Genomic DNA, 71,193 nt, shown 5'->3' with positions numbered 1-71,193 from the left:
GTCAGAGCATGAATACTTCATACTCAGTAACTGAAGGCAAAATGTCCATGTTGGACTGGTGTGAGTGGCATCCATATTTCTAAGATTATAGCATGCTTTGTTGTCTACCAGTTCCCCTTGAACATGATGGTTTTAGCCCAAAATTTTGCACTCCATGTTTCTTTGAGTCCTTTTCACTTTATAAAATCAAATTAGTCATTTCATGGTTGCCTAAAGTTTCTGATACTAACGTGCATTTGTTTACACCTTACAGTTATACTATTTTTCATTTTCTTCATTCATTATTCTGCTTCTAAAAGAAAGTTTCAACTGCATTATACACAGGATAGAAGCAGAGAAAGGGGTTATCGTCACCAACCACTCATTGTTGGTATATGCTCTCTCTCTCTTTCTCTCTCCAGACCTTTCTTTCTCTTTCAAAATGCAAAGATGATCAAATGTAAGAATTTGTGTAGTGTTTCTAGGCAGGATGCAAGCTGTTGCCTCTTTTTACTCTATTTCTTAGATCTTTGATCCTATTGCTCTTGTATCTTTGATAAATTTTTGGGCATTTCTTTTTATGTTGCGGAGCATGCCTTCTGTGATCCATCAATCCCCTTTGTGCAGTTAATATAGGTATTGGATTTATTTAGCCCCATTTTTCTGTCATGGTGGTGTTGGACTTATTTTGTACCCTCTTTGCTATGGCGGTATCTTCTATTATCATCTATGTCAAATGAATCAGAGTCAAACTTAGCTGTTTTATGCTTGGTTTAGGGTGAAAATAATCCAATAGCAGTGATAAATCTTAGGATTGTTTTTTTGAGATGCATTTCAAATCATGAAACAAAGTTAATGAGATTTTTTTTTGTTAATATGAGCTCCTTGGTATCTATGAAATTTCAATCTTCTCAAAGTTTGTCATTATGAGTATATAACAGTGGCTGAATAAAATTGTACTAAAAATCGAATGGCTCAAATGCATCACATCATTTTCTTTTCTTCGATATAGAACTTCATCTGTTTGTGTGTTTACATTTTATTCTCTTTTTGTTTAAGAATGCTTCTGAACTTTACTGATGGAATTCTCACTATCCTAGGTTACTTTTAATGGATCATTTGATCACATGAGTATTGATGCCACCAGGTGAGTTTCCTTTGCTTTCTGGATGTCTGGGTAAGTTTCCAGTATATGTATAAAATAGAATAAAGTTTGCATTAATGGTGTTTTTGTATTTCCATTGAAGTGACAGTTTTTGGAAGGATTTCTAGATGAAATCTAAATTAAATTTGGTGTTGCTTTCAATTTTTTTATGCTAGAAGATAAGCAGTTAAATCTTATTGCAGCGTCCAAAATTTAGAAATCATTGAGCCATTTCATTCTACCCTCTTGGGAACAACCAGCAAGAAAAGAAGTCTATTCCACATGCTCAAGACAACGAAAACCACAGGAGGGTATGTGAATATGCATATTACTTGGTAGATTCAGCATGTGATCACATGAGTGGGGACTTAAGCATGGAAAAAAAGTTGAGAACTCTTCAATATTTACAAGTTTATAATCTGCATCAAACAAGAGGTTTGGTTGTAGCTGGCTTGTCTTTCCATTATCATAAAAGTTTAGAAATTGATACAAATTGGAATATATCTCCAGGACTAGACTTCTACGGGCCAATCTGTTGCAGCCTTTAAAAGATATTAAGACTATCAACACTCGGCTTGATTGCCTGGTTAGTGTATTTGGTTAACTCGGATGATTTCTCTAGTGGAGCTATGTTAGCCTTATGCAGCCCTGGGTTTGCAACTAAAACAGTGCTGGTTTGTACAAACCATAACTGGTGAATGTTTATGTATGTGTGCATGTGTTGTGTGTGTAAGAAGAAGGTGAGCCTATTTTTCAATCATCTGAAGTTATTTTCACATGCATTTGTAGGCATTCTCTGTTATTCACATCTACATAGTACTTGTTAGAGTGCAAACCGCCAAAATGCACTATAATTGTTAATTGTCCTACAAGTATAGGTTACACAATTATTTTGTTAAGATAGTTATGGATTGGAATCTTAGGTTGGCAGACTACACTAGAATGAAAAGAAAAGATAAATTATGTGAAAATGCAAATGATATAACAAGTTAATCTGCTCATAAGGTACGCAGTTATGCTTCTTGCTGTATTTTCAGCATGTCCATAAGACCAGTTAATTTAAAACACAGCTTTAACTTGAGGGTATGTTTTGGACAGCTTCTGGGTAATAGCATCACTCAAATCATCATCAAAGTTTCAAACTCATGTCCAGCTCCAAAAATCATTGGTGTCGTTTTGCCAATGATCTCAATTAAATTCTGTTAATTGATTGTCTAAGTTTCCATTCCAAAACATTACCTAGCAAGTCTGTGTTTGGAAATACATAAATCTTAATTTTATATGGTAAACTGTTCATGCTTCATTGCTTTGAATTTCATGCAGCACAGCTTGCTACACCTCTCTTCTAAATCTCTCACTTGATGCGTCTCTTTGCATTTGATTTCAGGACGAACTAATGAGCAATGAACAGCTGTTTTTTGGACTCTCTCAGGCTTTGCGTAAGTTTCCGAAAGAGACTGGTAAGTGAAAATAATAATAAAAAGTAAAAGGGATATGTGGTCTACCAGTCCCCTCCCCTTCCTTTGGTAGTCTTCTGGAAAGTTACTCCATTTTTTGTTGTCAATCTTGGAGTGATCTTGTTCATGCTCTTCATTCAGATAGGATACTCTGTCACTTCTGCTTTAAACCTAAAAGAGTCACTAATGAGGTCTTGGGTGCTGATAATGCTCGAAGGAGCCAAGTGTTGATATCAAGCATTATTCTACTTAAAACTGCTTTAGATGCCTTGCCTTTACTCTCAAAGGTAAATCGTGTGCTTTCATATTTATATTACGAACCCGAACATGTTTTGATATCTTGGCACTTTTTAAACATTTCAGGCGCTTAAGAATGCAAAAAGTTTTCTTCTTGCAAATGTTTACAAGACTATATGTGAAAATGAGAAATATGTTTCCATTAGAAAGAGGTATGTTGCTAGCATGCTCCTGTTGATAAACTCTGTATTTTTTTCTCCACAGGACATAACTAGTGCTTGAGACAATGCACAAGTATTGTATCTAGTTTTTGGTTCCCTAGATCCTAGTTGGATAAGTATTGTGGGCCAGAATATGAGGGACAGATAATTGTGCCCATATCCCCATCTCTAATGTGAGGGCAACATAATCTACTTACTTTAGCACATTTTAATTGTTTGAAGGTTCAGAATAATGCATTTCAATTTTTGTGAAATATTTGTGCCCATATGACATCTCTCAACTGAGGGAAATGCATGTGCTAGTTTTGCAAATTTTAATTGTTTGAAGGTTCAGAATAATGCAATTCAGCTTTGATGTTATTTGCAAACATCTCTTATTTTTTCCTTTGTAGAATTTTTGAGGTCCACTATCTTTTTCTGTGTTTCTTAGATTTTGATTCTGGTTTACAAATTTCCCTCCTTCATACAAGCTTAAGTATGATACCAATTCTTCTATTTTCTGTCTTTCTCATATTTAATTATTTAACCTCAATGGGTGAGGAGGTTTATTTCCAGGTCAGATATTTTGTTTGATCTCTTAGGAAGGCCTCTGATTTGTTTGTTTATACCCATGTGACTAGCATATGATGCTTTGCAATGCAAGTGAAAACTATTGAGGAACATGGACCTAGGTTGAAGGAAATGATAATAGTGATGGTAATGGGATAGTGTTGATAAATGCTATTGAGTGCCCTAAAAGTTTTCACTATTATATTCAGTTGGTGATAAACTAAACTCAGAGTTAAAATGTGATGTTAAAGTAATCACCATTATGGCGTTTAATTTGCAGGAGATCTTGTTTTTATTTTGTAATGTTCCATAAAAATATACATTAACAAATTTTTTTGTAGTTTAATCCCATGGTCAGTCTTTGCTAAATCTTGTGTAAGTACAGACTACTCAATTCATTTTCTGAAAAGCTAGTTTGTTTTTTCAAGAGTGGGAGAGGTGATCGACGAAGACGTGCTTCATGCACGGGTTCCCTTTGTTGCCCGAACACAGCAGTGTTTTGCTGTCAAGGCTGGAATTGATGGACTTCTGGATATTGCACGGAGAACGTTTTGCGATACCAGTGAAGGTTTACTATCTAGGTTCCTGTCCCCTTAATTTTCTTTTTGCCCTTTTCCTTCATCTCTTGTTTTTATTGTTGTTGCTGTTTCCATGGGCAGCAATACATAATCTTGCAAACAAGTATCGAGAAGAATTTAAGCTGCCAAATCTGAAACTTCCATTTAACAATAGACAAGGCTTTTACTTTAGTATTCCACAGAAAGACATCCGGGGAAAGCTTCCCAGCAAGTTCATTCAGGTCGGCAATGTGATCCTTCTTCTACTCATCATAGAAAAAATCTCCTTACTAATTAATTTTGACATGTATTTTTTTTACACATGAATCAGGTCCTGAAACATGGGAACAATATACATTGCTCAACTTTAGAACTTGCTTCAGTGAGTATAATCCTCATATAAACAACTTCATAGTCATGTACTTGATTTTGTGAACGAGTATGAAATTCAGCAATTCTATGTGACAATATGAGATGTAAGGAGAAATGATATTACTGTTCATGAAGCATGATATCACTCCAATACCCGGCCCATTATAGTAAGGTTTACATATGTGCATATGTGACCTTTTCTTGATGGAATGAACTTAGATCACAATCTGGTGTTTGTGTGGCTTACTTATAGTTGCCCATGCCAAATAACTTTGTGCTCAGCTGGAACTAGCTTAGAATTGTTATGCAATAAATATCCAGATTACAATACATATTACTGAGTCTAAGAACCTCAATTCAGGTGATTGCCCATTTTTTGAAGTTGTGAAAATATTTTTCTGCAAATTTTGATGAAAATTGTTATAGATGCAACCATAATGATATTGAGGAGATGTGTGATACAAAGGAAGTCAATTGTACCAATGGAATCATTTATATGAGGCCAACTCAAGTGCAAATGTTAGGTTTTCCTCTAGTAGACTGCAGCTAGTCACTTGTCATCTCTATTTTCTTACAACATTTATAATTTTGTATGGCTAAGTTTCATCTCAAACAATTTATACGTGAATTTTCCTTTACTAAGACCAGAGTATTGAACATGAATAGAACTTTAAAGCAATGATCGTTGTTTTTCTACATGATTGTAATCTTCTCATTACAGATTCTTGTGTTTATGTAGGTGTATCAATTACTGTTATGTACGTACTACTGTATGTTCAATCTTCCTGCCTGGGACCTGGAAATTTCTCATTGAGTTTGCTTCATTCTGTAAAATGTGCAGTTGAACGTGAGAAATAAGTCTGCTGCTGCAGAGTGCTATATAAGAACAGAAGTTTGCCTTGAAGGTTGTAATAAATATTTTTGAAGTATTCAACTTCTGATAAATAAACTATATCTTGGTCTTACAAGCTACAAATGTTTTCTTATGCTCTATCTCTGGATGGAGTGTACCATTCTGTTTTGGGTTCTTAATGAAGTCTTGGTTTCTAAAAAGGTATTGACCTCGTGAAATGTTATTTGTGAATTTGAAGTGACAACTAATTCATTTTAAGAGATAGAATTGGTAGAAAGATCTACCTTACAATATCTGTTATCATGTGAAAATATGATCTGCTATTACAGTTCTCTACTAAAGGTTTCGTTTGATTATTTTATTTTCTTCTGTTAGATGGAAAAGGTCACTTGGTATCTTGTGGAAGGATTGTGGATGAAGAGGTTTATGATTGTTAGTGGGCTACCAGTTTTACATGGCAGAAGTTTTGCTTCTTAATTCGATTTAACAATAATTAGATGAATGTCCAATGTGTCATTTTATCATTTGGGCATAACTTTAAGGCTCTTACAAATTATTAGAAAGTCATAAAACTTTCAAACATTACTTCCACATTCCAGAAAATACATAAGATGAATTTATTTGTTTTATGCTGCATCTGATTTTGTAATATATTTTGGTGTTAATGTTCTTATTTGGTGCTTAATTTGTTAATTTCAATTATAAGGTACTTTCCAGGGAAATACTATGATCATCTCATGTATAGTTTGCTTATCGCAGAGGGAATCTAGAACCATTCAAGTTGAATTACAATTGAAAGAACATTTTTCTGCTGTCTTCGTCTTTCTGTTCATAGAACTTCTACTCATATATACCATGCTCTCTACGTTAGTTATGATCTTCACAATGCTCTTTTTATTACTTATATAATTGTACTTTATCTGCAGCCTTATTAAATTCCATAAGGGAGGATGCCTCTGCACTAACTCTGCTTGCAGAGGTCTTATGCCTTCTAGATATGATCATTAATTCATTTGCTTACACAATCTCAACGAAGCCTGTTGATAGATACACTAGACCAGAATTTACAAGTAAGCGATTTGATATTTTGTAGAGTATATCTTTGACCATCAGAGTTGAAATTGGGGTATGGCTGATTATGTCATTTGCTGACAGGTAATGGCCCATTGGCAATTGATGCTGGAAGACACCCTATCCTGGAAAGCATACACAATGATTTTGTTGTATGTCACTGGTTTATTTTTTGTTGATTGTTTGATCTTATGTGTAGTCTTTCTGACAAAGAAAAACTTAGGCAACTTTTTATTGCCTTAATTTTCTCGTCTTCCTGCCCTTCAAATCTGATTCATAGCTCTTTTTGCAGCCCAACAATATTTTTCTATCAGAAGCATCAAACATGGTAATTGTCATGGGCCCAAACATGTAAGATATGCTCTCATTTAAAGTTGCTCCCAGCTTGGAGTTGGAAGGCTTTTATTCATTGCATCATTTCCTTCTAAACTTAATTCTTGATAGTGTTTTCAAAATTGTCGATGCAGGTTGAGGTTCCAATACATCATGCTTAAACATTTTGTGTTTGGTTCTATAGTAATCTCTTCTATTTACTCTGGAACATGAAATTTGAATAGACCCCACTTCAAATGTCCTGGAAGCTTAGGATAAGGCCTTAAGATTACAATTTTGATTTGCCTCAATGTTGTTAAATGTCTATAGCAAAACAGAAAAATATTCGGTTTAGCTCTGTTATATCTAGTCTTGATAGTAATTTCAAATAAACCATCTGAAAGGATAGTATAGAATAATGGCCTTCAATGAACCTATCATAATATATGGATAACTGTGCATATAAAACAACAGGTGAATTGTGTTTATACAACTGAATGTTGGCTTTTACCTAAAGCGTTCAGTTTCGGTGTAGGCCACATAGGATTGGCTGAATGTAAGCTGCATTTGTTCTTCAGTTGTGAAGTATAAAGTTCTTTCATTGTTTATTTGTATCAACCTATTTGAGAGCAATATAAAACTATTCTTGGGATATTACCTAACAATTTAAACTTTTGGGTTGAAATGGTTTTTTAACACAACGGCCAATCAAAATTTTAAACTTGACACTTAATGGTCTATATACTCAAGTTTAACAATCTATAACTCCCTTCAGGAGTGGGAAGAGCACTTATCTTCAACAAGTGTGTCTCATAGTTATTCTTGCTCAGATTGGTTGTTATGTTCCTGCTCGCTTCTCAACTATAAGGGTAGTTGATCGCATATTTACAAGGATGGGTTCGGTAGATAATCTTGAATCAAACTCCAGTACGGTACAATTTCCAAACTCTATCCCTTTCATCACTTGTATGATGTAAGTCAAACTATACAAAGCGAACTTTTCATCACACACAGCACTCTTTTCTCAACTTCATATATGAGGACAGAGAAGCCTTGATTTTCTTTCAATTCCTTCAATCCTTCGATTTAATATTAAAAGGAAAAAAAAAGCTTAGACTAGATGTTTCTTGTGATATTAACTTGAATATAAATTGATATGGCAATGCTGCCACCCTCCTTCTTTAGTTTAATTCCTAGAATCATCTTTGTTTTCCTTTCAATTTGTTAGCTGTTCTCAAGAACAAATATTCACGTGCTATCTTCCGGATGTGCTTATAATAACAACTCTGTATCTAGGAACTTCTTTTCAGTACAAATTTAGATTAAGATCATTTGGTGGTGGAAAATTACTGGCACTCATTAAATAGTTGCATGTATGCAATCCAAACGCTCAGGATCTTTTAGGAAAATAGGAGGGCCAGTTGTTGGATGTTTTTGGAAGAGTGGTGTAAGTGAAACTAGCTGTTGGATGCAGAATAGCTCTTTAGAAAGACGCTACATGATATTTGTTGAGCCTCGTTTGAGACATTCTTTCAATTTTACTTTTCAATATTTTAGATTGTTTTGGGAATTGTGCTTTATAATATTTTTTTTATATTGAATTATATACTAGTCTCATGGATTTACTTTTCTTAAAAAAATCTACAACCTTCAATATTAGATCTGTTGGAGGTAGAGCTTCATAATATTTTTTAATTTGCATTCTATGAATTTATTCTGATTTCATAACTCAAGTCGTGGGTTTAATAGGTTGACTCAGGTTATTTTTTTTATCGCCTTTTCAAATTGATTTTTTTTTTCATTCTTTAACATTTGATTAATTGGAAACTGGGCTTCATAATTTTTTTTCGATTTGCTTTCTATGAGATTATTTTGATCTCATGAACTAGGTCATGAGCTTGACAGGTTGACTTGAGTTGACTTTGTTTATTTTTTTGTTCTTTTTTAATTGAATTTTTTTTTTTAATTAGGCTTTGTAATTTTTTTTTATTTGGTTTTTATTGAATTATCCTGATTTCTTGATCCAGATTGCGGGTTTAACAGGTTGAGTCGGGTTGACTGTTTATTTTTGAGGTCATTTTTAATAGAATATATATTTTTTTTCAATTCTATCTTTTAATATTAGGTTGCTTGGAAATTGAGCTTATTAATTTTTTTCAATTTGCTTTTTGTGGTGTTATCTCAGTCATTAATTTATTTTTTTCCTCTCAATTTCAACTTTCAACATGGATATGTTAAAAATGGAGCTTCATAGTTTTTTTTGTTTTTTATGAAGTTATCTTTGTTTCATGCTTTAGATCGCGAGTTTAACAAGTGAACTCAGGTTGACTTGGTTTATTTATTTTTGTCATTTTTAATTTTTTTTAATTCTTCAACATTGGGTTAGTTGGAAATTGGACTTCATAATTTTTTTTATTTGAGTTGTGGATTTGGAAGGTTAACCTGGGTTGACTTGAGCAGTTTTTGTCATTTTTTAATACAATATATATATATATATATTTTTTTAACATTGGGTTGATTAGGAATTGACCTTTATATTTATTTTGATTTGTTTTTTTTAGTGTTATTATGGTCTCATAATACGGGTTGTAGATTTGACAAGTTAACCCGGGTTAATCCAACATGTCACCATTTCAAAATTTGAAAACAAATATCATTTAATATGTCGTCGTATTAATATTTTAAAAAGATGACATCCAATATAATCATTATGATTAAATTTCTTTTATTAAAAAAGACGTCATCAATGCATAAACAATTTTTTACGTTAAAAAAATTGATCTGACTCTGACTCGCAGTACAGCGTGTATCAAATCGATCAAATCAATGATCTAGTCTTTTTCTATAACAAGTGTTGTTTTCTGCTGTTATAAACAAGAAAGGAGATGTAGTACCTGAGCATGTCATTTTGTTAAACATCAGCTCCTAGTATATTAACTTTTAAAGTGGATATTTCAAAAATTTGTTAACTATGCAATCTGTTTCATCTAGAACACCATTGAGTCATCATGTATGCATCTACATCTTATCAAACTATTGAATTGATGATTTACTGTTTCACTTGAACTCATAGGAAAGGAAAAATCATTCTTATACTATGCCTTCTACTGACATATCCTCAAGTTAAAGGTGAAATTAAGATACCGAGGAGCGCACTATACTTGAAATCGAAATTCTAATGAAAAGTCTTGAAGAACACTTAAGCTATTTGGAAGAAGGGCACGCTATACTTGAAAAATGATTAAAGGGCACACTATACTTGAAAATTGATTTTGATAGCAAGGAATCATATATTGTTTACTACATGGTGACGCAGATATTTTGTTTTGGATGCTACAGTTCATGACAGAGATGAAGGAGACTGCTTTTATCATGCAGAATGTCTCCCAAAGGTTACACACCATGTGTGCTTTATGCCAAAGGGATGTCACATAAATTATTTGTTTCTTGAAATGTTACTTTCTTCATTGCAGTAGTTTGATCTTTATGGATGAACTTGGGAGAGCTACTTCTTCAGCTGATGGATTTGCGATTGCCTGGAGCTGCTGCGAACATCTGTTATCACTCAAAGCGTAATCACTGCTCACACTCACCTCACCTCTCACCTGATACCAAGCCTTTGGAGAGTTTGCGAAGATTTTAATTGCCTAAATTTTTTTCCTTTCAGAGGAAGTTGGCATATTATTTTAACACTGTTAAGTGGATGCTTTACTGAACAGTCTTTTAAATAAACAAACGAAAAGGTTTGATGAATGGCCGCTTCAACTTAGTAATGTACTTGATACTATCAACTGCTCAAGCACCGAAAAACACATGCATTTCATATAATCGTATATAATTCTAACTTGTGCTTTTGCCAAAATAATCATAATTGATTAATTTAAATTTGTTACTTAGGCCTACTGTATAGCTGCTTTGGTGGTTTTCATTTCACTAAAAGTCAAAGTTGTTATATGATATTAGCTCAATTTAGTTATTGGAATTCATTCAAGATGTTTATAATGTGTTCCACGCATTTTATAACCAATATTCCCATGGTGGTACATGGAGACTGCCCAAAAAACCAGAGTAGAATTTTACTCGATCCCTGGTAAGTAGTAAATTTGTGTCCTGCTGCATGATGGTTTAGTAAATGATACAAGAACTCCTGTGTTTTCCAACTGAAAAATCATCCTAGTTTGCATGGATATGTCATGACATTGTTTTATTTGACAGTGTAGATTTGTTTAGATTAAAGACTTTGTAGAAGGCAAATACATTAACTACTACCATTGCGTGGAGTTTAGTTAGATGGAAGCTTACAGATAGAACAATTTTCTTTTACTATATTTTCAGTTATTGCTCTCTGCTTGATTCCTCCTGTATGCCTCTTGCTGTTTGTGTCCTGTTTGTCTTCTCATAGATTGCTCTTTCAAAAGGCTGTGCATAATATAACAAGTATAGAACTGCAACAGAAGGAATTTTCTTACTGCTTGCTTATTCTTCAGGTATTCCATATTCGCTACTCACATGGAGAACCTATCAGAACTAGCAACCATCTATCCAAATGTCAGGATTGTTCACTTTCATGTTGACATAAAAAGCAACCGTTTGGATTTTAAGGTGGTATCTCTATTTTTCATGTTGCCCTGAATTTTTCTTCAGCCATGTGCATTCATTAACTGAAACTTCGATTTCACAAGTAGTTTCAACTCGAGGACGGACCAAGACATGTACCGCACTATGGCCTTCTATTAGCAGAAGTGGCTGGACTGCCAAGCTCAGTCATTGAAATGGCTAGAAGCATCACATCAAAGATTACAGAAAAGGTGATTTCTCTAAATCAACTAATCAAGGCTTCAACTTTCATTTCAAGTAATATGTTAACTACAGTGTTGAACTAGTTCACAACTCTCCGGTTTTAAGTACCTTAAAAGGAATTGAAAGACTAATAGATCAAAGCTCCAGGCGGACAAGCATGGGAAATTTGTAGTATTAGAACTAGAAAATAACCGGCTTATTAGTATATGATGAAACTTGTATGTGAGTCAGAACTTAGGCAGAAGCAAGATTGAAGGCGGCAAGAAACATTGTTCATTCAGAATTTTGCATCAGTTCAACATAACTATTCCTAAGAAAAAGTTGCATAAATTGACTGTTGTGTTAATCACATTCATCATGACAGACTTGTCATTCTGACATCGCTGTTCTATTTGTTAGCCATCTAACCGTGCGGCCCTGCCTACATGCCCCTTCCTGAATAAAGAATATCAACCAATATGTGCAGTAATCTTATTCATTCTGATGGTAGTTTAAATTTTTCATGTCCAGCAAACTAAGCAAACGGAAGTAAACTGCAGGCAGTACCATCAACTGCAGATGGTGTATCGTGTAGCTCAGCGATTGATATGCTTAAAGCACTCCAACCAAGACGAGGATTCTATCCGGCAAGCATTACAGAATCTCAAAGAGCAGTACATAAATGGAACACTTTAAAGCTTGTCGCAAGAAGTAACAACCCTCCAGTTCCAGGATGTCCAAACTGATTTCTTGTTATAGCAAAAGTTTCGAGACTAAAAATTAAAGTTCTGAAATCACCTTCCTGAGTGCAATACCATCATGTTAACATGTAGATCCCAAGTTTCCATGTACCAATAATTTTCATCGTAATTTTGCCAACAGGCAGGGAAGAAAGGTTAAGCAATAAGGTTAACAAACCTTTAAAAATTCTTGTGAGGGACCAAAAACGAAAAAAAAAGAGAATTTTAAACCGGGGAAATCATCAACACTATTGACTGTCTAGAAAATGTGGAGCATCTTGGGCAGAAGATAACGCAAAATAAGATGATATAGCTACGCTTAAGGTTTAAAAAATAAAATTAAAAAAAGGGTCGAGCAGAAGCATTCAAAGTATAAAACAAAGTTTCCATGCCAGTTAGACAATTGCAACTTGTGATGCAACGCTCCAAATAGAAAAACACGTTCCAAAGTTTTCCAAAATTTTGAACTCAGTTACAAAAATGTCCTCCAAAAATATCCAACAAGACAAAATAAAACCACGCACATCACTGAACTCAACGGTAACGACGAAGGGAGAGTGTGTTGTTTCTCTTCCAGTTTGCCCTGCGTGAAGGTCGAGCTTTGTGGTGCAGGTGTCCCCTGCCACGTAGACCCCTGTATTTCTTCCCAGCGGAGGTAAGGCCACGAAGCTCCCTGTGCTTGTGTACAGGATTGCAGAGCCAGTTGATTCTTGGGTCATTGCGGATGGCATTGTGGGCAACATCAACCAAGATTACCTCAAAGTACTTGTAAGTAGAATCCTGTGTTGAAGAAAATGCATTACTAATGCAAGTAAATGGATAAGAGTGCTAAAGTAGGATTCTTGGGTAACCAGGCTAAGACATGCAACAAAAGTGATAAGTGAAATGAGACAGATGCACATTCAAACTTGGCTGCCTAACCTCGTTAATCCAGTATGAATTAAGAACCCTGAGGCCCCCCAATTTCCGGCCAGCACGCTCCTCTGCCACAGACCTCTTGCTTCGTTGAAACTTCAGTTGAGTAACACCCTGGTTTGTTGGCTTACCATATACAATACCCTTGGGAACGGGCCTCTTCCTACCACCCCGCCTGACACGGATACGATAAACCACGTAGCCCTGAAAAAAACTATTTTCAGTAACCAGGCAGACATACAAAACAATTGACAATTGTTTGTGCAGCCAAGCACACTTCAAAAACAAGAAGTTAAGATGAGGTGAAGGAACAAGAGTAAGAATGGCAACATTAACCAGTTGATTTAACAACAGCATTACTGGTCTCCATTTTTATAAACATCAATGTTATAAACATCACCTAACTATCAAATCACAAATATTTAGTGTTCTTTAAGAAAAGCTGAAAATTTGAACAAAACAAGTTATTTTGATATTGCTGGTTTCAGGAAGCATTCCTTCATTGTAAGTAAGCACCCTCCTTTGGAAGAATGAATACACATCAAGACGCAACCTAACCAGCAATAATCGCACAATGCAAATGAGAAACCGCATTGTTAAGCAATGACAACAATAACATGAGCACCAGCTGATTACGTATCTAAACATAGCGGCACACAACTACACACGTCATCATCCAAAACAAACATACCTCTAAACTTAGTTCCATATCCATCATAAAACACAAAAGCCAGTAACTTCAAACACAAAACAAAACGTAAAACTACCAAACATAAAAATACTTTATTACACTACACAATTCAGATGAAAGGATTCAAAGAGTACTCCACAAACAAAAAAATTAAAGGGCTTTAAACTCAATCAGTTAACAAAATCTAACCAAAAAGAACACTCATAGAGTTCAAATGTAACTGAAGCTCAAAACCCATAAAAAAGCCAAAATATTGAAATAGCAGTCAATGATCTAACTGAGATCTCAGAAACACATGACCCATACTAAGCATGGTAATCAAAGTGTTACCTGCTTGGCCTTATAGCCCAAGCGGCGAGCCTTGTCAGGGCGAGTGGGGTGCGTGACACGAACAATAGAAGGATGCTGGCGGTACTCCCAGCACCTAACCCTTTGCAAGAACCTCATCACATCTGATTGCTTCTTCCTCCATAGCTCAGACACGTACTTGTAAGCCCCTATTTTTATCAAACCCACAAAATAAAAATCCTTAAAACTATTGACAGCAAGCTTTAAAAATCACTAGATTGAAACTTTTTCAATATAACAAAAACTTAAGCTCTTTATTTTCTGTGAAAATGAATTTGCAAGAAATGTATGTAAAATCCTTGTTGGAACCAAGTAGAAAAATGCAATAATGGTAACACAACTACATAGAGAAAAACATTATAAAGTGACAAACAAGAAAGAAATTTCTAAAATCTGTTTTATGGTAATACCTATAAAGTAAAGTTAGCATAACAAAATATAAGAAACAAAAGAGCGGTTTGAAGTATGAATGAGTAAAGAGAAGGGATGTTAGTTTAGAGAGAGATAAAAATACCCATTGGATCAGAGCAGCAGCGGTGCCTGGCTGGTGACTAGGGTTTTTAGATTACAAAGACGATAAATATAGAGAGGGCTTGGGTGAGTGGAGAAAATAAAACCCTAGTACAAAAAACTGGAGAACCGTAATCTTGGCCGTTCATTTCTTTGATAGTTGTGGCATCTTATAGGAGTGTTGCTTTTATGGACCGGTGTCGTTCTTTTTAATTTTCGTTAGGTGCTTGGGCAATGAGAATATGGGCCACGCCCAAGAAGGATGATGGCGGACCTCCAAAAGTTGCAAGATTTTTGTTTTTCATTGCCATTCCCTAAACAAGGTATAATTCTGTTCCGGTTAATGTTTTATTTTTTAAATTAGAAAGATATATTTTGGTTTTGGAATATTTTGTCATACCGTTTAAGTATTGTATTGTTTATATATATATAATTTCAATTTAAATTCAAAGATAAATTAATTTGGAATTATACAATTCAAATTTCAAATATCTAAATATAATTTTAAAGTTTAAACCTTTATATGTAATAACTACTAAATCATTGGTTCGCGCTATGTTGCGGGTAGGATCAACTTATTTAGCATAAAAGAAATATTTATGCATAACTAACATTTTCCAGTAGAAAAAAAATAAACTAAGTAAGAGTTGACTCAATGTGACCTGATAGACTCAACAGGTTCAAAGACAACCTGAACAACTGGTAAAAACATAGTTTGATAAAAAAAAATTAAGACGACATCTTTTTTTAAATATTGAGACGACAACATATTAGGTTGACCTGGATTAATCTTCTGAATCCACAACCCTGGTCATGAAACCATGATAACCTCACATAAAGCAAATCAAGATAAAAATTATAAAGTTCAACTTTCAATAAACTCATTATTGAATGATAAAATTGGAAAAAAAAATCAATCTAAAAAACAAACACAATAAAATGACCTAAGTCTATCTGGGTTAACTTGCGAAACTCGTAACTCAGGTCATGAGACTAAAATAACTTCATGTAAAATAAACCAAAACAAATGACAAAGCCTAATTCATAATCAATTAAATGTTAAATGACAAAACTAAAAACATTATCAATTAAAAAATAAATAAAATAAACTTAAGTCAACTAAGTTAGCCTGTTAAACCATTAGCATGGGTCATGAGATAAAATTAGAAAAAAAAACATAAATTAAAAAAAAACAAAAAAAAATTATTCAAGGAATTAAATAAACGGAATGAAACTAAAACATCTCGGCTAAAATGTGGCAAAAAAATCTAGAATAGATCATTTATTAATAATAAAAATTATTTTTTTCTATAAAAAAAATAAAAAATACATCAAGATTACAACTATTTTTTATAAAAAATTGAACCATAATAAATTTAATATTTTAGTTTTTATATATAAAAATTGTATTATTTATATTTTTTCTTCATTTGAAAAATAATGAGAATTTTGTATTAGAAAACCATAAACAACCTTTAAAATATATTTTACAAACTCAATATAAATTTGAAAAATTAATTTTTCTATTTTCAAGATAGAAAAATATTGTATTTCAAAAGTAAGTTGTAGTTTTTATTTTTTTTTGAACAGCTCCTAATCATTTATGAATTTAGAAATCATTATAGTACATAGTTTCTTGCTATTTATTAACCATTTCATCTACTCCCTATGTTAATTTGCCTACAAGTTCACTACAAGTATTCTTCTCTCTTTTTCTCCCTTATCATTAATTTTTTTTTTTAAATCATATGTTGCCTTATTTTTGGGGGTAGATATATTAGATATATGGAACCTTTGATTTATTCCCAAAGTATTTAAAAAAAACCTTGTATATGATCTTGACATGATTAAATTGTTCTTTGCAGTACATTATGGGATAACATAAATATGAAGAATTCATTGATTGTGTATATAGCTTCCTTGTACGCTTGATTTGACATTTGATGATGGTTTTCATTTCAACTAACAAGGCGTACAAAGAGTTTAAGGATCTCTAGGAAACCTCAATGCAGTTCAAATCAAGCATAAATAACAAAGTAAAGGCATGGACATGAAAGTTTTAGAGCATGTCTATTAGCAAAAAGAAATAAAGAATAAGAAGATAATAACAAAAGAAATGTGGCAATGGACCTGAGCTTAGGTTATTATCTCAATATAAAAAATGTAGATCTAAGAAGTGTGGCAGTGGTTTTGCAAACAAGTTCAGGAGTTTTACAGCTTCCACTAGTCTTTCTCATGTACTTGTTATGAGAACAAAGATAAATTGACTCGGGAAATAGAAATGTTTTTTTTTCCTATCTTATTATTAGAAAGAAAAGAGGGAATTATTGAAATTTTATTGCTTCTCAATTTTGGTAAGTCACAAATGGTTTTTTGGTTTTTTAATTCATAAAAAACAGTGGCAATGGTTGGAGTTTTAACATATCATATTAATCATAGTACAATAGATATTTGGACAAGTAGTAATAGTTGATGTTCTTAGATGGATTGAGAATGACTTTCTAAAGCCTTTGATCAAAAGCATTGTGGAATATGTCACAAGCATCTAAGGATTCAGATGGATATTAGATACTTGGATGTCATAAGGGATTCATGGTAGAGGTGTTTTGTATTTTTTTTCCAAGTAGTGGAGCTCAATCCCAATAACACTAGTGGAATAGGCCTATCTAAAGGTCAAACCACGTAGATTTTGTGTGCCATATTATTCTCTCTCTTTTTGAACTAAAATATGAATGATTAATTCATGCTAGCAACCTTATATAACATAATCTTCTATAACTTACAATACAAGGAAAATTAGCATAAATAGACCACTCCAAAGATAAATTAGCATTGAGTCTCACTAAGCATTGGGCCACAGTTGTGCTCGGACCCAATAAGAAAATCATGTTCGGGCATGACAGATCCATATAAGATTTGTGGCCCATTAAACCTTGGAGAAGTGGGTTCATAGGTTCTACCTCGTGGTTTGTTCACTGGGACATGGTATCCCCTAGGCATTAACATATACCTATATCTGGTAGTTGGGCTCAAGCTTGTTAATCTACCTAAATCTATGGTTGGGGTGAGTAAAAGACTTAGTATCATGTCTAGGCTCCTCCTATATAGGCTATATGATTAAGTGTCATGTCATTTCACATCTTTATGTGTCATTATGATTGGGCACGTAGCGTTTCATCTACATAGGCTTCTATATTCTTGTTCAATTAGCCTTTAAAGATGTTGTTTACCATCCTGTAGTGTATGGTCCTAGCTTTTTTAATCCCAAAAGACTTGACTTTGTAATAAAACATTCTTTTATCGTTATAAAAGAAGTCCTTTTCTTTTATTGTTATGATGTATATAGATCAAGTGATAACTTAAGTTCGGGTAAAAACATGGCAAAAAAGATCTTGAAACATAACATTATTATCTTGTATTAAAAGCTCTAGGTTGTTGCATATATTTTACATATGCTCTTTCGGGTTTTGTGAGCTTACTATTGTTGTCCAAATTCAACTTTGCAAGGATGAAGTCTATAGAAAGATGAGTGTCCAACATCTTTTTAGAAAATAAAGAACCCTTCATGTAATAAGGGTCGTACCTCTATACCTTAGAGGTTCATATAACCACATATCTTACTTCTCTTTTAAGGTATTCCTGGTTTAAGACTACCTGAAGAAAGCTCTGAGATGAGTGATGATGATGGTTCTTTTAGTGGCTACGACTAATTATTGGTTTGACTTTGAACTTTTAGAGATCATGCTTGGAGTATTCATTTTCAGAACACCCTTTTATAATGGCAAGAATGACTTTCGGGTGGATTTTAGGAGCAATTGTGCTTGCATTTACTCTTTTGCGTATCATTTTAATCTGCCTTTTTTAAGAATTGAAGTTGCTTATATACACTTGGTGGTGAAGCCAATGATTACACCATCAACTAAGAAAGAGCCAGAGCCTCGAGTTACTTTAGTGTGGCTAGAAGATCCTTGGTGAGTACTCTAATTTGTCGGGAAAGTTGTTGTAGATTTTAAAAAAAATGATAGAGCACCTGTAGCATAAAGGTCAGTGACTCTTATATGTCTTAATGCTTTTGGGTTGTCAACCATTGAAAGAACTTGGAAATATGTAGAAAGAGAAGGGAATGAACTAGCTTTTGTTCAATTCTTCACAGACGGTGCTACTAACAAAGTCTAAATCAATCAATAAACTTTAGGCTTTTCCACAAGTGATTGTTGGGCTTTGAAGATTATGGAAAAAAAGCTTGGTTAGTAGTCTAAGAAATCCTGCAAAACAAGTCTCAAGTGTAGTTTAGGGATCCTCTTATGAGACGTGAGAAAAAAAATACGTGTGTGTGTGAATGAATCTAGTCTTTTACATAGTGATTCATGTGTGTTTATATATCTATGAATTATACCAACTTGTATGAAGTAAAGGAAAAATATGAAAATAGACTATGTAACTTCTTTTAGAAGCAATTCTATAAGATAATAATGTTTGATGGCGAGTGATTAAACTATTAATTATAAAATTAGATGGTTAGATAAGTCAGATTTTAGTGATGAGCATACCTTAACACTATTTGGTGAGCCTAGTTATGTTATAAAAATCATGTTAGCATTAAATGTTAAATGTAATCAATACAAAAGAGTGGCAGGTAAAAATAGACTCAGGTAGTTGGGTTAAGGCAGGAGCTCCCTGATCCAAACTATTTGAGGTGGTAATGATATTAGGTTCGAGCATGCACATCCAAAATATTAAGGTGATGCTCCAATTGTGAAAAGGTTGAGTCAGCCTTAAATACCATTAGATAATAGGCCACGGTTGTGCTCAAACTTAATAAGAGAAATTTTGTCTAGACATGGTATATTCTTATAAAAAGTGTGGCTCATAAAGATCTGGGCAAAGGGGTTCATAGATTATGTCTCGTGGTTTATGCTGAAGGGTAATGGGACCAATCCTAAGTCTAAACCAGGACTCATATATGGTAAGGTGACTTGGAGTTGCTAATTCCGTAAACAAGATTGACCAAAACTGAACCACTATGTTCAGTTCTGAAGAAGCTTGAAGATCCCTAGTTTTGCCTAATTTTAAACATCTTCTAATCAATCATACCAATTGTCATATGTGAGTGCCCTTCACCGCCATTCCCTGCTTATTATAAGCACCGCCATTCCCTACTTATTATGAGCAATGAGTAAGTATCATATATGTCTCTCAAAGTTTCTTTGGTTTGCGCCCTATTTTCCATATGCTTCTCCATGACAAGTGAAACTTTGAAATTTAAACAGCTTGACTCCTGATGCACCATGCTATACTTGTATATTCTAGTTTTGTTCCTACCATAAAATGCTCTGTTATTTAAAAGGTTTTTTTAGATACAAGTTGTTTAATAGTTTTAAACCAATCAATAAATTTCATGTGGCTGCATTGTTTGTGAAGTACAAGACGAGAAAAAAAAAACCAACTAAAAGGTAGTGTTTTCTTTTTTTTTTCTATTTCAATTATATTTTCTTAGTTTTTTTTCTTTTATTTCAAGCGGGTAGTGTACTTTCTAAGAACAAAAGATAAAAACCAAAAAATAGCATCAAGCTAAACGAAATGAGCTGAAAAGATCGATAAGAACTAAAGCCATAAAAAAAAAAGACTGCAAAAATAAAATAAAAAAGATGAATTTGGGAGGAAATTAGTTTTGAATTTATTATATAAGCTTAAAATGGGAGTACAAAACTCAAAATATCGGGTCATTTGTTACAAACTCGCATGCCATAGATAGAATCATCGCCTTCTCTCGAATTGCACAGTTGTCCCTCCCATTTTGATTTTTGAAGCATTTTATTCCATGTACAATCTTCCACATAATTTCCACCTTTCTCAAGAGAGAATCCACTTGGCCACAAACAACTAATACAACTCCACCTTGCTCCAATAACAGGAAGACAGCTGCTCCACTGGCTTTCATTTTCCTTCAACAAAAAGACCAGCTTTCGTATAAACCAAAAAGACAATCTTCCTTTCTCTATCTATGCCTCCGGTCCTTTTCCCTTCTTGAATGCTTAACCTCCTCCCACTCTACTGGAGGTGGTGGTGATGGCTCACACCTAGAGGGCTTCCTCTTAAAGTGCCTGTCATCATCACTGGACTCGTAGTCCATGGCAGCTGCAGCAGCACTGCTACTGCTCGTTCTAGCCTTCACAGAAGATGACTTATAGTCATCATAGTAGCCATTATTAACTGGAGATGATGACTTGTGATGTGCAGAAGATGCAGGGCCGCCGCCACCACCCGCTGGTGCTGCTTCACTAGAGGAAGAAACCTTGCGCTTCTTACTGGCGGGTTCTTCTTCTGCTGGAAAGCTAATGCGAGAGAACACACTTACTTTATGATTGCGGTCTGTTGCTGTTGTTGAAGCTGGCTTAGTGGTTGTCTCAGAGACAGCTTTGGAAGAGGATTCTGAGCGATTGCGGGGGTGGTGGCGGTGATCACGGTCACTGCGGTCACGCTTGTGGCATTCAAAATCATCAGCATCTCTGTCGCTGTGTTCATGGTGGTGGTCGGACTTTCTTTTAGACGGGCGCGGTGGTAAAGGGTCAAGCTCTCGTGCTGACCGTTCTGGTGATGATCTCTCAGACCGGCGACGGTGATGATGGTGGGGATCGCCGCTGGATTGTGGTATTGACTTCTGCACCAACAAACATGGAACAGCTATTATAATCTTGAATTTTTTTTCTTTCCTCTACTTTTCTAAAGATATCAGAAAATCAAAACGCGCTAAACTTTACTACGTGGTATGTTGTTCTTGTAATGATCAAATGAAGTACATTATTCTTCATTTTCATTATTTATAACATATTTGGGGCCATGGCTTTTTAAAAAATTTAAAACCTTTTTTTTTTTCAGATTCTCAAGATCCTTGGTTTTATTAATCATTATTCCATCCCCAGCAAATAAAAAACAAGTTTATAGCATAGAAACTCCTGAAAAAGGCCATGAATTCAATGTTACTCTTATTTCTTCCAACGCCACATTCGAGGTTTTTAGTGCTCTCTTTTTAACTACTAAAAGAACCACGAACGAGTGTCTGCTTGATGCCAAGGAAAATATTTACTCAACTACTCCAAGCACCATATTCGGGGGTAAAGAATTATATCGTTCCACCAAAAATAACCCACAAGCATTAGATCAAAAACATCAAAAACGAAAAACTAGAAGCAGAATCACCCTTATTGGAACGAGTGAATTGCTCTTCTCTAGGACGTGGTGCCAGCAAATCCAGAATGAATGACAGAGAAAAATAACAAGTAGGAATGAGGTGGAAGAGGGAATGGAAACTGATCTGATAAAAGTCCACGAGGAACCATGAGCATGCTGCTCAGAGAAGAAGAAAAAAAAAACTACTGAAAATCCAGAAACTAGGTTGGATTTGGTGTTGGGAATTTTATTCTCTTCCTATACGTTGTTCATTGGAAAATGGAGATTTTTTTTTAAGTACGAAAAATAAGTTAAGGATTCAGGAAGCCCGGTGAAATAATAAAAATAATAACCACCAATTATCCTTTCTCGCATTGAAAAGACAAGAGTTTTCTTGCCAACTCGTGCTCATCAACACCATGGAGGGTACCTGCTGCAGTGCAGAAATTGATAACAGAAGAGAAATCCAAGCAATAAAAAAGACATACAGATTTCATTGAAGAAACATCACCACTGCTGCTCACTTCCCTACCCAATGCCCGATCTCTGGAAAACACCCTACGGAAGAGATATTATTCAATCAGAAACTACAAGGCATCAAGAAGCCAGCAGATTTAATGAACCAGAGGAAAATGGAGCAGGTTGAGTCACATAATCATCAAACTCAAAATATGTCAATTTTAATTAGAATTGCAGCTATACAAGGTCTTGGTTGTGGGGGTACCTCTCAGCTCGTCTCTCATTTTCATGACGTCTCCTGACATCAGCTTTGCGGGCCTCAAATTCCTCCCTGCTCATTAGAGGAGGTCCAAGATTCATATTCATTCCAAATCCAGCAAGATCCCTACAGCAGTTGGAGAAAAACGTTCCAAATAAATTACATCAGCTCACAGAGATAACAAGGAGAAAATACCAAAACACAGGACTGCGTACCTCTGAGGTGGAACAATAGGCATCATATAACCCTGGGCTCCAAAAGGATCTGGAGGCATAACACCCCCAAATGGAATGTCCAAGGGACTTAATCCATAACCCATATATGGCATTGGACCTGGATAAGGAGGCATGTATCCTTCCATTCCAGGTTGCATGCCACTCCAATACGGATTAAAAGCAGAGGGACCCATGGGCATCACATAGCTCTCAGCTGCAAGATCCTGAGAAGCTCTCCACGAATCTATGAAGCATTCAAATAGAGAATCATAAGTATTAACACCAATAACTAAATACGAATTGAAACAAACACACAAACACAAAATTTACGAACTCTAAAACAATGAAAAATTTATGATGAACTCTAAAACAATGAAAATGTCCCTATTCCATAAAAAAAAAAAATTAATCAGTCATGTCATGTATGAAACCAGATTTACAGAACCTCCCAAAAACTAAAGAAAAGCAACAAATATACCATTTGGAGGCATGCAAACTTTCTTCCTTTTCTTTTTCTTCCCTGACAAGGAAAAAATCACAGTCAGTTAAACTACTTGTGTACCTTTTCTGGGTGAAATTAAGAGAATGCAGAAGATTCCATCACGCCCCAACAATAACAATAACAATAACAATAACAATATATATATATATATATATATATATATATATAAAGATTGATCATTACCAGCCTCAATAGGAACCAGCTTCTGCTGCACTTCTTCCTCAGGCAGTGGAGCACTTCCTTGTGATGCTGGCTCCTTCACACTCATCGACTCGTGGGTAGCCTCAGATACATCTGCAGCTTTGGCAGTCCTCACTTTCTCAGGGACTTGCTGAGAAGCAATAACAGGCTTCTCCTCTTCTGTTATTTCCTTGTTTAAATTTGGGGATTCTGCATTACCAGGAGACAGCTTATGTTGTTCTCCCTTGGATGCAACAGACCGTGTGGGTGATGGAACCTTTGGCGGTGGACAGCGTGCAGACTCCATATCTAAACTTAGAAGGCAAGAATGACATTAATCATACATATAATCGAGAGCAGAAAATTAATGTAACTAAAACAAAACAAAAAAACACACAAACCTAGAACTGGAAAGGTACTTCCTGCATTTTCAGCACTACTGTTACCAGACTCCAAGATATGATTGATCGTATCCCTAAGAGTCTTGTTAGGAAGAAGATCATCTGCAAGGACATTTAATACCCCACATACACACTTTGACTGTTCAATGATGTAATCTCTTATACCTGTATTAAACAGAAGAGGCAAGTTCATGTAAGAATACTCTAAATACTGAGGATAAGGATATCCCATGATGTTGAAATGAGCTAACAGGCAAAGTTGACATGCCTAAAACTAACAAGGTAGAAGATGGTGGAAAAGTATGCCAAATCACTGAGTCAGAAAATTTAATTTTGCAGTAGAACAATTCACGTGGAAAGTGCCAAATGAAATTCCAATACAAGGTGGTACAGGAAAAAAAATCAATGCTTACACTTGTCGCAGAAGCTTGTGAAACAGCATTTGCTTGTTAAGACTGCATCCTTCATAACTTCCTTACAAAGTGGGCAGTGAAGTTCAGGTGGAAGATCACCAACAGGCCGTGTGGAAGGTAAGCCTTCAATTGCTTTCTCAAAAGCAGCCCTGTTTAAATTTAAACATTCATAATGAATTTGAAAGATGACAACTCTAATCTTTGACCATATGGAGAAGAACTGCTGGGACATAAAACGGATATCAGCTTACTCATTTGGCTTCAAAACAGCAACTGCGCCACTAGGTAAAGCATATGAGCCATCTGGGGTCGCCATCAGCATTGACTTTGGAATACCAGTTGGAGGCCTTACTCTTTTAATATCGTAATTAGGGTCACCATTTGTAGAGCAGTGCTGAATAAAATGCCCTGAACAAAGGAAGCACACACATTAAGCACAGGTTTGCATAATGCTCTCCAACCAGACAAGGCATTTTCTTTGTTTTCATTCAAAAATGAACATTTACATACCAGGAAGCTTGCATCTGTGGCATACATAGCCTTGTGGAGGTGTTTTCCGCTGCAAGCCTAATCAACCTCAACAAGAAAATCATTTACTTCAGGGTGATGGGAAAATGTTAAAAGTTAACATGCAAGGGCATAAACTAGCAAAATAGATATCATTAGGAATGCTAAAATTAGCACGAAACCAACAAGAATGAGCTCGCACAATCACAAAGGGAAGGAGAAATTTATAGATAAGCAAACACACCGAAAAAAAGCAACACAATAATCGCAAGAGAAGGAATAAGAAAATCACCAAAACCACGCCCACCCATTCTTCCAGCAAATCCCCTTCCAAAACCTCTACCAGCACCAAAGCCATCAGCACCTTGACTGCAAATCCAAATGGAAATTAAACAAATAGAACGCAATCACAACTGACACATTTCAATGTAACACAATTGAAGATCATCTCACCGCTGCCAGTCCAAAGCTGGAGTATCAATTAGTGCCTTAATTCTGTCATCCTCGTCAGCCTTGTTTGTAGGGACCACATCAGGAGGTGGATTATTAGACTGAACAGGCAGTACATCAGGAATGGAATATAAATCATTTCCAAACTCATCCCATTCGTTGTCTTCAGTCTACAATATCAAATAGTAAACATATTAACAAACACTACAAATTCACACAAATTATATTGCTAAATTACCAGATCAATCAAAGGAAATGATGGCAGTATCCATGCTTACAAAATTCATGGCAGATGAATCAGCACCTGTAAAACTACCCTTCTCTGGAAGGGTGTCCTCCACTTTAGTTTCCAACTTTGGCCTGCAAAATATAACACGGACAAACTCAACCCAGCCCTGAAAACTTGTTTAACAAGAAGCTAAAAAATGAAAACCTATTTGTGGACATTTCAATGTAGGATCTATCCACATCACTAAGTCAATGACAGTAACCTACTAGAGGATACTGCAAACTTCAAACATGACCCAATGATTATTGAAGCACGAGAACTCTGCAAATGTTTGGGCTGATATAAATTATGACAGCTCCAGAAAACAACATTTCACGCTCCATCTTTCAAAACACTTCACATAAATTAAATCAACTCAATCAAGCGATTAAGAATTTGAAGGTTTGAGATAGTACTCTTGCTCTGTAACAATGGTCATGCGAGGCCTTCCTGGAACCCGGCGTATTAATACAGAGGTATTTTTGGGAATTAACATTGCTTCATCAAGATACTCTGAAATTGCAAACAAGAGATCAACAAGGCTATAAAACCCTGCAAGAATGATTAATTATGAAACCAAACTTATAGTTCATTGAAATGCAATCCCAGTTGGTGGAACCAATCCTTCCTAGTGATAATAGGTTAGTCTAACAACAAAACCCCTAATATGAACAATTCAGTCTGAAATTTGTTTGATTTTTTCCACTACCCTCATTCACAAGAAATTGAAAACATTGGGCACAAACTAGCCTTCTCCATGATGTGCATCAGTATGCAAACCAGGTGTCAAAACAAACTACCCTCCTTCCATAATGTGCATCAGTGAATTGAGGAATCCAGAAGCAAAAAGCCCAGAATTAAGAGTTGTATTACTATTAAGTTGGATTTAATTGAAAGACAACCTAAGTTATCAGCCCCAAATTATAAAGTTCAACTAAAAAAGAAATAAAACCAACCTTCATTGGTTTGGGCATTAGTGACAACAAGGTCGAAGTCAGTACCCCTTCCCAAATGCTTTGATTCAAAAACTTTTTCTTTCAAGGTACCAACGGAAATAAATGGACCGTCCATTGAGATTGAATCATAATCTCTAGCACTCTTAAATTTGTAATACACAGCCATTGCCTTTTTCTTTTTCTTTCCAGTAATTTAATAAAAAAAATATTATCAGATATCAGAACAACAGCACTAGGAAGAGGGGTGGGGAAATCAAAGGCCTCTCAAAAAACAAGGGCCTGCTATTCAACTCAAAAAAGATAACAATACAAAAATAAAAATAAAAATTGAACTCTCTTGTTTTCTATCTTCCTCAAGTAGAATCAACCAAACCAACTAATGAAGAACTTCTGTTCGTTGTCTATTGCTTGGCGCGCCTCTTTTCGAAGAAACCCTTCAAAATCGAACCAATTGCAGAAAGTTCCTATCTTCGAGTGCAATCACACCAATCAAAGCCTTGAAACAAGAAACCTCAGGTGGTAGTCTAACTCAATCGAACAAGTTCGGAACTTGTTAATGGTAATTGAAAGATCGCAGAAAAAGCAAAATAACCCCCAAAATTCTTCGATCTTGATTGGGAAATGATTGAATCTGATAAATCAACCGATTCAAATCTTCATAACCCGATCCGATTAGCCAAAAGTCGTCAAATCCTCAATCACCGAGAAAAAATACGAACTTGAAAACAATCTCGGTCCAGCGATGATTATCATAGAAGGTGATTGATTAAAGCTTCAATGCGAAAACCCTGAAATCGAGAGATTTAGAGGAATTCTTCGAGAAAGCTCATGTTGTGATGGAGCGAGAAAGGATAGAGCGTTAGGGTTAGGGTTTGTCGAACAGAGATAGACAAAACTCGATTATGAGGATTGTTTAGGGATTTTCAGTTGAGAGAGAAATATTAGGCTGCGGGCGAGTATATAAAGAGGGAGGTGATAGAGATAACGTGTTTTGGCTTTGCTTGCGCTGCACGGGTTGGTTTATTATTCCTTTAGGGTTCGCTGCTTATTCGTGCTGTCGATTGACGCGTTGTCTGCTGGTCTCAGCCTTCTGGATAACGTCCCGGGTGGGACCATCTAGCACCATTCTATTCTCTGGTTTTATTGTTTTTCTCTTTTTTTTTAATAATAATAATATTAATATGGATAAAAATAGAATTGAAAATTTAACTTTTATACATGATTATTGGAAGCATTTAAGTTTAGTTAATTAAGAGCCTTTTCGCACCACAAAAACAAACATAGTTTAAAAATAATATTCAATTATTTTTTTGTTAAAATTTTGTTGAAAAATATTTTCAAATAGAAAATTAAAATGTCTAAAATTAATTATAATTAAATGAGAAATTAATATAAAAAAAAACCTCCATAGAGTTTACAAAAAACTAAAATTCAATCTTAAAACTGTCTCACGTTAATAAAAAATTGTTTCTTTCCTCTTTCCATGCCTATATATAACATTTATCCCGCTTCAAAAAAATATAAATTCTTCTTCTCTTTAAAAGCCTGTATAGAGGTTTTTCTTTATTTATTTAATATTAAATCAATAAAAAGATATGGTTACTCTAGTTTTCTTATAGAAAGAAAGAGATTTAGTTCTTTTTAAATTTAATTAGGTTTAGTGTTGAAGTTCATCAACACTAAATAATACGATTGTTAAATCTTAAGTCTTAAAAGACAATTTATATCTACCATTTACATCAATTGACAAGCAAAATTTATCTTAAGGACAAAGAGTACACTTAATTCATGCTTCAAAAAATAAGTGTGATTTTAATATGTTCATATATTAATTCTTTAATATCATTTTATTGGTATGCTAGTTTTTTTTTTATGTTTCTTTGTATGCATATCTATTTTATTCTTTGTAGTTCATGATTTTTTATTTGATCTAATATATCGATAAACTTTTATTTAAATAAACTTAGTTTTATTTATCTTTAAGAAAATAAATTAAACTTTTTTAATTTAATTTAAATTAAATGATCTTAAGATAAGTTTCAAAGTTTAATTATTTTGAAAATATAATTTAATTAGTAATTTATGAAAAATTTAATTCAAGTGGATTTTGTTAATTACACACACATCCATACACTACTTTTATTGCTTATTAATTATATAATTTAAAATTATTTGATTGGACAAAAAAGCACTTGTTGCATATGTCCCTATATGATTTTAAATCATTTATTGGTTACATGTAATCATAAATCTAAACAAGATGAGTTTTATTATTTTGTTTTAACTAAATAACTAAAAGTTTGTGGGCGTGTTGTTTTCTCACATGAAGAGGAATGAAAAGAAAAAAATATATTTTTATTAGTTAATGCAAGAACAATCAATCAACCTACTTGGTTTCTTGTTTAGAAATATTACTTTGTAATATTAAAAATTGCTTTGACAAGCATTGCTTTGATAGGAAGGATTCCACTATCATATTTGTGGTGCTTGGCCAAACATCTTAGAACATTATTTTGATATTGAGAATCATCTTATATGATGCATGGCGAGAAACATAGGAAGTTAAATGGTGTGAACTTTAAAAGGTGAAAATAAAAGATGCTCTTCTATCTTATCACCTTAAACTTGGAAAAAATTCTTAATAAAAGATATAACAAATTTATCATAAAAACATCCGATGTCACTATAGTAATAGCTATTAACATATGAAAGTTTAGTGATTTCAAGTGTAAGAACTATATCTTTAATAGTTTTGAAAACATATCATATGATTTGTATAAATCTATTGATAGTTCTAGGACGATATCGAAATCATTGGATTGGAAATATAAGGATAAAGATGATAATTTAAAAAAAAATCATAGTCAACAAATTTCTTAATTTTGAAATGGTTGATTCAATAATAATGACGAGTCAAGTTCAAGTTTTTAATTCATCCTGCAAGATATTCATAATGCGTGAATAATTCTGAATGAATCTTTCTAAGTAACTAATATTATTGAGAAGGTATCACCAGCTTAAAAAAACTTTAAGAACTACCCTAAACATAAGAGAAAGAAGATGGGAGTTGAAGATCTCATTTTAAGGTTGATGATAGAAGAAGATAACAAGTTGTTGAAAAAAAAAGTAAACTCCTTCTCGATAGCCACCATGAAAAACATGGTTGAACAAGTGACGAAGCCTTATAAGAAAAACAATCGAAATGCTTGTTATAAAAAGCAAAGGTATTGCTAAAAATAATTAATGGCAAATGCTTTATCTATAACCAAGTAAGAAAGTCCTAAGAAAAAAAGGTTGCACATGCTAATATTGTTGAAATGGAAGACCTTTTTAGATACGTGTGATAATAAACATGTATGCAATTGTCTCAGAGATATATCTTGTGAGTAATCCTCAACAATGATGGATAGACACTAGAGCTATAAGACGTTTTTTTTTACGTGAGGAGGATGCTCTCGACTTTTTAAAAGGTGGGTGATGAAAAAATACATGAGAAACTCTTAAATCTCAAAAGTATAAGGTATTGGAAAGTTCATATTAAACGTGGCTCCTGAGATGTTTCTCATCCTCAACAATGTGTTGCATGTTGCCAACATTAGAAAGAACTTAATGTCTCTCATTGTTATATAAAAATAAGTTCAAAATGGTATTTGAGAGTGATAAATTTATTTGTATTCTTAAAAATTGATATGTTGATTGAAAAAAGAGTATCTATATAATGACCTCTTTAAAATGAATATAATAACCATTATAACAAATGATGAGAATAATAAGTTCAAAATGGTATTTAAGAGTGATAAATTTATTTGTATTCTTAAAAATTGATATGTTGAAAAAAAAAGTATCTATATGATGACCTCTTTAAAATGAATATAATAACCATTATAACAAATGATGAGAATAATAATAATAAAATTATCTCTTCTTCTTACTTGGTGAAGTCTTGTGATATATAACATGATAAGTTGGGGCATGTGAATTATAATTTTATACAAATATTATTAATCTTCATTTATTATTAATTATGATTTTTCTAGAAAAATTATAAATTTGCGTAAAATCAAAATTTATAAAGATTTCTTTTCAAACAATTAAAAAACATAGTGAACCTTAAGGTTTAAAAAAATTATAAATATAACCTTTAGGTTTAATTTATTAGTGATTTAAAATTTATACTAGAGATGAGAAAATATATCATATTACTTTAATAGATTACTGCACAAGATATTGTTAAATTTATTTGCGAAGAAGCAAAGATAAGGCTTTTAAAATACTTAAACACTACAAGAATAAAGTTGAAAATTAACTTAACAGAAAGATAAAGATGACAAGAAGTGATATAAATGGAGAATATGAGGCATTTTTATGGATTTTGTTCTCGAAATGATAATATCAACCATACAATGATACATTATTCACCTCAACAAAATGACATTATTGAACATAAAAATCTAAATCTAAAAAGAATGATGAATATTATGGTGATAAATTTAAAAGCACCTTAAAATTTACTAAATGAGGCAATTTAGCTGTCAATTATATTCTTAACAATGTATCTCATAACAAATTGAAAAAGACACCATATAAGTTATGAAAAGGAAAAAGATCTTCCTATAAATACCTCAAAATATAGGGGTAGCTTGTTAAAGCGGTGATACCTAATCATAAAAGGTAAAGCTATGATCTAATACTATGGATTATGTATTCATTGGATATGCTTATAATAGTAGTATATATCAATTGCTTATAAACAAGTTAATATTGAGGATATTCATCCCAATATAATAATAAATCAAGCAATTTATATTCTTTAAATAGGTGTTTCATTTTTACAAAACACAATAAATTTGTTCACTTAAAATGATAAATAAAGCAAGCTCAAGAGGTCATCATCAAATAAAAGATGATGGAATTGAGATGAAAAGGATCAAGAGGATAAAAACATAAAAAAATGTTTGATTATGATTTTCTAAATTATTTTTTTAAAAATAAAACTCAAAATTATTTTGAGGCATTGTTTTACCATGAAACTTTTTTTTATTAAAAGGAGATAATTAATAGTAAAATTGAGTAAATAATGTAAAGTCAAGCATGAAAGGTAGTAGATTTTCCATCTAAAAGTAAAATATTAGCAGGTGAGGACTATTTTGATACTTACTTACCTATGTCAAGAATAACTTTCAAATGGATATTAATATTCATCACAACTATTAACAAAGAATAACTTTATTAAATGGTAACCTTGATGAAGAGGTCTAAATGGAATAACCCGAGAGGTTTATTGTTAAATTAAAAGAAAAAAAGTTTATAAGCTTGTCAAGTCTTTATATGACTTGAAACAAGATCCTAAACATAGAATAAGAAGTTTGACAATGTTATGTCATCAAATAAGTTTAAAATTAATGAGGTTAATATATATATGTGTGTGTGTGTGAAAACACAAATAACGATTATTTCATTAAATATCTCTATATTGATGATATATTAATTTTAGGCGACAACATTAAATACATGATCAAGTTTACCAAAAATATGTTAACTAATAAATTTGACTGAAAGACTTGGGTATTACAAATGTTATACTACAAATAAAAATTTTAATAATATCTAATGAATTAGTATTGTCTTAATGTAATTACTTTAAAAAAATTCTTGATAAATTGTCTAAAGGTAATAATAACACTGCTAAAACACCAATATATATATATATATATATATATATATATATATATATATATATATAAGTGTATATTTGTCCAAAATAAATGTGAGAGAATACACCAATTAGAATATTTTTGAATAAAAATTTGATTTATGTTATAAATTATATATGACCAGATGTTGCATACTTGTTAGCAAACTTAGTAGATTTACCAATAATCGAGGTATGAATAATTGAAACACAATATATAATATATACCTTGAACTATAGGTTACACTATATTGGATATCTGACGATATTAAAAGGTTGTAGTGATGTGAATGTGATATCCAACACTATGGATATAAAATCCACTAAATATCTTCATTCTTACAGAAGTAGTTGTGTGTTAGATCTATGATGAAATTAGAGTTTATTGATTTTATGTGTGTTAGATCTATGATGAAATTAGAGTTTATTGATTTTAATAAAGGTGGAAAGGAAGCTAAGTAACACTAAGATTTTTTAGAGGATTTTCCATGTTGGCTAAAACCAATGACAATAATTTGTGTCCATTATGATAATCAATCAACAATTGAAAAGATATAAAATATCATGTATAATGGTAGGTCTAGCATATACATTGTAGATATAATATTTTTAAACATTCACTCTCAAATGAAATTATATCATTTAATATGTAAGGTAAAAAAACAATATATTATGTGTTTATTAACTAAATATTTAACGATAAAGTTTATATATCATTCTTCAAGGAAAATGATCTTAAATCCTTTAGAGATGAAAGAGTATCATGATAGAAACCTACCTAGTTTACTGAGATCCCAATATCTAGGTTTAAAGAGAAAACTAAGTTATATAACACTCTTAATAGTACTTAAAAATAATAATTTTCCATCTATTTATATGATGAAAAATGGTGTTGGTTATAATGTGATAAAAATGAGTTATGATCTTAATTATTCTTATATGTTTACTTACAAAATAGAGTATAACAAAACTCTTAATAAGAAATCACCTATATAAATGAAAAATGTGGTTGTTTATTTCAAGAATTTTAAAAGACTGAATTCTTTAAAACACTCATGAAATCAAAAGTTACAAACACACAAATACTCATATTTCATAGAGTGAAGCCTTGAGTAAATATCTATGTCCTGAGTCTCCATAAAAAAATGAGTAAATAAGCAAAGTTATTAATGCTAATGCAATTAAAAGTTTGATATACGTTATGATATGTATAAGACCTGATGTATATTATGTTGTTATTTTGGTAAGCAAATATCCCAGTGCAAGCATATTGGAAAGCAATAAATAGAATATTGTGGTATTTAAAAGGCACAAAAAGTTTTGCATTTGAAATGTTATATTGATGTTAAATGGGGAGGAGATTTATATAAACTAAAGTCTACATCTACATATGTTTTCTTATTAAATAATAGTGTTATATCATGGAATAGTAAGAACATTTTCTAGCTTGTGCCTTTTTCCATAACAGAAGCTGAATTTGTGGCATTTTCAGCTATAATGCAAAAGGCTATTTGGTTGAAACATTTTCTAGTTTATTTATAAGTGTATGATAGTTCTATTAACCTAGTGCTAGTGAATTATTATAGTTAAAATGCAATAGCATATATGAAAGACTCCAAGTATAACAGAAGAAAAGCTAACCATGTAGATATCAAGTATAACTTTGTCAAAGACATGATTTCACATAAAGAAGTAAACATAAATTACATATCTACACAAAAAATGGTTGCAAATCTATTTATAAAGATTCTAGAAGAGGATGTTTTCAATAAACATATTAATTTATTGAGTTTGTGTAGATGTTGATGTTAGGAGTGATCATTTTCGGCTCGGCTCTGTTTTCACTTGAAAAAATTAACCAAACCAAAAATATTATTTTTTTAAATTTAAAACTAAAACCGGTTCAAATCGACTGGTTTCGGTTCGGTTTGGTTTTTGTTGTTCAAAAACCGGTAAAACTGAGAATCAAATCTCGTTTTTGTTCTTCAAGAACTTGTTCTAGTTTACAACCAAAGTCGCAAATTACAACATAATAAAAAAAGCAAAACCCACAAAATATCAAGAAAAATAAAAACTAGAGATTAATCAAGATGGCAAGGAAAACAAATATGTCCATAGTGAGCGAGTTGGATCCAAATAAGGGCTCAAATTAGTGTTTTTAGAAAAACAGATCTGAAAAATAAGAGGTGAGGGGCGTCAAAGAGAAAGTGGGGTGGCTGCGAGTGTGTGTTGCTTTAGGGTTTAAGTTATTAACTATTTATACTATTTTTTTTATAGTTAGTTACGTGGTTGAACCGGTTCGGTTCATTCCGGTTCAATCGATTTTAGGCATTTAAAACCAAAACCGAACCGAACCGGAAATTCTTTTGGGTTTTCTAATCGGTTAAGTTTTTTTTTTCTCGATTCGGTTTTTTCGGTTAATTGTTTTTCGGTTTTCTCGGTTTAATCAGGTTTTCGAGTTTTTTGCTCTCCCCAGCTGATGTACATATACTTGATTTTATTTTTTTAATGATGTTTATGAATATTTTATAAATACTATTTATGCTTGATTACATAAGTTATAAAACATATATACATAAATATTTGTGCACATTTATTGAAAGCTATAAAAAGTATGTCCGAAAGATAAGAGATTATTAGCCTTCTCATACAAATAATCATCTCTATTATCTCATGATAATGGAGATGAGAAAACTTTAAGCATATTATAATAAGAGCTAAGTTTAAAATATAAGAAATGACTTTGATTGTAAATAAATTAAAAGGTCATCACAATATATATATTATATTTGTTTCATTATTAATAACTATTTGAAGTATCACTTTATATGTCTTGTCATAAAATATGAGTAATGACAAGTCAAAAGTTAATGAGTAGATAAATGAACTCAAAGTTAAATATTGGGTATGCCCAAGCTATCATTTATATGGTATTATTAATAATAAAGATATATGTTTCATGGAAAAGGAGATGACATTGTAGCATGTAGCATGTGATTTATACCACATGTGTGAAATATAACTGACAAGGGCAATATAAATTAAGATTTCAATTTGATATTGTTTGAGACCCTAAAGATTATTAGTAAACTTTACTTGTACCCTAATAAATCTTGTCTATTTCTTAATACTTAGATTTAATATTGACTATCTTAATATGTTGCCAAAGATCGTTGATGATTTGATCTATTAGGACACCACCACAAAAGTGAGTTAAATAGAAATTGAGGGAATCGAGAAAAAAGAAAAATTATATTTTTTTGTATTATCACATTAACTTTTATTCATAAGATATAATTATGAATACAAAAATGTAATAAATAACATTAAGAGAGATACAAACATGATAAATAATATAGGGCGTTGCATACAATCTATACTCTAAATCTCATTGTTTAAAAAGTTATATGCTCCTAACATATGTAGAACAACTAGGATCTCAAATTATACCTAACCATATGGTCTATTTGTTAACTATAAATATTATAGTATAAATACGGGTATTTAATTAAGACTCCTTAAATCTCCTTCCTATAAATTCCACAATTATATTGGGTGGATTTTTATCCCAAACTTAGCTTTTTAAATTGTGTAAAGACCCTAATATGTTTGGGTCAACAATAATAACATGCAGTAATTTTTTGTTATTCATGTTGAATTAGTTGCTACTAGGTACAAATGAGGCATAAATCTTTCATGTGCACCCATTACTTAGGCCATGTTTGTTTCCCGGAATTCACTTTCCGGGAAACCATTTTCCAAACTTTCCTGTGTTTGTTTGTCATTAGGAAAGTTGGTCAACGGAAAACACTTTCCAGTCAACGAAAATACTTTTCGGTCAACGGAAAACACTTTCCAGTCAAAGAAAAATTTGGTTTAGTTTCCAGGAAAGTGTTTTCCCTTTTGGCTGTGTTTGTTTTCCGGAAAGTGGTTTCCGGGAAACCACTTTCCAAACTTTCCTGTGTTTGTTTGTCATTAGAAAAGTTGGTCAACGGAAAACACTTTCCAGTCAAAGGAAAATTTGGCTTGGTTTTCAGGAAAGTGTTTTCCTGGAAAATTTGGGCGGAAAACACTTTCCGGAAGTTGTGAAAATTTTAGAAATGTCATTATTTGCTGATTATTTCAAATTTGATCCTCAAACTTTTGATTGCTATATATAATTTGTTTTGTATATTTATTTTTCAATTTCATCTCTTAAAATTTAATTTTTATATTAATTTTGGTCCTTATTTTTATAATTGTTATTTGCTTTTTCCTTATCATTTTTTATTGAAATTTTTTATCTATTAAATTTGGTCCTTATTCTTTTGATTGTTACTTATTTTATTTGAAATAATTTATGAAATGTTAATTATTATTATTTTAATTTATTCACCTTTCATTTTTTTTAATTTTTTAGATTTGATCTCTATTATTTTGATTATTATTTATTTTATTTGAGATAATTTATGAAATTATATATTTTTTCAATTTCATTCTCATTCAACTTTTTAATTTGTAAGATTTGTTCCTCATTATTTTAATAAACTTGAGAAAAATAAAACATTAATAAGTTATTTTCCAGCTCATTTTCCATGACATAACCAAACACTGGAAAGTGTCTTCCAACTTATTTTCCATTACACTACCAAACATCGGAAAATACTTTTCCGGAATTCACTTTCCCCGGAATTCACTTTCCAAAAGGAAACTATTTTCCAGCAAACAAACGGGGCCTTAAACAATTTGCACCCAACTTCTTCTTTTGATGGATAGTTATTTTAAAATGATAGTCATAGTTCATTTTATATTCTCTCGACATACTTAAAGTGATGAATAGTATTAAATATTTGACACTCTTTAAAATATTTGCTAGTTCAGGATTGACGAGATTTCTGTACAAAAATTGGGTATTTTTGATGAAATGAAAAGATAGGTTTTGTACACGATTCAACATTACCATATATTTAACAAAAAAAAAAAAATATTGGTATGAATCTTGACATCTCGATTTGTAAAACAATTTTTCAGGTTGAATCTCATACCTGATTTTTGGTAACTTTTAGATGTGAAAAGAATTCCATTCGAGAATAGAAAAGAAATTGAGTACAAAGAGAAGAGAAAAACAAATCAATTACAAAGAGAAGAGGTGGTTCTAATTTGTGTTCGGTTTTTAGTTTATGAAGAGGAAGAGAAGATTGTGGAGAGGGAGAATCGAAAATCAAAAATTGAAATTCATGTACATTGGATTGATATGTCGTTCCCTTCTTTGGGGTTAGATTATATAAGAGGATATTTTTATTTTTTCATTAAAATTTAAATCTTGTATTAACCCAAATATATAAAATATAAATTTTAAAACTACGGAGAAAAAGTGAAACCACGTTCAAATGTTAAGAGGTACTAATCAACCTCTCATTTTGTTGTTGTCATATATATTAAAATTAAGATTTGATTTTATATGATTATTTCTATTAAAATTAACAGTCATGCACAATGCACGTGATGATTTCAATATGAATCGACAAAATCGTCTACTTAAATTTTATTTTCAAAGCAACAAAATACATAAATAACCTAATTTGTTTTATTTTATTAGAACCGTGAAAAATGACATCATTCTTTCTATTTAGATCACTGTCTCAAAAACATAAATTATGCATCAACGTTGCGGTCAAAGTCAATGACTGCCATAACAATCTCTTGAGATACAAGGGCGATCACCATGCCAGTCCCTGTATCCGCTCCACTTTGTAACAACTCCCAGAGTTTCTTACTTCAACAGTAACATGAAGTCCAAGTGTATGTTTTTCCCTCGGATCAAGAAACATAACGAACAGAATACACAAATCCAAGAAGACCCATTCAAACCCCTTGTTTCTATTGATCTGATTATATTCAAATTAAATAAACTGCAGCAACACGCTTGATCAAGGGCTATAATGTGGGGTTTAATAAAAAAAAAATGAAAAGAAAGTAAAGGAAGAGTTCATACATCGGTCAAGATTAACGAAGATACAATCACAACATACGCCAGAAAGAAGAAAATCGCAATCTGCACAAAGAACTTTGGATTATCTCTCATGTTTGGGGATGTCACTGCCCTGTCAATTGCAATGGAGAACAATTAACTTTTATAAACCTCAAATGGAAAGAACGGACAAAAAACAAAAGATGAAAACTGAATATTCAATCGTTGCTCAGTAACAACTTTCATTGGATATAAGAAAGCAAATCAGAATTCTGTAGCCATGCTGCAAAATGATTGTTACCTAGCAATGCGCTGGGAAAACCGTCGGAAGGGCAAACTTTGGATAAAGACGATGCCTGGTCCTGTTAGAGTGGCTGTTACTAAATTGTCACCCTGCAATTTCAAAGACACGGTTAAGAACAGCCAATTCTTGCAAAATATTAATTATCTAAATCAAGCAAAGCAGGGTGTTTTTCACAAACAAAGAAGCAATCTCTACATTAATTCATTATTTTATATTGTGGTTTTTGGGTCCCTGAAAATGAGCACTTGGGTTTCATTGTGCAGAAACAGAGAAGGGTAACCTGGGGCGCTTGACGTCAGATAAAAATTAAAGCAAATTAGCGAGTCTATTTCCTATATGAAAAATGACAAAGGTCCTGCATTGTTACATTTTGCTGCTACCAAGACATGAAAAGGACCTTATGGCATGGTCACAGTCAAATTTTATCTGTTTTCTGTTCAGGATTAACCTGACATATGCCGACACTGCAAAGGGGCTAACTCAGCCAACTAACAATATCACATTAGGCAAGAAGCCTTGAGTACTAACTGATTACTATGATTGAATGACAAGCACAGTATAAAGAAGGAAGTCTGCTGCGTCATTAAAAATAAGGGGCTTCGAGAAGCAAAGACTAAAGTAAACAAAAAAATGACGATAGAGATAGAGAGTGAAATCCATAAAAAAGAGCGACTAACCCCAAAGACTGCCCGTCTCACGGGCCCATTGTACTTGATTTGAACATTGACAGTGGTATTAAGGGCGGCAATGCAAGACACATCAACAGCTAATACCTCACCCACCTCAAGAACTTTCTGTGCAACTAGCAAAAATGAAAGCCATAAAGCTGCCAGGGTCAATGCAAAACGGGATGGATCCAGAAACTCATGTGACAAAAAGGAAAAAACAGTAAACACATTCATGAAAAAAGTATATATAATCAAAGATCAAGCACAAAAGGGTTAAAGCAGTGAAAGAGGAAAATGACATTATAAAGAGAAGAACAGAAAGGAAACAAGTGAGTGGGTGTTGGAAACAAGCATGGCCTGACACTGAAGCCTGCCAAGATATTCCAACCCACAGAGATATGCCTAAGAGGCTAGCTGTTCCTGATCCAAATGCATAGAGTAGTATTGAGGGAAGACCCATACTTTTATATGTCCTTAATAGTTCCTAAGATGTCAGAAAATACATACCAGATCCTCCAGCAAGAATAAATGCAAGTCCCTGTCCAGTTAGTTTCTGCCTTAAAAATCCCTAGAGAAGCATCAATATCCCCGTCAAATAAATAAATCGGAAGAATTGAGGAAAGTACACATATAGACAGGTTGAAAAAAAGAAAAAAATCCGCTTGAAGGACCATGACAGTCAGTCATCAAAGGCAAACGGACAAAACTGAACCTTCAGTGTGGAGAGTGCTCTGACAACCAACAAAATCTCACCTCTATACTAGGCATGACATTACGTGCCCTCTGATCTACTGTATTGCTGACCTTCACATCACTGACGGAACAAAGGAATGCATCTGGCTACGCAACAATTTCACAACTAATAAATTTGCAGCAGGTAAAAAAGTAAGGAGAAAAGGACATACTTTCACTTTGAAAATCATATAATAGGAGAAGACTTGAGTATACAAGGTTTTTCATTTGCAAAATGTCCAATACCATTAAAAGACAAGATTATTATCAGCAAAACCAGGGACACAAACAAAAGTGTGAATTAGCTTTACCTGGCATAAAATCTCTCCTCCAAACTTTGCCAAGTCAATCTGCAGAACAAACAAACACCAGACCAGACAAATTACAAACCAATGGCTAGTCGTATTAAATCAAAATTTGGGATCACTAGCTTTACAACACAAGATAAAAAAAAAAAAGGCATCTCAGAACTTGACAGTTGGAAGGACAAACCGGGAGGATTCTTCCAAGAGAAGGTGCAGAAATTCCAACAAATCCATCACTTGGACCAGGATTGTGGAAGACTACACTGGTAACAGCCTTGCCAAAAAACCACTGCCAGACACCTACTTCATTTTCATGGATAAAAACATTCTCCATTTCAATTGACCCCGACATAAAGCACATGGAGCCTGCAGTTTACCTGGATGTTAGTTCCACGCAGCATAGTTATAGTGAATGAAAGGGGTGTTTAATCATTTAAATGCAGAAGATAAACACAAATAAAATATCAGTCAGCTGCAAAGCTAACACAGAATTGTACAAGCCATAAAGAAAACAGCGTTTTGATCACCTTACCTGGTTTTGCAATAACTTTTTCTTGTGGCTTCAACATAATCTGATGGATTCACAAATCAATACCAAAGAAGAAATTTAAAGCAGGGAAGCAAAAAAGAGTGGGCATATAGCAAGAGATAATTATCACACATACCTGAACTACTTGAGCTTCACCCCCAAAAATCTGGAAAGGTATCACAGCATCTTGATGATTCTACATCACATTATCCCCCATCGTGAGATTATGCAGTGTATGTAATATTAGCAAATCAAATATAGACACTCAACAACAAAGGAGGCAATATAAATTGGTGATCCTCAGATCAAACTAGACTTCAAAAGAGGACAGAACTGATGATACCAAACCAGAGCAACTGATATCCACAGGACTAGCAAATAAACCACGTATCAACACAAATCAATTTTGTTGCTCTCCTAAAGAAAACAAGTGGAAACAACTAAAGCAAATATCCCAAACATAGCATATGGTGGACCAACACCACCGCACATTGGTTTCAATCTATACTAATAATCAATGATATAAATTGTATGGTGAAATTTCATTCATAAATTATCCATTAAAATCAGTTTAAAACATTACACCACAGTAGGACTTCCTAAAATAAAAGGTTCATAACATTTTCCACGTGGAACAAACTCGAACAAACTCTGTTCAAATCACATTTTATTTTCCTTTTATTAGCCATATTAATCATTCCTATTTTATTGTATTCTTCAGCACATTCTTCTTATATCTTCATCCAATAGCTCCCTCCTCATCCATTCTGATTACACGATCTATATATTCATATTCATATTCATATTCATATGGATGTAGGCACTAGCCAATGAAGAACCAAACTTAATTCCTAAGAACATCGAAGACTGAGCTAGCAAGAACCACAGGAAGAAGAGTTTACATAACTAGATTTCTGATCAATGTTTGCTGATGAGGTGAGAACCTTAAAATGTAAGACAAACCCATTTAAAATTAAGCGATGCCAATTCCACAACATTCCTTAATTCTATAGCTATAAAAAAATCCCAATATACACAAAATCTTGTTCCATTAGGAAACATAGATCACATTTATATCAAATTGAGTAACAAACTCACTTACACTACTCAATGAGGAAACGGATCAAACACCAAACCACACTAAAACCCTAAATTCAACATCCATCAATTTAGTTTTTATTCGTTGACCTAAGCAACCAATTATATACACGTAATTGTGAAAACAGAGAGAAATTGTGTACCTGATAAACGTAAGGTTGAAACGGAGTAGAGAAGAAAGGTGCAGCCATGGAGACGCTAGGATTACAGAACCAGAGTGAGAGAGATCGAGAATGATAGAAAACTAAGTCGCTTAATTATCTTATGGAGATCACACAAAATGATTCCATTCACTTTCACATACACAAAAACTAATCTAATCTAATCTAAGAAATTAACAGAAACAGAGTCACGGCGAAATTGAACGATTCTTTTTCTTTCCTAAAAAATCTTAGAAAAAAATAATAATATTAATAAAAAGGGGGTTTGAGTTTAAGTTTTGGGTGTTGGTGAGCTAAATAGGGAAATATTGAATTACGAAAAAGTACTTCGATTTCTGTTGATTTGCATTCGAGAGTTAGGCAATTCAGTGGAAATTCCAATTACTTTTGTGTTTTAAAAATATATTTTAAAATTATTTTTATATATAAATTTTAAAAAAATATTAATTTTATATTTTTCTAGATAAAAAAAACAGCAATTACGCCATACCAAACGGGTTTTTCAAGTGATGGGTGTTTTATGTCGGATGGATTACACGCGGAATAAAGATGACGTGTCATTGTTTTATTGGCTGTAGTATTAAATTTCGACGTGTTGGGAAGAGCCTTTCGCATGCTCGTAGAGAGGGCGGGCGGCTGCGACACTGCCGTCTCCTTTCAAAGGAAAAAAAACAAGATAAAAAGAAGGACGCAACGACATCGTGTTTCTAATGGCAAAATGGGCCTTGCCCGTTTTACAAGGCATTTAACCCAGTTACAGACCCGTTCAGTTCCCCATCATAAAAGGCCTATATAACCCAAAAGGCATTGATCCCGGTCCAATCATTAAGCAACTGCATCACTACCCTTCAAAATACGTTTATATATATATATATATATTGAACTCTCTCCATTCTTAGATTTTTTATGCAATATTGGCATTTTTTGCATATCAAGTAGCATTACAGGTTATTTCCGGCACTATGCTTAAGTTTGGATTGAAACATTTTTTTTAATGTAAAAAAATAATATTTAAACAGTAGAAAATTTTTTAGTATTATTATTTAACGGGTTAAACTTAAAACCTCCTCTAGACTTTTTTTCTTAGTCCATATTTTAAATTAAATCATATGAAAGTTGTCTTAACATGATATTGTTGACTTAATAGGTCCAAATGAAAAAAAAATAAAGGAAAAAAATAGGTTACGTTAACTCTGGTCAACTCGTCAAACCCGTGACCTGTGTTATGAGTTTTATTAAGTTGAATTTTTTTATTTTATTATAGGATAAAAAAACACGAAAATCAATTTACAATCAATCCAATACTGAATGATAAAATTCAACCATATACAAGTTATCCCAACATGACTTGAATTAGCAAAGACAATTATGTTATTCTTATCTCACAATAACCCTAAAACAACAGTTGCAACTTTGCTTTCTTTATCTGTTTTAAGGTTATGATTTTTTATGGAATTGTTCTTGTATATAGGAATTGTAAGTGTGTTCTTTGACTTTACATATATCATTTTGGACTATAATTGTTTTCTACTAGACACTAGAAATGATTGCAGGTATTGTGATCGGATCTACAATGGGGTTATTGTTGATTGTTCCGATTTTGATGTTTTTGTGTAGAAAAAGGAGCAGTAGAATGTCAAGATCTATTGTTTGGTTGCCTAGACAATGAGTGAAACTGGAGAAAGTGAGAAAAAAAAAAAATAAAGGAAACTTATGTTTCTTGTCGTTTTGGATTTTAGGAAATTGATAAGAAAAATCTCTGAATTGCATGATTTTAAGGGTGATACAAGCCAAAAACCAAAAAAAAAAAAATTATGTTTGGGAGTGTGGTTATGGTTGTTTTTCAAAATGTTTTTCATTTGAAAATACATCAAAATAATATTTTTTTTATTTTTTAAAAATTATATTTGACATCAACATATCAAAATAATCTAAAAACATCAAAAAATATTAATTTGAAGTAAAAAAAATTTAAATTTTTTTAAAAATATTTTTAAAACATTAAAACAGATGTAATGAACTTATGTAAAGGTAATTTACTCTTGATTTTTCATTGGAGGGAATCTGTATTGCAAGTCGTAACCCTCCTTTTATTGTAAATCATGTTGTCCATCACTTATGTCTTCTCGTTATTATTATTGCAATGGGCTGGCATTAAGCAATAAAAGCTTGGTGTTTGTTTTGAACAATAATGGGTTGCAATAAAAAAAATTTCAATATTACCGATACTTTTTACATTTCTTTTAATATTATTTTCAAATATCACATGTTTGACGTTTATCTCGGATTTGTTACTCATCATATGTCTTAAGCATTTGCTATCTAAATATCACTTATATGCTAATAAATCCAACTATTTGCATGGCTTGTATCCTCTATCAAATAGATCCTAACATTAATAAATTAATGTAGGGCATATGGTGTGTTAATAAGATGAATGTATCAAATTTTCAAGTATTTTCTCAAACTCTTTTAAACCTAAAATACAAAAAAAAAAAAAAATTAAAGTATAAAAATTAATAAAACAAAAGACAATTGACATATTGATAAGATGACACTTAATTCTTAAAATCTAAATCCCAAAAATAATATTAAAATGGATAAAATAATATTGTAAAGATAATAAGCAAAAACATTATAACATATACTAAAAAAACTTGGGTGTAGATATTATAACATAAACTAAAAGAACTAGGGTGTATACCTAATTTCTTTGTTGTTCATATGAACTATAAAACAATTGGACTCTTTTTTTTTTCAAATTTTTTTATTTCAATTGAATCATTCTATTGAAACACCAAAATACGTAAAAAAAAAATGGTGAATTAGGGTTAAATTAAACTTTATAACTTTAATAAAATAACCATAGTTTTCAATAACAATAATACATAATTAATCAATGCATAAATACAATGAGATGGGTAGTGAGAAAAAGAGAGACACGCCAATTTTTATAGCAGTCTGGACAATGCCTACTCCACTTTTTGAATCTCTATTCAAGTATTCATTATCAATTAAAGGTCTTCTTAACAGGAAAGACCTTACTGATTATACTAATCTATTTTCCAAATTAAAATTAAAAAAATCATATATGATCTTTTTTAAGGTTCAAGATTAAAGACATTATATTTTTTTTCCAAGCTTCAATATTAACCTATTACAATCTTTTTCAAGGCTCAAAATTAAAAAAAAATATTGAGAGAGTTTTTGTTCTCACAAGATCAAAAGGGTATTTAGAGGGAAAAACTCATTTTTATTGTTACTAAAAAAAAATAAGAATAAGAGATCTTTCTCTGCCAAGTGTTATTCTAAATATTAGAAACAATTACAATATTGATAGAAGAAGAGTTGTTGTGAAAACAATTTGAGTATTGAACACATTGCTTCTAAAGTCACATATTTGACGCTTATCTAAGAATAAATAAAAGTATAAGACCACTTGTGATGAGTTTTTTTTAGCTCAAAATGGATAAAAAGCTTTACTCCTAATTTTAAAATGAATTGAGTGATAAAATCAAAATATATGATAAACATGATTTTTCATAATGTATTTATCACTATATATGTTTTGGCAATGAAAATATTTTGGATGATGAATTTAGCAATAAAAATATTTTTGGATTAAATTTATTTTATGATTTCAGATTAGATTTCATAAAGAATTAATTACATTAAATTGAGTTTAGACATCTACAAGTCTTATTTGCATCCAAGGAGTCCATACGACTTCAAATGATGTATAAAAATTCCTCCAACATTAAAATCTTTGAAAAACATATTAAATTCATCAATAGTTGTTATCATCAAAACAACTAAGCCATAGGTGATTAAAGACCCATAGGGTAATATCTACAGCCTAATTATATAAAATTAAGTTGGATGTTATGGTTAAAACATTAAATTAAAAGAAAAGGGACTGGAATATAAGACACAGAGAAAATATATGGCTAGCCCTAAATTCATGATAAAATTCATTTCAATCCAAAAATTTATTTTGTTTATTTTTCAATCTTTGAGTTTGAAAAAGTAGATAAAAACTCACTAGAAAATAGCATAGAAGAGAAAAAAAAAATTTGGCATGTTGTCACAATTCTTACAACCAAAATTGTCAAGTTTGGTGTCAGATTTCATGTGACAAGAAGAGTTTGATCGTCATGGTTTTTTTCCTTTCCTCTAAACATGACGGGATAGACAAATCAAGTTTGATTTTGATTTTTAGGATTTAGTTTATTTTGATTTTTTGTTTAGTCATTTGCTTTGTTTCGGAATTGTTGGGTGGCTTATATTGGTTTTTAGGTGTTTTTGGGTGAAAATAAATTAAAATGGGATTTTTATAAATAAATAACTAATATGCTAGATTTTTCAGCCTCCATAATGGTGGCCGGATTCTGGACAAAAATAGATGAGTTGTCGATTGCGTAATAAAAAAAAAAAAGCAAACAAAATGTCATCTGCTTGTGGGAGTCGCCTGCTTAATAAAAATAAAAAGAAGTAGACGATGCGTCATCCGCTTCTAGGAGTTGTATGTTTAATAATAATAAAAAAAAGCAAACAATATGTCGTCTACTCTTGTGACAAAAATATAAAATTAAAAAAAAGCTCACGCAAGCTTAGGCCTTTTTAATTAAAGCTAGGCCCATGCATCTACATTAATTTTGTTTTGTTTGATTTTTTTATTAATTTAAATTTATATTTTAAAAAAAAATAAATTTAAAATATTATTAATTTTTTTAATTAATAAAAATATATTTTAGATGTTATTTTATTGAATACCATTGAATTTTTACTTTTGTTTTGAATAAGAGTATATCATAAGTTTTTTTTTCCAACCCATCAAATAGACCCCCATGATGAAAGAATAAATCAATGAGAAGTTTGATAGATTTAATGATTTTTTATATTTATAAGTAAGCGGATAAAAAAAACTATCTTTCTTGAAAAATCAAGGAAAAACCATTTATTATTCATTAAATGGGATTTTCATATTGATTTTTTTTCATGATTTTTGATGAACTGTATGCATCAAAAAGTACATGTATGATTTCTAATTAATAGAATTTGATTCTAATTAACTAATTTTATTGAAAATTATTGTTTTTTTATATCAAGATATTGATAGTACAATCTTGAATCAATTTTCAGGTCTTATGATATATCTTAATATGAAAAGTAAAATCAAATGTTTGTATTTGTTTATCAACTCTCATAACAAATGAGTAATATTGAAATAACTATTTATGATACAATGCAATTTGTCCAATCATATGTAAAAACATTATTTATTTTTATAAGATTTTAAATTAATACCCTCCCTCTTTTATAAGTATTTTTTTAGTTTAGTTTAGTTTTTTTATTTCAATTTAAATTAATACCATTTGTCTCTAATTTTGTTTTGTTAATTGTTTTTTTAAATAGTAGTTGTTTTTTAATTAGTTTTTATTTTATTTTTATAAAGCTTCAAAGATAGATTAACTATTTGATATGAATAAATTGTATGTGTATGATATATTTGGAAAAAATAATCATTTTTTATGAGAAAAAACAACCTTTAAGATAAATAAAAAATAAAAATGCATAAATTCAAAAGAAAAATGGATGTTAAATATTTATATATTCATCTAAATAGCACTAACAACTCTTTCGGAGTTAATGGATTCAACTATTTTAAATTAGTTTTATTAAATATAAATAAAATCTTTGTATTTTTCAATTATAAAAACATGATATAATAAAACAAATCTATAATATTAATAAGCTATTCTACTATGTTAAAAATTAAATTGAAATTCTATTTTCAGCATAACAAATACTTTAAAACTAGCAACTTGTCTTAAAAGTAAATTGGCCTGGTAGTTCAGGGGAAAATAATTATGATAAAAGTTGAGTTTTGGTTTAAAATGTAACTGTTAACGATTTCATTAATTTGATCCTGAACTGGGGCAAATCACATGCTAAGGGTCCTCCTGTCCTCCTTATGCCTTCATCGCCCGCAACAAAAAGGCTCCTAACCACTGGCCAATTCTTTTAACATTTTAGGAACTTAAAATAAAAAAAAACAAAAAAAAAAAAAAACAAATTATAACCTTTTTTAAAATTCAGTCATTAGAAAGAACTATAAGATGAACAGAGCGTGGAACAAAGATCGTTGATACTGCGGTGCTGCATACATGAGCAGATAAGCCAGAAAGAAAATTCAGGAGAGAAGCAAGGCCTGAAACATTTTTCACACTGCCCAAAAATCATGCTTAATTACAAGAGGGCCAAAGGACAAACGAAAAACTCAATGCAACAAGCATTGCAAGAACAGGAAAAACACCTTTGCATCTTTTTTTCTTTTCTCTATATTAGTATGTTATCATTATAGTTTATACTTCTGTCAATCCATGTATCCTTGTTCCTTCACTCTTTATCTACACTTGACTTGTTCCAAAAACTCTCTTCAATATACGGAATACAGAACATGCGAGCAAAACCATCACAATCTTCTTTGATGCTAACATCCTGAGGTTCACCCTTGCACCGTGCTTTCTCATTAGCCTCACTACCATAGCACCCGACATCAAAAACCAAGAACAAACGGCACATAATGTCATCTTCATGATTTCTGTGGATCCACACACATTTCCTGCATCACTTGGAGGCTCCACATATGACAATTTAGGATCAACATTGCTTCTCTCTGCTTGATATAGCCCAAGATTCTCGTTTAGCCAACTTGATAGCCATACAAGAAATTTTGCCAGCCATGCGACCTCATCATCAGAAATGGGGCGCTTCATCCAGTCACCCTTGTATTTGACATTGTGCGATGCATGGTTGAAAACTCTCCTGGGCTTAAATATTTCATCCCGTGATTGCACATGTTTTACTTCTGGCGTAAATGAGATCTGTTTCACAGTATGGCCACCAAAAAAACAGCTTACCTGCAACTTTAATGAATCTATACACTGAAGGTTGCCTGCAAGATTATCACCGGAGTTGGCTTGCAACTCAGCTTCAGCACGCAATATGAACAACTGCAATAATAACATCGTAACCAACAACTGAGATCCTGATCCATAGTCAGAAGGGAGATCAATGTACCCAGCACAAATACAAATTCATAAATAACAACTATCGAAACCTGGAGCAGCTGTTGTCCACCATCTTCTCCATCACCAAAAAGCCTTAAATCTTTGTTCCAATTCTCATGCAGGAAAGAACCATCAGCATCACTCTCACATAAACCATCTTCCCAATCCTAGCACCAGATAAAGGTAGTTGGAAAAAACTCAAGACCATGAATTTCATAAAGTTAAATAATTGAAATTACAAGAAACACTTTAAAGATATTAACAATAAAGAACTAAAAAAGACAGGATCGTTTGGTTCAATATTAAAAACTTATTGCAAGGCCAGTGCCTCGATTGTTTAGTCTCAACACAACATTAGAAAAATGAAACCAGAGCAGAGAGAAAGGGAGAGGGATGAATCTACCTGCAACTGTTCACGAATTAAAGGAATATATCCATATAAACTACTAAGCATTGATTTGCCAGACCCAGCTTGTCGCGAATGAAAAGCAGTATCAACATTCTTTATAAGATCAGTCAACTCTTTAGATGATGTCAGTATTTTTATCACCTGAAATCACAAGGTATGAATTAAATAAAATGGTAAAAGTTAAAGCAAAACAATCTGCACTAAATCTCCAATGGAGATAAGTGATTATGCAGCTAATACTCGCATGAGAGTATTGTAAACATGCAAAAGCTTGAATTCTTGAATGCTTGAACAAATTATTATTTTTTTGTATATAATATACACACTTATTCGACCACAAAATATATCTACTAAAAATAGAACAGCAACTTTTGTTTCCCCATTCTAAACAAAAAGAATGATGATTAATTATGCTCAAAATGACTTTCTATTCATGATAAACAGATCATCTTACAATATGTTCTAAGTTCAGCTTATGGAGGAAAATTCTACAAGTATAGGCCAGTGCTGCAATGAAGACTAACCAACCTTCACTAGACTGGATCACATGTGAAGACAAATTCATCATCATGCCATCAAGTCACTGCTTATGCTCAAATACTACATTTCTGATCACTGGAGGTAACTTCCAGCACCAGGTAAAGCCTTGAACCTTCTAATTTTAATCCACAGCAGAACTCCAGAGAACTCAGTACATGTGCCTTATCCTGAAGCTTATTTGTTTCTTTTCACTGACAGAGTCACAAGACTCCATCAGCATCTGACTAAAACCTATAAACATGAAATCTCTTGTCTAAAGTGCAGAGCAGAAGAGAATTATGGGATAAAACTGGTCCGTCACTCCATGGATACTAAAACCCAAGATGAAATACTGCTCAATTAATGCATTGGGGTTTGTAAAGTCAAGAAATGATGGCTAAACATGAAAGAAGTGACATGTAACATTGTCTGTGCATGTCCAACAAAGTGCACATGAAATATAATACGAATATTTTGCAAGCTAGACTTGAATGCTGATTTGAAATGATGCAAATTAATCTGAGATATTTCAAATCCTGAATAACAACCCAAAATTATATATAATATATAACAGAGAAAGAGCCCATAAAGTTACGGAAGCTATCCTAGCTCTGGTCATAGCCCCCCAACCAAAAAAAAATCCCAGAAAAGGAAAGGTTGACAATTAACAGGCAGGAATATCAAGTAGCTCAGAGAAAGAAAAATAAAAGATCATATAAACCATGTGAGAACCCTGAGCGAGATGAACATTAACACAAATGAAAATCATGGTCAAGTCCAAAAGCAAGCAGTCCTAATCATCTCTGAATTGATTTAACATAGAAAGCAGGAAACATGCTGAAAGAAAATTAACCAGAATAAAGATGGAAAGGAAAGACAAATTCTGAAAAGCATTAACCCCAGGGAAATGGCTTATTTTTTAGTGACAAACCTTCAATACCATCTGGACTATCATTTCAGGATCAGTGTGAAGAAACTTGTGTGCAAACCCAATAAAATGCATAACCAACGAACTGTAGTATAGATAATTGGACAGTACATAGCCCTGCCATGAAGAAGAATAGCCACATTCTACATTCTTCTCACCTTCCTTCTTCACATCGTTCCCTGACCCATCTATAATGGCATCAAGCTCTGCAAAATTATCCAAACCAATCTTCCACGGTTCCAAATAAGTAACCCACACAGAAAACACCTGTGAAGCATTCTTAATTGTAGTCCCCATAGGACAAAATAGAAATGACCTCAAAATAAACCTATATGCCGGCCTCTGAATCCAAGCATTCCATGAGCCAACCACATGCATTGGGCTATTGATGGATGCAGCCAAATCCTTTGATTTCTCAGAAGAAACCCTACTCCAAGATGGATTCTCAAAATGTTCAATCCCTTCTTTCACTGCACTCGCACTCAAATTCAAATACTTAACCAACAACTTCACCACCTCACCTAAATTTGGTGTCGGCGGGGTCTCCCCTGGAACCAACCTCAACTTAAAGGACAAACCCCATGACTTGCAAACATTAACATTCAACGGCGAGAAATCACTATCAACCAACCAATAATTCACCAACACGTCAACAAAAAACTCCGCTCTATACAAAACTGACCCATCATTTCCATACCCATAATGCAAAAGCGAACCACGATAAGGCTGGTGTGAATTCAAATCACAAACAGGCACAAACGCACGCAAATATGCATACAATAGCCGCATATAAAGATCATCATTGCCCTCCACATTTCGCTCGCTTCCATGTTTTGGATGTGAAAAACACGGAATGGAAGATGTCCAATTCTCTAATTTGAACTTTTTTGGTCTTTCAGTTGCTAAACTTTTCAAATTATCGCTATTTCCTTTACAAACAGGGTAATAAGCGAACCAGAACATGAAATATTCAAATAAATTTAATTGTACTTGATAATATAAAGATCCTCCTCCTTTAATCGAATCTTCTTTTACTTTATCTTTAAAAAGAGGGCAAAGATTGTTTAAAACCTGACAACCTTTTTCGCCTGATAGAATAAACCGAGCCCACTCCGGCAACCGTTCGATTGGGAACGCGTAATTGACTAAATATTGACGATCAACGGCGAAGATTGATTGGAAAAGTAGGCTGTTCGGAGAGAGGAAGTTGAAAACCCTAGAAGTTAAAGCGGGGTCGTTTGCTAGGTGGATAATGTCGAGCCATCCACCTGCGCTAGATTGCTTGCTGGGCGGCGACGTTGAGTCATCGAAGCCGTAGAGCTTGCGGATTAGAGTAGGGAAGGCGAGGGAGAAGAAGCAGCGGGATTGATCGGGGGAGTGAGAGTGCAAGAAAGAGTCGATGGAGGCGCAGACGGAGGAGATCTGAGGAGGAGTGGAGGAGTGGAAGATGGATGAGGCAAGGTCTTGGGATTTGGAAAGGGAATCGACGGTGTACGAGTGCGGGTGCATGGTGGGGGCGAGTGTAGCGGAATTTTCTAGGGTTTTGGTTGCAGAGAGAGAGAGAGAGAGAGAGAGAGAGAGATGGGGTTTTGAGTTTTTTTGAAAGATTTTGAAAAAGAGAAGGGCAAATGGCGGGTTTTTAAGGGGGTGTGTGGGTGTACGTGGCGATGGATTTAAGGTCTGGCTTGACGGTGATGTGTGGGGTCTGGTTGAACTTAATGGCCTTAGTTTTTTTAGTTGATTACGGCAAGGTTTCTGATGAGTGGGCGGGAACTGTACGACGGGTATTGTAGAACGCTTTTTGAGCTGATTTTTTTTATATATAAAAAATTAAAAACGGAATTGTAATTTTATATATATATATATATATAAATATAAAATTCTTCAATTATTTTTATAATGAGTCCATAATTCTTGAATGATTTGTTGAAGGATTTTGTCCACTCATTTGAATAACTATCGAGACAATTAGATTCAATTTGAGATTTTTTCATAAAAATAATTCATAATTATAAATTATATAAAATCATATCTTCAAAAATTAAAAGATAAAAATTGATGATAAAATACATTTCAACATGTAAATCTACCTAATAAATTATATATAAATTAACAAAAAAAATTCAAATTCAAATTCAAATATTTGTTTGGTTATAGTTAACGCCCCACATCCAATCATAATAAGACAAGATCGAGTTTTACCTATAATATATTTAACCCTAGATAAATTAAGAAAAATTCAACCTCCTTATATTAAATAATTTGGATTTTCTATGAATGTCATTAAATCATCACCCTTGTGAAGAGGTAATTAATGGAACTAAAAACCTTTGGTGAATGGTCTTACTTATCCATGTACATGTGAGTTATTATTTGTCTATATAAATGTTGTCACACCTGACATTACGGTGGTTTTAAAAAATTAAAATGAAAAAAATAGATTTATGACATCTTGTTCTTTTGAGGAAATGTCTTATTGAAAGAGTCACCACCTAGTATTATGGTCACTAGAAACCCTAATTGGTCAACATAGATTTTATGATACAAGACTGGTTGTGGCTAGGGAATGTATTAGCACCCCTAGCGCACCCTGCACTGCTGGTTTTGTCTTAAATTGCTAGGAGTTTGTTGATTTATGATATGATGGTTTGCTTGTAATATTCATGACTCCGGCGTTAGTGAATATTCAACAACGGATACTTTCAACTCTATCATTGATAAATATTATATAACTAAAAATAAAATAAAAATGAATGATATTCCTGACTCTGACCTCAATGAATAAACCAATAAGAAGAATTTAAATCTATGCATGCATATCTTTTTATTTTTCAGTTTTTTTTAATATATTTTAGGCTGGGTCCCGCTCAACCCGAACAGGCTGGGCTAGGCCCAAGAAGCCTGGCCTAGTCACTGGCACCAGCCAGTGACCAACCCGGTCACTGTGCGCGCATGCGTGAATTACTCATGCATGCTTTGCACAGTGACAGGGTAATTATTTTGCGAGCGGGGAAGAACAAAAGAAGCTTACCTGGTGCAGCTGGAGGCGAAGCTGGCACTTGCGGACGAAGACGATGGTGAAGCTGACGGGTCGATGCCAATCTCCTCTTCAGTTCTTTCTCTATTCTTCCTTCTCTCCGTTTTTTTTTTTTTTTGCTTTCTGTGTTTCTTTTGCGTTTTCTATGTTTGTATCTCTGTCCGTGTTCTCCCTGTCCAGTTCTTCCTCTGTTCGTTCGTTCTCTTCCCCAGTTCGTCCCTGTATTTCTCTCTTGCATTTCCCTGTTCCTGGTGCAGTGGTTGCTAAAGATGGAGCTCTGGAGCTGCTACTGAAGACAAAGTATAACGGTCTCACCCTTTGTTTCTCTCTTCTGTTTTTTTTTTCCAGTTCTTCTCCCCTGTCTCTCCCTTGTTCTCTATGTTTTTCTTTCTATCTTATTTGTTCCCCCCCCCCACTCAGGACGAAGATGATGGTGATAAATGCATGAGGTGTTGCTGGTTGAATGGAAGCTCCCTCCTCTGTGTTTTCTCGTTTTCGTTTCTGTGTTAGGCTCGTTTGCCTTCCCTGGTTCGGTTTCTCATCCGTCCTCTATCCTTTTTCTGTGGCGTTCTCTGGCTTTTATAAAGCCAGAGGATGGTCTCTGTTGATGTGTTCGTGCCTCACGATTGTGTGGCACGAACGCCTCTGTTTCTTTGAGAAGAAACAGGGAAATAACAGTCTTGTTATTGTTGGGCTGTTCAACGTGGCCTCTGGAAGATAATGGGCAGCTGAGGAGACGTTTATGGGAGTCGTGGTCCAAAACAGTTTTGGTTTCCTGTTGAATCGGTCCCTGACTCCCTGGTCTGGAAATGAAGAAGACGATGAACAGTGGTTCAAAACGGTGCCGTTTGTATCCCTGGAAATGGCTATTGGCCCCTGAACTTCTAACATTTAACAATTGTGTCCCTGATTTCATTAAATTAATTTCAAATTCAATTAAGTCCCTAAATTTATCAATTCTTCCAATTTTTGACCAAATTGACTCTTAAATTTATAATTCAATCCTTATTAGTCCCCAAACTTTCAAATTATGTTGTCTTAACCCAATTCTCAAATATTTTTTTATTCATTCATTTTTCATCTTTTTATTTTTTTAGAAGTCAAAAATTAGGTTATGACAAATATTAGTTAGTATAAGTATATTGAATCATCTAGTTTATATCAAATTTTAAAATACATGCAATCTAATAATAATAATAATAATAATAAAAAGTAAAAAGTGATAACAATAAAATTTACTAGAAAATAAGGGGTTTTTTTTATTCTTACATATTTCATACTTTTAGTTTAGTACTTTCAACTTTAAGAAGTTGGTCCTTTATTGTAAAGAGAAATTGTTCCTTTTTAATGTAAAGGATAAAAAAATAGATAAATTATCTCATACTTTCTTGCTCCCAACACTCTTATATCATAGTTATAATGTAAAGTTTTTTTTATAATAGCTCCAATCATACATATATGAAGATGTAGATATACTATCAATTGCAAATTAAAAATAATGAAATTCAAACTCTTAACCTTATAGATGAATATTTTATAAAAAGTATCATAACTCATTTTTAACCTCTTATTTTTCAATGTATTTTAAAATAGAATTTTTAATTTTTTTTTTTCAATATGCTTTAGTCAATTTATAGCTCTTTCATTATTTTTGGCACTTTCATTTAATTTATTCTGTGTGCAACGAGTTAAGATAATAAAGATAAAAATTTTAAAAAATAATGAAAAGGAAAAACTAAAAAAAAAAATAAAGAGTAAAATGATAAGTAAAGAAAAAGCTAAGACTAAGATAAAGAAGTATTAAATAATGACAGTTCAGATAAAAAAGAAAAAACAAAGAGGGATTATCTTTTATAAAATAGTGATTCAACTAAAACAGGAAAGATGATAGTTAACTTGGAAAGTTTTAATAAGAATATTAAAAAAAACATCAATTATGGTCAAAATAAGAAGAAAAAGATTGGAAAAAATAATATCTAATCATAAAATTTCCAAAAATCAAGAATTTCATAAAACAAGAAAAAAAATCTTCAAATTAATTATTAAGTTTTATTCCCTATGGATTCAACACTATAAATAAGGGCTTAGGTCAAAAAAAAAAAAGACAAGGAAAAAACACTAGGAAGACATTAGAAAAAAAACCTAGATAACAGATAAGATAAAAAGTAAAAAATAAAAAAGCTATTCCTTAACTATCTAAAGAAATCAAAACCCTAGTTTCAAGGCATCCATCATTCCCTTCATCTTCGACAATAAAATAGATCAATATAATAATTGTACGACAATCTATATTTCTTTCTCATACATAACAGTGATTCTAGCCTACCTCCACCACCAATCAAACCTTTTTGATTTTCAAACGCACTAAAACAACAATAAAACCACTATGAATTAAAATCTGTTTGTTTTTGCATTTTAAAAACATTTTAAAATTCTTTATGCATATAATTTTTATCTTTATCATCTAAACAAATCAAACCTTAAAATGTTTTATGCATATAATTTTCAAATTCCTTGCACAAAGATTTATTAGTAGCACCAACTAAAATACCATCAACATTAATTTGTACAATGATTAAATCATGTTCTTTGTATTTCACTAATAATATTGAATTAATTTTTTCCATATTAAAGCCTTTTAAAATAAATAAATAAAATTTCTTGGTCTCTCATTCCAAGCTCTAGGAGCTTACTTAAGACCATGCAAAGCCTTTTCAGGATAAAAAAGGTTAGACTCATCAAATACAACATGCAATGATTCTTTAACTATCATATTATTATGATTATATACTCCATATGCTTTTCTAGTAGAAGAATAATCAAGAAAAATATCTTCATCAAATTTAGAATTAGATTGTCTTAAATTAACTTTCATATTTAAAATAAAATATTTTGATCCAAATACATAAAAATATGAATATTAGGTTTATGCTCAAACTAAAGCTCATATCAAGTTTTATATAAAATTGATCTAAGAAAAGCTCGGTTTGAAACATAACATGAAGTGCTTATGACTTTCGCCAAAAAATATTGGAGCAAATTATACTCATTTAGCATAATTCTTTCTATTTTTTAAAGTGATTGGTTTTTCCTTTCAACAACTCTATTTTGTTTTGAAGCTCTAGAGTTTAAAATTCATACTTAAAATCATTTTCTTCACAAAGATTTCAAATGCAAAATTTTCAGATTCTTCACCATGGTTACTTTTAATTTTAGAAATCAAACAACTTTTTTTTTTCATTTTGAATTCTTTTATAAAATTTTAAAAAAGCTTCAAGTGCTTCATCTTTGTATGCAATAAATAAAATCAATGTAAACCTAGTATAATAATCTACTATGACAAATGCATATATCTTACAACCAAGACTTGAAACACGTATAGGACAAAATATGTCCATATAAAGAAGTTACAATGCTTAATTTATGGAAACTTGTTTATCGGCTTTGAATAAGCTTTTGACTTGCTTTTCATATTGGCAAGCATCACAAATCACTTTTTTTTGTGCTCAAGTTGTGGAAGTCCTCTCGTAAGGTCTTTCATGGATAGCTTTTGAATCAATTTCATGTTAGCTTGTCCAAGTCTTCTATGTCAAATACAAGTTGAGTCCCATAAAGCATTAAAACACTTAACATTATAATCAATTAATCACATAAGTGTTTCCAAGTCTTTTTCCTATGAGAATTATTTTGTTGTCAATAGTGTGAATTATCAAGCAAAGTAAAAATTTAAAAATAACTCTGTTGCATCTATCACAAAATTGGCTACTATTAAGCAAGTTGTATTTTAAATTATAAATAAGTAAAACATGCTCGATAATAAGGGAATTTCCAATACATTTTACATTTCCCCTGGTATCATCTCCAAATGTCACATGTTTGACATTCCTCTTTTTGAAGGAGGTGAATTTGAATTAGTTACCCATCATATGTCTTGAACATTCGTTATTCAAATATCACTTGTGTGTTAACAGATACAACTACTAATTTTGTGTGGCTTATATCCTTTATCAAAGAGATCCCGATGTTAATAAATTAATATAGGGCATATGGTATGTTAATGAGATGAAAATATCAATTTTTTAAGTATTTTTTTCAAACCCTTTTTAAAACTAAAATACAAAAAAAAAATATATTAATGTTGTTTCAAAAGCATTTTTATGTTTTTGAAAAAAACTGATTTTTATTTTATTTTTTCTTTGCTTCAAATGTTTTTGACGTTTTTAGATCGTTTTAATGCGTCGATATCAAAAATAATTTTTTTTTTAAAAATTATTTCGTTATATTTTCAAGCAAAAAAACATTTTAAAAAACAATATCTACCACAATACCAAACGGACTCTAAGAGCCTCTCTATCCTCTACACCACATGCTTTCATTATTCTATTTCTTGCCAAGCCAAAACATCTTGATCTATATTTGTTTCTTAATTTTTCCAGTTTTGTTTTTAGTTATTATTAATAACTTTTTTTCATTTATTTACACAAATAATTCTTAATTGTTTTAATTAGAGACATGTATATACCTTTTGATTTATATTTAGAAGTTTTTAGTTATGTGAAAAAAAAACATCGAAAAAAGTTTACATTTTTATTTTTTTATTGATAAAAAATATTGCTAGTTCACGATTAAAGGATGTAGTGGCCGTTTGGTAGTGTGGCTGCGGGTGAGGTTCACCCGCAGCCACAGATATTGTCGTTTGGTTAAGCAAAAAACACAAGTTTATTTTGGTAGGACCCACCATAAATTATGGTTGTGCCGTGGGTTTTCTAGAAGCACAATTTTGCTGCTTCTTGCGCGGAGGAATCACTGAACAGTGTAGCCATGCTCCACTGTTCCGGCCGGACCGGGTCCGGTCCAAAGCTAAAACTGTATTGAATCGAGTCTGACCCAATAAAATAAAAAAAATTATTTTTTATTTTTAATTGTGTTTTATTCGAAAAACTAGTGTTAAACATTATTCAATAACACTACATAAATAAGACTTGATGACATAGCATTTGCAGAATTTGATCGCAATTCCAATTTTGTTCCTGAATATATTTTACCTGATGTTGTTGCGCTCTTAAGAAATCAAGAAAACTGTAGTCCTTGTTGGATGTATTTCATACGTGATGGAACAATAGATAGTTTAATGGAACAATAAAAAATATTTTATATAAAATATTATTTATTTCATGATGTAATAGCAATAGTTAAATCTATAATATTTAAATTAAAAACCATCAATATTAATATATATTTTTTTAAATTATTTTATAACCTCAATTTCAAAAGCATTCTTAACCAAACACATTAAACTACTTTTTGTTCAACCTCAATTTCAACCACAGTTTTAACCAAACGTACATAAATACCAAATCAACCTCAACTAAAAGTACTTTTTATAAAACAATTTTTTTTGAACCACAACCACAAAAGCTATCACAATACTTAACAGACTCTTAGGCATGCTCTCAAAACGGAAGTATGAAGCCTTAATTCCATCACCGACTATGGGTGATGTCTGTCGCATGCACAAGTACTGATTAAGAAAAGAACAAAAAAATAACCCTATTTCCTGTGGTGATTTCATATTTACGATGCATGGTGAGTGATATCATTGTAAATTTCAATAGTGTTTGCTTTTTTTTTTTCATCCTTACACATTTGTTTATTAGGGTTTAAGCTTGATATTCTGATTTGATTTATCTTCAATGAAATTAATATGGTGTAAAAAAAAATATTATTGATACTTGATTTTGTAAAAAAAATACAAGTTTTATTGTTTATAAAAAACTAAAACTAAAGTGACCAAATTTTGACTATAAAAAAGGAAGACTAAGATTTTTTTAACACAAAGATGCTTTTTTACAAGTTTTAGTCTTCAAGATTTTTTTTTATTTTGTATTTTTAGTTTTTTTAGTTAATATTTTTTCATTTTTATTCAAAATTTCATTTTATTTACATTACTGTTCTCTTATTTGAGAAAGAGAAGAGTTGTTAGAAAACAACAAAGTAAAGAAAAAGTGGTTGATTGTTATTATTTCGACAACAAAAAATAGTTGAGTTTAATGTCCATGAATTTCATTTGACGAAAAGAGTTCTATTTATGAGTTCTGACCCCTCATCTTGCTAAAAAAAAAAGCAAATTGGGCATTAATAATTTTTTTTTTATTCTAGTATGTTTTTAGTATAAATGAGTTTATTAAGGTTTGTGGGGTATTTATTTTATATACTTTCAGGTGAAAAAAAGGTTGAGAATGAAATTTTTGGGTCAATTTAGTTGAAGTTTGATTTTCTAGCCACCTTAGGTGGTAGAAAAATCTGCATAAATAGATTACACATTGCTTATTTTATTTATTTTTTTTAAAAATAGAGCAACCTTATCAAACAAGGGAAGAATGAACATTTTTTTATTCAACACATGTAAACTTTTCAACTTCCAATTAATTTTTTTTATTATACTAAAAAACACGTCAATGATACCAACTTTTTTTTTTTTTTTTTGTGTTAATTAATTTTTGATTTCCATGATTAACTAAAGAAAGGGCCCAAGATATACAAATTCCTTCCCATGTTGCACAGCTTTAACAAATGACACAATTTGATGGTCCGGTCCACAGTTTCTTTAATGGACCACCCAGCCCACGTTCTCTAAGCAGGCTTCACGTGGTCCTTGAATGATTTTCAACATTGCCATCTGGGCCCATGTCTAGGATTTTCTGAGCTGGGTTAACCGAAGCGAATTCTTTTCTCCCCTGAATTTTATATCAAAAACAAGCCCCTGAACAATAAATAAATAAATCCAAAAATTTCCAAACCAAAACCAGCTCACCTTCAACAAAAAAAAAAGAAGCTCAGCCACAATTCCATTTCAGATTTATCCATTAAGTTCATCATTGTCTGAATCCATAATAAGAAAAGTATTCCATTTAAAAAGCTCGTAGATAAAGATTTATAGTTAATGACATGGAAAATTTAATTAGACAACCTTCGTGGTTATCACGATAAGAAACATTATACATTGTTTCTGTCATATAAGCAAGCATTCATGGTTAGAGTGTACAACAAAGGGTTGTTCACCGGTTTTACGGGGTGTTTAGGATTGTAATTGGACTATGTTTTTGAAAAATTTAAAATTTTTTAATTTAATTTTTGGTTTTTTGAATTATTTTTTATATCAAAAATAAATTTTAAAAAATAATAAAAAAATTATTTCAATATATTTTATTTTAAAAAATAATTTCTATCTCACACACACGTACGTAGCCCACTTTAATAGTTTCATCTAACAACCAAAACACCAAAATCTGATAAAGTGAAGAAGGTATGCATATGTTGAAGTGGATCCAATCCTTTTCCAATAAAGCAATATAGTTTGCTTTGACAATTAATTAAGAAGTTTTAAATCCCGTTGAAAAGTAAACAAGGAGGACTTCAATAGTCTCAGAAAACACCCCAGTAAAATATGATATAGTGACATATGAAGACAATATGTTTGATTCCTTCTTCCCTACCGTACGTATTAATCATAGAGTAAGGTAAAATATTCATATCTACTTCATTGCAGACTATAAATGCTAGAACTGGGATCCCATTGAAATTAACAGTCGCATATAAAGGTTTTATACGATGATGCATGGTTGAAGTCGGCTTGGCAAAAGTTACAATAACTCCACCTTCTCATGTTTCTGAAGTCACAAACCACCTCATCGGTATACATAAGCACTGATCTTCCCTCTTCTTCACCTTGAACAACACCATCTAAACATGGAGGTTGGTCAGGTTTGGTCTGAAAAGAGTATGGAGCGAAAAACACCATATCGATTCTGGTTGTCCCTATCTAGGATTCAGCACTACTTATGCCAACCTAGCTTGTTCTTGTATAGGGCGTCCTCTTATCCACTTTTCCTTTTTTGTCTTTGACTCTAATCAACTCCCTCAAAAGCTAAGGGAAGTCAAAAAATGAAGAGCTAATATCTTCAACCTAATTTGGACTCTACTCATCATCTATAGTTTTTTCTTTAATCTGAACATTAACAGGATTATAATTGATTTCATTGATCACAGAATGAGATGGGAGTACTGCTGCATCTTTAATCTTATTATTACTCAAAACTAGATGATAATCTGGTTGCCTCTCATGTTTAATATATAGACCTTCTACACTCTACTCGCACGATAGTATTGTGAACATGCAAAAGCTCGAATCTAGTAGTTAAAGAATCATTGCATGTTGTATTCTAGCAAATAATAATTTGATCGAGCATTCGAGAATTTGTTTTTCAAGCAGTTAAATTCTGAGTATTATAGAGTGTGTATTTATATTAATTTAATTATTTTCTAGTTTTGTTAAATAACTTTTTTTAAAAAAAGTTTTTAAATAATCACCAACGGAATTACATACGGTATTTTTTTTGGTTATATAATAATTTTTCAAGGAAGATATCGACGGAATTACATATGAGAATTTTTGTGTGTGCATATTTTCTATTTGTAAAACTATTGTTTTTTTTTACCGATACAATTAATGATGGATGATGAAATTACCAACGCACATTATTCTGACAAACGTATTCTATCCGTGAAATAATTAATGAAATTTTTATTAATAAAATGGTAATTTTATGTTGACGACAAAATTCCATTCATAAAACTGTAAAATATTATAGTGAGTAAAATTACGACTTAACAGATTTTAATCCAAAGTGCTATTCGTGGTGACGATAGGGTAATTATTAGCAAGTCAACTGTCAATATTTATTTTCCATATTTAGCATCCTTGGTTTACTGCTTGATTTGTATTGATTTATATCCTATTTTAGTTTCCTTGATTTAAGACAGTTTCCTTGATTTAAGAGCTAATTGAAGCTTCTTCTTGTATATAAGAATATCATTCATCAGTAATGAAATACAAGAGTTGAATAACTCTCATTTTATAATTTCTCTTGTATATAATTGAAGTTTCCTTGATTTAAGACGTACTTGAGGATGCATGATTGGAAGAGGTGAACTGAGATGTATATAACTTTGGCAACTCAACATGAAAGTCATGGAAGCGAGATGACAATTTTGTAATGCGTGAGGGGCGTGTGGTTGATGGTATCAGAGCGGTTAAAATCCTAAATTTTCCATGGCCGAAGAAAATTCTTTGAGCAATGCTCAATTAAATACTACCCAAATTAACCTTGATGCCTCATCACCATACATCCTTCGTGCTTATGACAACCCAGGAACAACGTTAGTAACCTGTCTCCTAAAAGAAGAAAATTATCCCATATGGCGTCGTGCTATGACGAATGCACTCCAAGCCAAAAGCAAATTTGGCTTCGTAGATGGATCTATTACTCGTCCATCATCTGGTTCAAAAGAAGAGTCTGCATGGATCAAATGCAATTCAATGGTCCTTTCTTGGATTTTTAATTCTCTTCATCCTACGCTACATGATAGTGTGGCATTTTTTATGACAGCAGGATAATTATGGAAAGACTTAGAAGAATGTTTTTCACAAGGTAATGCTTCTCGAATTCATCAATTGAAAACTGAGATGATGAATACATTGCAACAAGGAATGATTGTCTCAGCATATTATACCAAATTAAAAGGCATTTGGGATGAACTCAACACTTATTCACAAATCCCACCATGTACCTGCGGTTCAGCAAAGGCGCTTGCTGCAGAAAAAGAAAAAGAAAACGTGCACCAGTTTTTAATGGGTTTGAATGACAAATACAAAACTGCCTGTTCTCAAATCTTGAATACAGATCCCTTGCCTTCTTTATCTCGTGTTTATGAACAGGTAGCCCAAGAAGAACGACAACAGTTAATAGTAGAGACGCGATTGCCTTCTGTTGATGCAGTAGCATTCTTGACAAACAGCTTCAGCAAATTCAATAACAGTCGCAAATTCACAAGTAACCGTGACCTCTCCAAGCTATTTTGTGACCATTGCAAAAGGATGAAGCACACCAAAGAAACTTGTTTTGAACTATATGGCTATCCGGAATGGTGGGACAAAGGGAAGAAATCATTAAAGCCAAAGAAAACCAACAATACGCAACTCATGGAGAAAACTGAGGGTAACAATACTGTTCCAATTACTGGATTGACGAATGAACAGTATGCCCAACTCATATCTATGCTCAACCTTGACAAGAGTCATGCCTCTACAGCCAACTTTGTGGGTACAACTAACTTTGCGGGTAATGCAATTTTTCTACCCATAATGAAGATGAATGAGTCTTGGATTCTGGTGCCTCTGACCATATGACATTTCAAGAAAAATTCATCTCTTCCCACACAACTATTCCTCATTTCATGCCAATTAAAATTCCAGATGGATCCTTTGTGCCAACAAAGTCACTTGGAGATGTTTCCCTTACCTCTCTTATTACTTTAAAAGATGTCCTTCACATACCATCATTTTCCTGCAATCTTATTTCTATAAGCAAATTAACTAAAGCATTAAATTACGTTGCTCATTTTTTTCCTTCCTTCTGTGTTTTACAGGACCTACCCACGAGGAAGCTGATTGGAATGGGTGAATTACGAGATGGTCTTTATTACTTTCGGGCACTCAAAATTCCTGTAGCAGCAACCAACATTACTTCTAATTTGCATATTACTCTGTGGCATCAACGTCTTGGACATTTGTCTTTTGATAGGCTGTCTCTTCTCAAGGATTTAGGTCTGTTTTCTTTTAAGTCTTTTAATAAATGTTGTGACTCTTGTCATCGCGCTAAACAAGCTCGATCTTCCTTTCCTGTTAGTGCTATCAAAACACATGAACCTTTTGAGTTAATTCATTGTGATGTTTGGGGGCCATATCAAACTCCATCTTTATCCGGGACTCATTATTTTTTAAATATTGTAGATGATTACACTAGAACTACCTGGGTTTATTTGATGCAAGCTAAATCAGAAGTTTATACTAGGTTGGTTTTCTTCATGGCCATGGTAGTTCAACAATTTGGAAAAACAGTTAAGACAATTCGTAGTGACAATGGAACTGAATTTACTAATCATAAGCTTCACTTATATTGTCAACAACATGGGATCGTAACTCAATTTTCTTGTGTTTCTACACCCCAACAAAATGGAGTCGTAGAACGTAAGCATAGACGTATTCTTGACGTTGCAAGAGCCTTACGATTCCAAGCAAATTTACCCATTAAGTTCTGGGGGGAATGCATTCTAACAGCCGTGTATCTGATTAATTATACTCCTACCCCCCTTTTGTCTGGCCAGAGTCCATATGAGTTTCTATTTTCCCGCAAACCTAATTACTCACATCTTCGTGTGTTTGGATGCCTTTGTTATGCATCTGTTCTGCCTCGATCAAAAGATAAATTTTCTGAACGTGCCACAACATGTCTCTTTATTGGATATCCCTATGGTCACAAAGGATATAAAGTCTATGACTTACATACACATAAGAGTTTTATCTCTAGAGATGTTGTGTTTTACGAACACATTTTTCCTTACAATCACCAACATCTCCCATCACATTCCTCATCTTCTCAATCTATGAATGTACCCATACCTCTACCTGTTCCTGACCATGACTCCATTGAACCTATTCCAAATACTACCACTGAACACATAGAACCACCCTCTCCACACCCAGATCATACAATTCCTACTGACCTTGATATACTTGCATTACCTACAGACACACCTGCCACTTCCACTACCATTCAACCTCCTATACCACCAACCACACGCCCCTCACACATTACAAAATGAATCCGATGTTGGATGCCTTTGTCTATCGAATAACCCAAAAAGTAGTATATATATACTGGTCTGGTCAATCAACTTAAAAAAAAAAAACCCTTGAATAAAGGCACCGGCTGCGATTGCTTTTTTATTGTTTGTATATATATATATGCGTTATATGCGTTCAGTGTTCACACCTTATTTTATTAACTAGTGGCACTCTTGAACGAGATGTTTTTGGTTCAACCTAAAAGTAGATGTTGTATAAAACGATAAATGTTAACGAATTTCACAAGCATAAGACAAAATGAATAGAATTGTAATATTATCTAATTAATTTTGAGTTATTTTTTTATTTCATCTGTTTATTTGTGTAAAATTAACTAAAATTAAATTGTTATATTTATCTTTATTCATGTTATGTATAACATCCACAACTCTCTAGTCTAGTGATAGCAATAGTGAATTCCTTACATTTATAAGAGGTCACAGACTAAATCCTCACTTTCTATAATTAAATTTAATGTCTTATTATTATTATTATTATTATAAGAAAGAGAGGGTCAGAGTAGCCCTTTGTTTATTTTTTTAGAGAGAGTTAATTCAGTCTTTTATGATAATACAACTCTCCCAGCTAACCATGTATAGGTTATATAGTTTGTTTTCGTGGTATAAAAATATTTTTTAATAAAATTAATTTTTTTATTTTAAATTGTTTTGATATACTAATATTAAAAATAAAAAAATATTATTTTAAAATAAAAAATACATTAAAAATGCTACGAAGCTAAATCATAATCCACGATAGACATCTCTACTAACATATATTGTCCGCGAGAAATGTACTATATCATCCGGAAATTGAACCTCCTTATCCCTGAGGTTTATCTCTTAAAAATAGCAATTAATTTAGTTAATTACGAGAGAAAAGAACAGGAAGAAGCATTTCAAGAAAGTGATCGTCGATCGAGATCAATGGTGCTGACTGCTGACGGAGCGTTCCATCCTCTAAATACAGTTCCATCACACTATCATATACTAACAAAAAGCTAATGATTGCTAATATTTCAGGATTATATCAGTCTCTTTCTATCAATCTATACTTAACAAAAGTACTAAGCTAGCTGTTTAACTCATCAGCTAGCTGGCCTGGGTCCTCTGATGTCATGCCTGAGGTTTCCTTCTCTCTGCTAAAATCACACTGGACGTGGTGCTTATATATATATATATATATATATATTACTTTATCGCTTTGAAGAAGCTAGAAACACTTTCCTGGATGATGTGAAATCGTGCCTCTATTAGGATTTATGATTAAATATAGGATTACACTTCACAGGTGGAAGCTAATGATGGTATATTTTGGCATACAATGAGAATAGTTAAAAGTTTGCAATCACACTATCATTGCATAATCTAGAAGGAATTGACTCACTTTAATTGTCTTTTTCTGAATGATTTGTGAGAGGAGGAGGAGTTATATTTTAAAATGTTTTTTATTTAGAAATATATTAAAATAGTAATTTTTTAAAAATATATTTTTAATATCAGCAAGTAAAATGATTCAAAAAAATACTAAAAAAATTAATTTAAAAAAAATTTCAAATTTTTATATTAAAAAATTAGTTTAAACAAATAACCATGGCTTGAAAAGCCATCTCCAGTTAGTCAAAAGAATAAAGGACAAAGATGGCTTCAATGGCCACTCATATTTCTCTCTTCTTTTCCATCTCCTAAGTCCTACCCTCTGTTATGCCGTGGACCCACAATGTCCGTTGTCTTATATAAACATCAAATAAAAAAAGTTTTTTTGAAAGTCAAAACAGTCCAAATTCCGAAATGAATGTGCTTTATCTTCCTTCCATGATTTTCTGCTCAGATACAAGTCCTGAGGATTTCGTTTGCTTTAGCTTTCTTACCTTCTCCTTTTATTCCCAGATTTATTTATTTTTTATTCTTTTTGTCAAACAAATTAAAAGCCCTAGTATATATTTACTGGGTTTCATAATCTTTCTTCAGGATTCAGTTTTGAATTTTTTTTTTCTTTTTCTAAAAGGAATCTATGGATCGCATATAGTTTAATATTACTTCATTAATACATTCTTTTTTCTTTTGTTTTTCTTTTTGATAAAAACGACCGTATGTTATAGAGATCAGGAAGCCGGTTTGTGTAGTACTTGTTGAAGAGTTCGTGAAGTCCCTGTCTTTCCTTGAACTCGATCTCATTAATAAGACTACCTCTTTGAATCGTGTTTTTTCATGAGTTATTTTTTTTCAATACAAAAATTAAATATGCAAACTTTTTCAATGTATTTTCTTACATAAAAAAAATCTAAATGTAAATAAAAAAATTTATACAAATATATAATTAAATAAATTAAGAACCATTTGTCTAAATAAATGAATAAAAAGTCATCGATGATAACTAAAAATAAATCTGAAAAAAATCAAAAGATACATGTTGATCAAAAACTTTGATCTCGTAATATAGAAAATTAATCTAGTTGTGTTTATTGAATTTATTTATTAAAATAAAATTTTTATTTAATCAAATGAAAATAAAAATAGACACACACATGAAATTGATTGAAAAAAATAAAAAGAAAAACAAATATTATGCAAGGCTGCACATGTTAGATATATTATCTAGAAATAGTTATTTTTTATTTTTAAAAATAAATTTCACTCATATAAAACATTAAAAAAAAATCATAGATGAAACATAATAATATCTTTAAAAATTCACTACAAACAAAATAATTTTTAAAAAAACCTCCATTAAAAAAAGTCTAAAAAATACAAAACAATCATAGATGAGAGGTATTTAATGAAATATAAATAAAACAATATTTTTTTAAATGACATATTAAAAGAAGGTATCAATTAAAACAAAAACAAAAACTAGAATAAAAAAAAAAGACTATGATAGTCAAGGTGTTGCAAAAACGTTTCAAAGAAACAAGGAAAACAACAATTTAGGTTATAGCCCTGATTAGGTTTAATAAGTTATTTTTATTTTAATTAAACGATAAAAAATAGGCAATAATAGTAAATGGAAATATTTTTTTTAAAAAAGATCAAGATAACTTGAAAAAAACCTTTGGAAATAAAAAATCAGATAAAAAGAAAGAAACAAAACAATTTGGCTCGAGTAAATTCGAGGTAGCGTGATAGAAATCTAACTTGGGTAATATGAGTGAGCCAAACCGGTTTAAATCGTAAAACTCATGGTCTAGATCATGAAAAATATGATATAAAAGAAAATGGAAGAAAACCACATGGGCAATCTTTTTTTTTTAAAAAAAAACTAATGTTGAATGATGAAATCAAATAAAAAAATAAACAAAAAATAAATATTGACCCACATTAATTTTTCAAACCCGTGATCCGAGTCATTAGACTAGAAGTATCATACATGGAAAAATTGCGAAGTTCAATTCCTAACAAATCAATGTTGAAGGATAAAATTGGAGAAAAACAATTACACAAAAGGATCATTAATAAAAAAAAATGATAATTAAAAAAATGAGGGTGAAAATTAAAATAAAAAAATAAATTAAAGGGCAAGAAAAAATTTTTAATTGGAGGATTAAATTGAAAAGAAAAAATAACAAAAGGAAAAAAATCAACAAAACGAGGACCAAATAAAAAAAAAAATACACCAAAAATCTAGAATGAATGATGAGATTGAATACCAATAAAAGTTTTACAAAATGACAAGGGAAACAAAATAGAAATCATAAGAATAAAGATTGAAATTGAAATACTACAAACAAAAAGGGTCAACCAGTAATGTTTTAGGGAGGAGAGAGAAAATAAAAAAATAAAGGCCCACCGACATCAAAACACCCCATCTTCGCTGTCACGTACCACACAAGGAGGAAGAGAACACATCGACACTTCTAATGAAATGCAAAAGGGTAAGCTTGGTCAATGAGAGACATTGTATGCGCTGCTTAAAGAGTGCACGCGCTAGCAACTTTTTAGAATTTAATATTAATTTATCAAATGAAAAACTTCAAATTTCCCTCCATGGTTTTGGAATTAACAAAAAAAATCAATGTGAAAGGATAAAAATACCCCTAGATGCGTGACTTATTTTTTCTTGATTCCAAGAGTAAACATATCTTTTTATTGTATTCTAAAAAGAAAAAAAAGACATAAATACCCTCGGTAAAAAACTTTATTTTTTTACATGAAGGGTAATTTAGTCATTTTACTATTTAGAAAATTGAAAGACACATATACCCCCAAACAATCTTTTAATGACCATTGGGCATGAGAAAAGACCGAATTATCCTTAACAACAAAGCACCTCTTTTTTCCTTTGAAGGGAAAAAAAAGTAATTTCAACATGTTAATGATAGTTTTTTTTTTTGTCATAGTATATAATATTTTTTCCACACCTTATAGAGTTTTTGTTAATGCTAAAATGTTCATAAATAAATCCAATCTTAATTAGCCTTTCCATCTAATTATTTCTTTGGTGTCTTAACATGTTAATTTTAATTAGCTTTCCATCTAGTTAACATGTTAATTGTTAACCCGACAGTCCCTCTCCTCTCCTCATTTCTTCATCTTCATTCAATTAAAATTGCAGTACGTAGCCCTCTCTCTCTCTCATTTCATCAATTCTTTCAACCCCGTCCTTGCAAATCCAGCCACACAACCCGTCAACGTCGACAAATCTCTATCCAGTAGGGGCAATTTTCCTCGTTTGATTCCATTTTTTTATCAAGCCTCACCCCATCAAGTAAGCAAACAGATCCATTTAAGTATTTTTCTTGTTTCATAATGATAATTTTATGGTATTAATATATAATTTATATTTTAGGGTTTATTTAGGATTTATAAGAAATGAATTTAATTTGTTAATTGATAAAATTAAGTGTAATTTTATAACTTAAGTTTGTTATAATTGAAGAAATGATGCGTAATTTAATGAGTATCAATTATTTTTTGTCAATTTTATGGTTAAGTTGGAAATTTGGGAAGAATTGATTTTGTGTGGAATTGATAAGAATTAAAAAGTATTAATTTAGGTTGAATAATTTTTAATTGAAGAAATGATGGATTATTAGCTTGGTCCCATTTAATTTTAGTCAATTATAAGTTTTGCTAAAAAATTAGAGAAAATTAAATTAATGTGTAATTAATAACAATTAGGGTATTAATTGATGTTTTTATTTATTGATGATACTATGCTATAAAAAATTATGATGTTTATAATAGAGATAATGATGGTGATAGTATTAATTTTAATGATATCATTTGTAGTGGTTGTCATGGTAGTAATATTTATTTTTCAAATTTTTAACTGTACTAGACTAGTGAGTTAGAATGTTTAGTTTATCAAAACAAGAACATTCAAAACATAAAATATATTTAAGGAAAGCCTAGAGTTCGTATAATTTCAAATTTATAATTAAGCATGCAAAATAAAAACTCATGCAAATAATAATAGAATTATAGCATGCATATTAAGTATATATTCAAACTTGGAATTGATGTTAACTCAAAGTTCTAACATGTATACGTACGAATAATAAAAATATCTATATTTAAATTAAAACAAA

General features: G+C 32.0%; 6 protein-coding genes across 11 annotated transcripts in view; 2 read left to right on the top strand and 4 right to left on the bottom strand.

Moving 5' to 3' along the window:
• Nucleotides 1–12,431, top strand: part of LOC18094605 (DNA mismatch repair protein MSH4) — a 14,563-nt gene extending 2,132 nt beyond the window's left edge. Inside the window, exons 5-24 of the mRNA XM_024593660.2 lie at nt 325–370; nt 1,080–1,126; nt 1,327–1,434; nt 1,634–1,709; nt 2,511–2,583; nt 2,722–2,867; nt 2,944–3,029; nt 4,016–4,155; nt 4,247–4,386; nt 4,476–4,526; nt 5,358–5,421; nt 6,296–6,439; nt 6,525–6,592; nt 6,733–6,791; nt 7,528–7,684; nt 10,092–10,144; nt 10,226–10,324; nt 11,240–11,354; nt 11,438–11,560; nt 12,063–12,431. Coding sequence (XP_024449428.2) covers nt 325–370; nt 1,080–1,126; nt 1,327–1,434; nt 1,634–1,709; nt 2,511–2,583; nt 2,722–2,867; nt 2,944–3,029; nt 4,016–4,155; nt 4,247–4,386; nt 4,476–4,526; nt 5,358–5,421; nt 6,296–6,439; nt 6,525–6,592; nt 6,733–6,791; nt 7,528–7,684; nt 10,092–10,144; nt 10,226–10,324; nt 11,240–11,354; nt 11,438–11,560; nt 12,063–12,227 — 1,960 coding nt within the window. The 3' untranslated portion in view covers nt 12,228–12,431. The remainder of the gene's footprint in view (nt 1–324; nt 371–1,079; nt 1,127–1,326; nt 1,435–1,633; nt 1,710–2,510; nt 2,584–2,721; nt 2,868–2,943; nt 3,030–4,015; nt 4,156–4,246; nt 4,387–4,475; nt 4,527–5,357; nt 5,422–6,295; nt 6,440–6,524; nt 6,593–6,732; nt 6,792–7,527; nt 7,685–10,091; nt 10,145–10,225; nt 10,325–11,239; nt 11,355–11,437; nt 11,561–12,062) is intronic.
• Nucleotides 12,432–12,599: 168 nt separating this feature from the next.
• Nucleotides 12,600–14,907, bottom strand: LOC18094603 (60S ribosomal protein L15). Its single transcript, XM_006368939.3, has 4 exons — nt 14,740–14,907; nt 14,208–14,374; nt 13,193–13,390; nt 12,600–13,051 (listed from the first exon to the last, which is right to left on the bottom strand). The coding sequence occupies exons 1-4, from the start codon at nt 14,741–14,743 to the stop codon at nt 12,806–12,808; spliced, it is 615 nt and encodes a 204-aa protein (XP_006369001.1). The 5' UTR covers nt 14,744–14,907; the 3' UTR covers nt 12,600–12,805.
• Nucleotides 14,908–20,388: 5,481 nt separating this feature from the next.
• Nucleotides 20,389–27,504, bottom strand: LOC18094602 (E3 ubiquitin ligase PQT3-like). Of its 4 annotated transcripts, XM_006368938.3 has the most exons (15): nt 26,516–27,503; nt 25,976–26,072; nt 25,570–25,651; nt 25,295–25,461; nt 25,134–25,210; nt 24,845–24,901; nt 24,586–24,742; nt 24,335–24,483; nt 23,922–24,086; nt 23,524–23,829; nt 23,317–23,358; nt 22,839–23,082; nt 22,630–22,749; nt 22,394–22,463; nt 20,389–21,396 (listed from the first exon to the last, which is right to left on the bottom strand). In XM_006368938.3, the coding sequence occupies exons 1-15, from the start codon at nt 26,679–26,681 to the stop codon at nt 20,734–20,736; spliced, it is 2,562 nt and encodes an 853-aa protein (XP_006369000.3). In that variant the 5' UTR covers nt 26,682–27,503; the 3' UTR covers nt 20,389–20,733. The 4 variants fall into 4 exon arrangements, with proteins under 4 accessions (XP_006369000.3, XP_052310159.1, XP_052310167.1 ...); XM_052454199.1 differs by lacking the exon at nt 25,976–26,072 and having other exon boundaries at nt 25,596–25,651; nt 26,516–27,504; XM_052454207.1 differs by lacking the exon at nt 22,394–22,463.
• A 10,540-nt stretch (nt 27,505–38,044) lies between these two features.
• On the bottom strand, nt 38,045–42,329 carry LOC18094601 (uncharacterized). Of its 2 annotated transcripts, XM_006368937.3 has the most exons (10): nt 41,937–42,329; nt 40,832–40,891; nt 40,699–40,738; nt 40,354–40,532; nt 40,173–40,211; nt 39,883–39,969; nt 39,637–39,697; nt 39,139–39,263; nt 38,459–38,550; nt 38,045–38,290 (listed from the first exon to the last, which is right to left on the bottom strand). In XM_006368937.3, exons 1-10 carry the CDS (start codon nt 41,982–41,984, stop codon nt 38,176–38,178), a joined length of 846 nt encoding a protein of 281 aa, XP_006368999.1. In that variant the 5' UTR covers nt 41,985–42,329; the 3' UTR covers nt 38,045–38,175. The 2 variants fall into 2 exon arrangements, with proteins under 2 accessions (XP_006368999.1, XP_024449741.1); XM_024593973.2 differs by lacking the exon at nt 41,937–42,329 and having other exon boundaries at nt 40,354–40,543.
• A 5,756-nt stretch (nt 42,330–48,085) lies between these two features.
• On the bottom strand, nt 48,086–52,497 carry LOC18094600 (uncharacterized). The gene is made up of 4 exons (XM_006368936.3): nt 50,887–52,497; nt 49,431–49,577; nt 49,078–49,194; nt 48,086–48,970 (listed from the first exon to the last, which is right to left on the bottom strand). The coding sequence occupies exons 1-4, from the start codon at nt 52,390–52,392 to the stop codon at nt 48,365–48,367; spliced, it is 2,376 nt and encodes a 791-aa protein (XP_006368998.3). The 5' UTR covers nt 52,393–52,497; the 3' UTR covers nt 48,086–48,364.
• Nucleotides 52,498–62,700: 10,203 nt separating this feature from the next.
• Nucleotides 62,701–64,787, top strand: LOC112323830 (uncharacterized). 2 transcript variants are annotated; one of them, XM_024583395.2, is made up of 2 exons: nt 62,701–63,978; nt 64,409–64,787. In XM_024583395.2, exons 1-2 carry the CDS (start codon nt 63,447–63,449, stop codon nt 64,441–64,443), a joined length of 567 nt encoding a protein of 188 aa, XP_024439163.2. In that variant the 5' UTR covers nt 62,701–63,446; the 3' UTR covers nt 64,444–64,787. The 2 variants fall into 2 exon arrangements, with proteins under 2 accessions (XP_024439163.2, XP_024439159.2); XM_024583391.2 differs by having other exon boundaries at nt 62,705–64,101.
• The last annotated feature ends 6,406 nt before the right edge of the window (nt 64,788–71,193 follow it).

This window comes from Populus trichocarpa, chromosome 1, assembly GCF_000002775.5.
Source record: "Populus trichocarpa isolate Nisqually-1 chromosome 1, P.trichocarpa_v4.1, whole genome shotgun sequence".
NCBI lineage: Eukaryota > Viridiplantae > Streptophyta > Magnoliopsida > Malpighiales > Salicaceae > Populus > Populus trichocarpa.
Note: the sequence above shows the minus strand (reverse complement) of the source record. Positions and strands in the feature narration are given on the sequence as shown.

Bases quoted from the DNA above. Each gene is read 5' to 3' on its own strand.
- LOC18094603 (XM_006368939.3), bottom strand. The intron at 13,391-14,207 runs GTAACACTTTGA...AGTTTTTTTCAG, and splicing joins TGGGCTATAAGGCCAAGCAG to GGCTACGTGGTTTATCGTAT. The intron at 13,052-13,192 runs GTTAGGCAGCCA...TCTTCAACACAG, and splicing joins ATTCATACTGGATTAACGAG to GATTCTACTTACAAGTACTT.
- LOC18094602 (XM_006368938.3), bottom strand. From the start codon at position 26,681: ATGGCTGTGTATTACAAATTTAAGAGTGCTAGAGATTATGATTCAATC. The intron at 25,652-25,975 runs GTACTATCTCAA...TATATTTTGCAG, and splicing joins ACCATTGTTACAGAGCAAGA to GCCAAAGTTGGAAACTAAAG. The intron at 25,462-25,569 runs GTAAGCATGGAT...TTGATATTGTAG, and splicing joins ATTCATCTGCCATGAATTTT to ACTGAAGACAACGAATGGGA.
- LOC18094601 (XM_006368937.3), bottom strand. From the start codon at position 41,984: ATGGCTGCACCTTTCTTCTCTACTCCGTTTCAACCTTACGTTTATCAG. The intron at 40,533-40,698 runs GTAAGGTGATCA...GGTAAACTGCAG, and splicing joins AAAAGTTATTGCAAAACCAG to GCTCCATGTGCTTTATGTCG. The intron at 38,551-39,138 runs GTTAGTCGCTCT...TTGAAATTGCAG, and splicing joins TGAGACGGGCAGTCTTTGGG to GGTGACAATTTAGTAACAGC.
- LOC18094600 (XM_006368936.3), bottom strand. From the start codon at position 52,392: ATGCACCCGCACTCGTACACCGTCGATTCCCTTTCCAAATCCCAAGAC. The intron at 49,578-50,886 runs GTTTGTCACTAA...TTGTGATTTCAG, and splicing joins TAGTCCAGATGGTATTGAAG to GTGATAAAAATACTGACATC. The intron at 48,971-49,077 runs GTTTCGATAGTT...TTATTATTGCAG, and splicing joins GTGGACAACAGCTGCTCCAG to TTGTTCATATTGCGTGCTGA.
- LOC112323830 (XM_024583391.2), top strand. From the start codon at position 63,447: ATGATGAATACATTGCAACAAGGAATGATTGTCTCAGCATATTATACC. The intron at 64,102-64,408 runs GTAATGCAATTT...TGTGTTTTACAG, and splicing joins GGGTACAACTAACTTTGCGG to GACCTACCCACGAGGAAGCT.